Source organism: Phyllobates terribilis, unplaced genomic scaffold (genome assembly GCF_046119375.1).
Source record: "Phyllobates terribilis strain yellow unplaced genomic scaffold, ASM4611937v1 Scaffold_2__4_contigs__length_985480577, whole genome shotgun sequence".
In the NCBI taxonomy this organism is placed as follows: Eukaryota; Metazoa; Chordata; class Amphibia; order Anura; family Dendrobatidae; genus Phyllobates; species Phyllobates terribilis.
In genome coordinates, this window is record NW_027362762.1 from 229,290,079 (window position 1) to 229,362,167 (window position 72,089).

The window sequence follows — 72,089 nt, forward strand, 5'->3', positions numbered from 1 at the left end:
TTAGATGCAGATAAAAATTATTTTGAATTTGCAGCCTGATGGAGATCAGTATAGATGGACTAATAGAACAAGTCCCAAACACAGCTAGAAGCCCAAATATTTTTTCAGAGGTAGATGCAGAAGAAAATTATATTCAGTTTGCAACCTGATGGAGGTCAGTATAGATGGACTAATACAACAAGTCCCACACACAGCTAGAAGCGCAAATATTTTTTCAGAGGTAGATGCAGAAATTTAATTAGATTCAATTTGCAACCTGATGGAGGTCAGTATAGATGGACTAATAGAACAAGTCCCACACACTGCTAGACGGCCAAATATTTTTTCAGAGCTAGATGCAGATAAAAATTATTTTTAATTTGCCACCTGATGGAGGACAGTATAGATGGACTAATAGAACAAGTCCCACACACAACTAGAAGCCCAAATATTTTTTATGAGGTAGATGCAGAAAAAAATTATATTCAGTTTGCAACCTGATGGAGGTCAGTATAGATGGACTAATAGAACAAGTCCCACACACTGCTAGAAGGCCAGATTTTTTTTCAGAGCTAGATGCAGATAAAAATTATTTTTAATTTGCAACCTGATGGAGGTCAGTATAGATGGACTAATAGAACAAGTCCCACACACAGCTAGAATGCCAAATATTTTTTCAGAGCTAGATGCAGATAAAAATTATTTTGAATTTGCAGCCTGATGGAGGTCAGTATAGATGGACTAATAGAACAAGTCCCACACACAGCTAGAAGCCCAAATATTTTTTCAGAGGGAGATGCAGAAAATTTTTTTAATTCAGTTTGCAACCTGATGGAGGTCAGTATAGATGGACTAATATAACAAGTCCCACACACTGCTAGAAGGCCAAATATTTTTTCAGAGCTAGATGCAGATAAAAATTATTTTTAATTTGCAACCTGATGGAGGTCAGTATAGATGGACTAATAGAACAAGTCTCACACACTGCTAGAAGGCCAAATATTTTTTCAGAGCTAGATGCAGATAAAAATTATTTTGAATTTGCAACCTGATGGAGGTCAGTATAGATGGACTAATAGAACAAGTCCCACACACTGCTAGAAGGCCAAATATTTTTTCAGAGCTAGATGCAGAAAAATATTATATTCAGTTTGCAACCTGATGGAGGTCAGTATAGTTGGACTAATAGAACAAGTCCCACACACAGCTAGAAGCCCAAATATTTTTTCAGAGGTAGATGCAGAAAAAAATTATATTCAGTTTGCTACCTCTTGGAGGTCAGTATAGATGGACTAATAGAACAATTCCCACACACTGCTAGAAGGCCAAATATTTTTTCAGAGCTAGATGCAGATAAAAATTAATTTTAATTTGCAACCTGATGGAGGTCAGTATAGATGGACTAATAGAACAAGTCCCACACACAGCTAGAAGCCCAAATATTTTTTCAGAGATAGATGCAGAAAAAAATTATATTCAGTTTGCAACCTGATGGAGGTCAATATAGATGGACTAATAGAACAAGTCCCACACACTGCTAGAAGGCCAAATATTTTTTCAGAGCTAGATGCAGATAAAAATAATTTTTAATTTGCAACCTGATGGAGGTCAGTATAGATGGACTAATAGAACAAGACCCACACACTGCTAGAAGGCCAAATATTTTTTCAGAGCTAGATGCAGATAAAAAATATTTTTAATTTGCAACCTGATGGAGGTCAGTATAGATGGACTAATAGAACAAGTCCCACACACTGCTAGAAAGCCAAATATTTTTTCAGAGGTAGGTGCAGAAAAAAATTATATTCAGTTTGCAACCTGATGGAGGTCAGTATAGATGGACTAATAGAACAAGTCCCACACACAGCTAGAAGCCCAAATATTTTTTATGAGGTAGATGCAGAAAAAAATTATATTCAGTTTGCAACCTGATGGAGGTCAGTATAGATTGACTAATAGTACAAGTCCCACACACTGCTAGAAGGCCAAATATTTTTTCAGAGCTAGATGCAGATAAAAATTATATTTAATTTGCAACCTGATGGAGGTCAGTATAGATGGACTAATAGAACAAGTCCCACACACAGCTAGAAGGCCAAATATTTTTTCCGAGCTAGATGCAGATAAAAATTATTTTGAATTTCCAGCCTGTTGGAGGTCAGTTTAGATGGACTAATAGAACAAGTCCCACACACAGCTAGAAGCCCAAATATTTTTTCAGAGGTAGATGCAGAAAAAAATTATATTCAGTTTGCATACTGATGGAGGTCAGTATAGATGGACTAATATAACAAGTCCCACACACTGCTAGAAGGCGAAATATTTTTTCAGAGCTAGATGCAGATAAAAATTATTTTTAATTTGCAACCTGATGGAGGTCAGTATAGATGGACTAATAGAACAAGTCCCACACACAGCTAGAAGCCCAAATATTTTTTCAGAGGTAGATGCAGAAAAAAATTATATTCAGTTTGCAACCTGATGGAGGTCAGTATAGATGGACTAATAGAACAAGTCCAACACACTGCTAGAAGGCCAAATATTTTTTCAGAGCTAGATGCAGATAAAAATTATTTTGAATTTGCAACCTGATGGAGGTCAGTATAGATGGACTAATAGAACAAGTCCCACACACTGCTAGAAGGCCAAATATTTTTTCAGAGCTAGATGCAGATAAAAATTATTTTTAATTTGCAACCTGATGGAGGTCAGTATAGATGGACTAATAGAACAAGTCCCACACACTGCTAGAAGGCCAAATATTTTTTCAGAGCTAGATGCAGAAAAATATTATATTCAATTTGCAACGTGATGGAGGTCAGTATAGATGGACTAATAGAACAAGTCCTACACACAGCTAGAAGCCCAAATATTTTTTCAGAGGTAGATGCAGAAAAAAATTATATTCAGTTTGCAACCTGATGGAGGTCAGTATAGATGGACTAATATAACAAGTCCCACACACTGCTAGAAGGCCAAATATTTTTTCAGAGCTAGATGCAGATAAAAATTATTTTTAATTTGCAACCTGATGGAGGTCAGTATAGATGGACTAATAGAACAAGTCCCACACACAGTTAGAAGCCCAAATATTTTTTCTGAGGTAGATGCAGAAAAAAATTATATTCAGCTTGCAACCTGATGGAGGTCAGTATAGATGGACTAATAGAACAAGTCCCACACACTGCTAGAAGGCCAAATATTTTTTCAGAGGTAGATGCAGATAAAAATTATTTTTAATTTGCAACCGGATGGAGGTCAGTATAGATGGACTAATAGAACAAGACCCACACACTGCTAGAAGGCCAAATATTTTTTCAGAGCTAGATGCAGATAAAAATTATTTTTAATTTGCAACCTGATGGAGGTCAGTATAGATGGACTAATAGAACAAGTCCCACACACTGCTAGAAGGCCAAATATTTTTTCAGAGGTAGGTGCAGAAAAAAATTATATTCAGTTTGCAACCTGATGGAGGTCAGTATAGATGGACTAATAGAACAAGTCCCACACACAGCTAGAAGCCCAAATATTTTTTATGAGGTAGATGCAGAAAAAAATTATATTCAGTTTGCAACCTGATGGAGGTCAGTATAGATTGACTAATAGTACAAGTCCCACACACTGCTAGAAGGCCAAATATTTTTTCAGAGCTAGATGCAGATAAAAATTATATTTAATTTGCAACCTGATGGAGGTCAGTATAGATGGACTAATAGAACAAGTCCCACACACAACTAGAAGGCCAAATATTTTTTCAGAGCTAGATGCAGATAAAAATTATTTTGAATTTGCAGCCTGTTGGAGGTCAGTTTAGATGGACTAATAGAACAAGTCCCACACACAGCTAGAAGCCCAAATATTTTTTCAGAGGTAGATGCAGAAAAAAATTATATTCAGTTTGCATACTGATGGAGGTCAGTATAGATGGACTAATATAACAAGTCCCACACACTGCTAGAAGGCGAAATATTTTTTCAGAGCTAGATGCAGATAAAAATTATTTTTAATTTGCAACCTGATGGAGGTCAGTATAGATGGGCTAATAGAACAAGTCCCACACACAGCTAGAAGCCCAAATATTTTTTCAGAGGTAGATGCAGAAAAAAATTATATTCAGTTTGCAACCTGATGGAGGTCAGTATAGATGGACTAATAGAACAAGTCCAACACACTGCTAGAAGGCCAAATATTTTTTCAGAGCTAGATGCAGATAAAAATTATTTTGAATTTGCAACCTGATGGAGGTCAGTATAGATGGACTAATAGAACAAGTCCCACACACTGCTAGAAGGCCAAATATTTTTTCAGAGCTAGATGCAGATAAAAATTATTTTTAATTTTCAACCTGATGGAGGTCAGTATAGATGGACTAATAGAACAAGTCCCACACACTGCTAGAAGGCCAAATATTTTTTCAGAGCTAGATGCAGAAAAATATTATATTCAATTTGCAACGTGATGGAGGTCAGTATAGATGGACTAATAGAACAAGTCCTACACACAGCTAGAAGCCCAAATATTTTTTCAGAGGTAGATGCAGAAAAAAATTATATTCAGTTTGCAACCTGATGGAGGTCAGTATAGATGGACTAATATAACAAGTCCCACACACTGCTAGAAGGCCAAATATTTTTTCAGAGCTAGATGCAGATAAAAATTATTTTTAATTTGCAACCTGATGGAGGTCAGTATAGATGGACTAATAGAACAAGTCCCACACACAGTTAGAAGCCCAAATATTTTTTCTGAGGTAGATGCAGAAAAAAATTATATTCAGCTTGCAACCTGATGGAGGTCAGTATAGATGGACTAATAGAACAAGTCCCACACACTGCTAGAAGGCCAAATATTTTTTCAGAGGTAGATGCAGATAAAAATTATTTTTAATTTGCAACCTGATGGAGGTCAGTATAGATGGACTAATAGAACAAGTCCCACACACAGCTAGAAGGCTAAATATTTTTTCAGAACTAGATGCAGATAAAAATTATTTTGAATTTGCAGCCTGATGGAGGTCAGTATAGATGGACTAATAGAACAAGTCCCACACACAGCTAGAAGCCCAAATATTTTTTCAGAGGTAGATGCAGAAAAAAATTATATTCAGTTTGCAAACTGATGGAGGTCAGTATAGATGGACTAATATAAAAAGTCCCACACACTGCTAGAAGGCCAAATATTTTTTCAGAGCTAGATGCAGATATAAATTATTTTTAATTTGCAACTTGATGGAAGTCAGTATAGATGGACTAATATAACAAGTCCCACACACTGCTAGAAGGCCAAATATTTTTTCAGAGCTAGTTGCAGATAAAAATTATTTTTATATTGCAACCTGATGGAGGTCAGTATAGATGGACTAATAGAACAAGTCTCACACACTGCTAGAAGGCCAAATATTTTTTCAGAGGTAGATGCAGAAAAAATTTATATTCAGTTTGCAACCTGATGGAGGTCAGTATAGATGGACTAATATAAAAAGTCCCACACACTGCTAGAAGGCCAAATATTTTTTCAGAGCTAGATGCAGATATAAATTATTTTTAATTTGCAACTTGATGGAAGTCAGTATAGATGGACTAATAGAACAAGTCCCACACACTGCTAGAAGGCCAAATATTTTTTCAGAGCTAGATGCAGATAAAAATTATTTTGAATTTGCAACCTGATGGAGGTCAGTATAGATGGACTAATAGAACAAGTCTCACACACTGATAGAAGGCCAAATATTTTTTCAGAGCTAGATGCAGATAAAAATTATTTTTAATTTGCAACCTGATGGAGGTCAGTATAGATGGACTAATAGAACAAGTCCCACACACTGCTAGAAGGCCAAATATTTTTTCAGAGCTAGATGCAGAAAAATATTATATTCAATTTGCAACGTGAAGGAGGTCAGTATAGATGGACTAATAGAACAAGTCCTACACACAGCTAGAAGCCCAAATATTTTTTCAGAGGAAGATGCAGAAAAAAATTATATTCAGTTTGCAACCTGATGGAGGTCAGTATAGATGGACTAATATAACAAGTCCCACACACTGCTAGAAGGCCAAATATTTTTTCAGAGCTAGATTCAGATAAAAATTATTTTTAATTTGCAACCTGATGGAGGTCAGTATAGATGGACTAATAGAACAAGTCCCACACACAGCTAGAAGCCCAAATATTTTTTCTGAGGTAGATGCAGAAAAAAATTATATTCTGTTTGCAACCTGATGGAGGTCAGTATAGATGGACTAATAGAACAAGTCCCACACACTGCTAGAAGGCCAAATATTTTTTCAGAGCTAGTTGCAGATAAAAATTATTTTTATATTGCAACCTGATGGAGGTCAGTATAGATGGACTAATAGAACAACTCTCACACACTGCTAGAAGGCCAAATATTTTTTCAGAGCTAGATGCAGATAAAAATTATTTTGAATTTGCAACCTGATGGAGGTCAGTATAGATGGACTAATAGAACAAGTCCCACACACAGCTTGAAGCCCAAATATTTTTTCAGAGATAGATGCAGAAAAAAATTATATTCAGTTTGCAACCTGATGGAGGTCAGTATACATGGACTAATAGAACAAGCCCCACACACTGCTAGAAGGCCAAATATTTTTTCAGAGCTAGATGCAGATAAAAATTATTTTTCATTTGCAACCTGATGGAGGTCAGTATAGATGGACTAATAGAACAAGTCCCACACACTGCTAGAAGGCCAAATATTTTTTCAGAGCTAGATGCAGATAAAAATAATTTTTAATTTGCAACCTGATGGAAGTCAGTATAGATGGACTAATAGAACAAGACCCACACACAGCTAGAAGGCCAAATATTTTTTTAGAGCTAGATGCAGATAAAAATTATTTTTAATTTGCAACCTGATGGAGGTCAGTATAGATGGACTAATAGAACAAGTCCCACACACTGCTAGAAGGCCAAATATTTTTTCAGAACTAGATGCAGATAAAAATTATTTTTAGTTTGCAACCTGATCGAGGTCAGTATAGATGGACTAATAGAACAAGTCCCACACACAGCTAGAAGGCCAAATATTTTTTCAGAGCTAGATGCAGATAAAAATTATTTTGAATTTGCAGCCCGTTGGAGGTCAGTTTAGATGGACTAATAGAACAAGTCCCACACACAGCTAGAAGCCCAAATATTTTTTCAGAGGTAGATGCAGAAAAAAATTATATTCAGTTTGCATACTGATGGAGGTCAGTATAGATGGACTAATATAACAAGTCCCACACACTGCTAGAAGGCGAAATATTTTTTCAGAGCTAGATGCAGATAAAAATTATTTTTAATTTGCAACCTGATGGAGGTCAGTATAGATGGACTAATAGAACAAGTCCCACACACTGCTAGAAGGCCAAATATTTTTTCAGAGCTAGATGCAGAAAAATATTATATTCAATTTGCAACGTGATGGAGGTCAGTATAGATGGACTAATAGAACAAGTCCTACACACAGCTAGAAGCCCAAATATTTTTTCAGAGGTAGATGCAGAAAAAAATTATATTCAGTTTGCAACCTGATGGAGGTCAGTATAGATGGACTAATATAACAAGTCCCACACACTGCTAGAAGGCCAAATATTTTTTCAGAACTAGATGCAGATAAAAATTATTTTTAATTTGCAACCTGATGGAGGTCAGTATAGATGGACTAATAGAACAAGTCCCAAACACAGTTAGAAGCCCAAATATTTTTTCTGAGGTAGATGCAGAAAAAAATTATATTCAGCTTGCAACCTGATGGAGGTCAGTATAGATGGACTAATAGAACAAGTCCCACACACTGCTAGAAGGCCAAATATTTTTTCAGAGGTAGATGCAGATAAAAATTATTTTTAATTTGCAACCTGATGGAGGTCAGTATAGATGGACTAATAGAACAAGTCCCACACACAGCTAGAAGGCTAAATATTTTTTCAGAACTAGATGCAGATAAAAATTATTTTGAATTTGCAGCCTGATGGAGGTCAGTATAGATGGACTAATAGAACAAGTCCCACACACAGCTAGAAGCCCAAATATTTTTTCAGAGGTAGATGCAGAAAAAAATTATATTCAGTTTGCAAACTGATGGAGGTCAGTATAGATGGACTAATATAAAAAGTCCCACACACTGCTAGAAGGCCAAATATTTTTTCAGAGCTAGATGCAGATATAAATTATTTTTAATTTGCAACTTGATGGAAGTCAGTATAGATGGACTAATATAACAAGTCCCACACACTGCTAGAAGGCCAAATATTTTTTCAGAGCTAGTTGCAGATAAAAATTATTTTTATATTGCAACCTGATGGAGGTCAGTATAGATGGACTAATAGAACAAGTCTCACACACTGCTAGAAGGCCAAATATTTTTTCAGAGGTAGATGCAGAAAAAATTTATATTCAGTTTGCAACCTGATGGAGGTCAGTATAGATGGACTAATATAAAAAGTCCCACACACTGCTAGAAGGCCAAATATTTTCTCAGAACTAGATGCAGATATAAATTATTTTTAATTTGCAACTTGATGGAAGTCAGTATAGATGGACTAATAGAACAAGTCCCACACACTGCTAGAAGGCCAAATATTTTTTCAGAGCTAGATGCAGATAAAAATTATTTTGAATTTGCAACCTGATGGAGGTCAGTATAGATGGACTAATAGAACAAGTCTCACACACTGATAGAAGGCCAAATATTTTTTCAGAGCTAGATGCAGATAAAAATTATTTTTAATTTGCAACCTGATGGAGGTCAGTATAGATGGACTAATAGAACAAGTCCCACACACTGCTAGAAGGCCAAATATTTTTTCAGAGCTAGATGCAGAAAAATATTATATTCAATTTGCAACGTGAAGGAGGTCAGTATAGATGGACTAATAGAACAAGTCCTACACACAGCTAGAAGCCCAAATATTTTTTCAGAGGTAGATGCAGAAAAAAATTATATTCAGTTTGCAACCTGATGGAGGTCAGTATAGATGGACTAATATAACAAGTCCCACACACTGCTAGAAGGCCAAATATTTTTCCAGAGCTAGATTCAGATAAAAATTATTTTTAATTTGCAACCTGATGGAGGTCAGTATAGATGGACTAATAGAACAAGTCCCACACACAGCTAGAAGCCCAAATATTTTTTCTGAGGTAGATGCAGAAAAAAATTATATTCTGTTTGCAACCTGATGGAGGTCAGTATAGATGGACTAATAGAACAAGTCCCACACACTGCTAGAAGGCCAAATATTTTTTCAGAGCTAGTTGCAGATAAAAATTATTTTTATATTGCAACCTGATGGAGGTCAGTATAGATGGACTAATAGAACAACTCTCACACACTGCTAGAAGGCCAAATATTTTTTCAGAGCTAGATGCAGATAAAAATTATTTTGAATTTGCAACCTGATGGAGGTCAGTATAGATGGACTAATAGAACAAGTCCCACACACAGCTTGAAGCCCAAATATTTTTTCAGAGATAGATGCAGAAAAAAATTATATTCAGTTTGCAACCTGATGGAGGTCAGTATACATGGACTAATAGAACAAGCCCCACACACTGCTAGAAGGCCAAATATTTTTTCAGAGCTAGATGCAGATAAAAATTATTTTTCATTTGCAACCTGATGGAGGTCAGTATAGATGGACTAATAGAACAAGTCCCACACACTGCTAGAAGGCCAAATATTTTTTCAGAGCTAGATGCAGATAAAAATAATTTTTAATTTGCAACCTGATGGAAGTCAGTATAGATGGACTAATAGAACAAGACCCACACACAGCTAGAAGGCCAAATATTTTTTTAGAGCTAGATGCAGATAAAAATTATTTTTAATTTGCAACCTGATGGAGGTCAGTATAGATGGACTAATAGAACAAGTCCCACACACTGCTAGAAGGCCAAATATTTTTTCAGAGCTAGATGCAGATAAAAATTATTTTTAGTTTGCAACCTGATCGAGGTCAGTATAGATGGACTAATAGAACAAGTCCCACACACAGCTTGAAGCCCAAATATTTTTTCAGAGCTAGATGCAGATAAAAATTATTTTTAATTTGCAACCTGATGGAGGTCAGTATAGATGGACTAATAGAACAAGTCCCACACACTGCTAGAAGGCCAAATATTTTTTCAGAGGTAGGTGCAGAAAAAAATTATATTCAGTTTGCAACCTGATGGAGGACAGTATAGATGGACTAATAGAACAAGTCCCACACACTGCTAGAAGGCCAAATATTTTTTCAGAGCTAGATGCAGATAAAAATTATTTTTAATTTGCAACCTGGTGGAGGTCAGTATAGATAGACTAATAGAACAAGTCCCACACACTGCTAGAAGGCCAAATATTTTTTCTGAGCTAGATGCAGATAACAATTATTTTGAATTTGCAGCCTAATGGAGGTCAGTATAGATGGACTAATATAACAAGTCTCACACACTGCTAGAAGGCCAAATATTTTTTCAGAGCTAAATGCAGATAAAAATTATTTTTAATTTGCAACCTAATGGAGGTCAGTATAGATGGACGAATAGAACAAGTCTCACACACTGATAGAAGGCCAAATATTTTTTCAGAGCTAGATGCAGATAAAAATTATTTTTAATTTGCAACCTGATGGAGGTCAGTATAGATGGACTAATAGAACAAGTCCAACACACTGCTAGAAGGCCAAATATTTTTTCAGAGCTAGATGCAGAAAAATATTATATTCAATTTGCAACGTGATGGAGGTCAGTATAGGTGGACTAATAGAACAAGTCCTACACACAGCTAGAAGCCCAAATATTTTTTCAGAGGTAGATGCAGAAAAAAATTATATTCAGTTTGCAATCTGATGGAGGTCAGTATAGATGGGCTAATATAACAAGTCCCACACACTGCTAGAAGGCCAAATAATTTTTCAGAGCTAGATGCAGAAAAAAAATATTTTTAATTTGCAACCTGATGGAGGTCAGTATAGATGGACTAATAGAACAAGTCCCACACACAGCTTGAAGCCCAAATATTTTTTCTGAGGTAGATGCAGAAAAAAATTATATTCTGTTTGCAACCTGATGGAGGTCAGTATAGATGGACTAATAGAACAAGTCCCACACACTGCTAGAAGGCCAAATATTTTTTCAGAGCTAGATGCAGATAAAAATTATTTTTAATTTGCAACCTGATGGAGGTCAGTATAGATGGACTAATAGAACAAGTCCCACACACAGCTAGAAGGCTAAATATTTTTTCAGAACTAGATGCAGATAAAAATTATTTTGAATTTGCAGCCTGATGGAGGTCAGTATAGATGGACTAATAGAACAAGTCCCACACACTGCTAGAAGGCCAAATATTTTTTCAGAGGTAGATGCAGAAAAAAATTATATTCAGTTTGCAACCTGATGGAGGTCAGTATAGATGGACTAATAGAACAAGTCCCACACACTGCTAGAAGGCCAAATATTTTTTCAGAGCTAGATGCAGATAAAAATTATTTTTCATTTGCAACCTGATGGAGGTCAGTATAGATGGACTAATAGAACAAGACCCACACACTGCTAGAAGGCCAAATATTTTTTCAGAGCTAGATGCAGATAAAAATTATTTTTCATTTGCAACCTGATGGAGGTCAGTATAGATGGACTAATAGAACAAGTCCCACACACTGCTAGAAGGCCAAATATTTTTTCAGAGCTAGATGCAGATAAAAATTATTTTTAATTTGCAACCTGATAAAGGTCAGTATAGATGGACTAATAGAACAAGACCCACACACTGCTAGAAGGCCAAATATTTTTTCAGAGCTAGATGCAGGAAAAAATTATTTTAATTTGCAACCTGATGGAGGTCAGTATAGATGGACTAATAGAACAAGTCCCACACACTGCTAGAAAGCTAAATATTTTTTCAGAGGTAGGTGCAGAAAAAAATTATATTCAGTTTGCAACCTGATGGAGGACAGTATAGATGGACTAATAGAACAAGTCCCACACACTGCTAGAAGGCCAAATATTTTTTCAGAGCTAGATGCAGATAAAAATTATTTTCAATTTGCAACCTGATGGAGGTCAGTTTAGATGGACTAATAGAACAAGTCCAACACACTGCTAGAAAGCCAAATATTTTTTCAGAGCTAGATGCAGATAACAATTATTTTGAATTTGCAGCCTAATGGAGGTCAGTATAGATGGACTAATATAACAAGTCTCACACACTGCTAGAAGGCCAAATATTTTTTCAGAGCTAAAAGCAGATAAAAATTATTTTTAATTTGCAACCTGATGGAGGTCAGTATAGATGGACTAATAGAACAAGTCTCACACACTGATAGAAGGCCAAATATTTTTTCAGAGCTAGATGCAGATAAAAATTATTTTTAATTTGCAACCTGATGGAGGTCAGTATAGATGGACTAATAGAACAAGTCCAACACACTGCTAGAAGGCCAAATATTTTTTCAGAGCTAGATGCAGAAAAATATTATATTCAATTTGCAACGTCATGGAGGTCAGTATAGATGGACTAATAGAACAAGTCCTACACACAGCTAGAAGCCCAAATATTTTTTCAGAGGTAGATGCAGAAAAAAATTATATTCAGTTTGCAATCTGATGGAGGTCAGTATAGATGGACTAATAGAACAAGTCCCACACACAGCTAGAAGGCTAAATATTTTTTCAGAACTAGATGCAGATAAAAATTATTTTGAATTTGCAGCCTGATGGAGGTCAGTATAGATGGACTAATAGAACAAGTCCCACACACTGCTAGAAGGCCAAATATTTTTTCAGAGGTAGATGCAGAAAAAAATTATATTCAGTTTGCAACCTGAAGGAGGTCAGTATAGATGGACTAATAGAACAAGTCCCACACACTGCTAGAAGGCCAAATATTTTTTCAGAGCTAGTTGCAGATAAAAATTATTTTGAATTTGCAACCTGATGGAGGTCAGTATAGATGGACTAAGAGAACAAGTCCCACACACTGCTAGAAGGCCAAATATTTTTTCAGAGCTAGATGCAGAAAAATATTATATTCAATTTGCAACCTGATGGAGGTGAGTATAGATGGACTAATAGAACAAGTCCCACACACTGCTAGAAGGCCAAAAATTTTTTCAGAACTAGATGCAGATAAAAATTATTTTTAGTTTGCAACCTGATGGAGGTCAGTATAGATGGACTAATAGAACAAGTCCCACACAGAGCTTGAAGCCCAAATATTTTTTCAGAGATAGATGCAGAAAAAAATTATATTCAGTTTGCAACCTGATGGAGGTCAGTATAGATGGACTAATAGAACAAGCCCCACACACTGCTAGAAGGCCAAATATTTTTTCAGAGCTAGATGCAGATAAAAATTATTTTTCATTTGCAACCTGATGGAGGTCAGTATAGATGGACTAATAGAACAAGTCCCACACACTGCTAGAAGGCCAAATATTTTTTCAGAGCTAGATGCAGATAAAAATAATTTTTAATTTGCAACCTGATGGAGGTCAGTATAGATGGACTAATAGAACAAGACCCACACAGTGCTAGAAGGCCAAATATTTTTTCAGAGCTAGATGCAGAAAAAAATTATTTTTAATTTGCAACCTGATGGAGGTCAGTATAGATGGACTAATAGAACAAGTCCCACACACTGCTAGAAGGCCAAATATTTTTTCAGAGGTAGGTGCAGAAAAAAATTATATTCAGTTTGCAACCTGATGGAGGACAGTATAGATGGACTAATAGAACAAGTCCCACACACTGCTAGAAGGCCAAATATTTTTTCAGAGCTAGATGCAGATAAAAATTATTTTTAATTTGCAACCTGATGGAAGTCAGAATAGATAGACTAATAGAATAAGTCCCACACACAGCTAGAAGCCCAAATATTTTTTCAGAGATAGATGCAGAAAAAAATTATATTCAGTTTGCAACCTGATGGAGGTCAGTATAGATGGATTAATAGAACAAGTCCCACACACTGCTAGAAGGTCAAATATTTTTTCAGATCTAGATGCAGATAAAAATTATTTTTAATTTGCAACCTGATGGAGGTCAGTATAGATGGACTAATAGAACAAGTCCCACACACTGCTAGAAGGCCAAATATTTTTTCAGAGGTAGGTGCAGAAAAAAATTATATTCAGTTTGCAACCTGATGGAGGTCAGTATAGATGGACAAATAGAACAAGTCCCACACACTGCTAGAAGGCCAAATATTTTTCAGAGCTAGATGCAGTTAAAAATTATTTTGAATTTGCAGCCTGATGGAGGTCAGTATAGATGGACTAATAGAGCAAGTCCCACACACAGCTTGAAGCCCAAATATTTTTTCAGAGGTAGATGCAGAAAAAAATTATATACAGTTTGCAACCTGATGGAGGTCAGTATCGATGGACTAATATAACAAGTCCCACACACTGCTAGAAGGCCAAATATTTTTTCAGAGCTAGATGCAGATAAAAATTATTTTTAATTTGCAACCTGATGGAGGTCAGTATAGATGGACTAATAGAACAAGTCCCACACACTGCTAGAAGGCCAAATATTTTTTCAGAGCTAGATGCAGATAAAAATTATTTTGAATTTGCAACCTGATGGAGGTCAGTATAGATGGACTAATAGAACAAGTCCCACACACAGCTAGAAGCCCAAATATTTTTTCAGAGGTAGATGCAGAAAAAAATTATATTCAGTTTGCAACCTGATGGAGGTCAGTATAGATGGACTAATATAACAAGTCCCACACACTGCTAGAAGGCCAAATATTTTTTCAGAGCTAGATGCAGATAAAAATTATTTTTAATTTGCAACCTGATGGAGGTCAGTATAGATGGACTAATAGAACAAGTCCCACACACTGCTAGAAGGCCAAATATTTTTTCAGAGCTAGATGCAGATAACAATTATTTTGAATTTGCAGCCTGATGGAGGTCAGTATAGATGGACTAATATAACAAGTCTCACACACTGCTAGAAGGCCAAATATTTTTTCAGAGCTAGATGCAGATAAAAATTATTTTTAATTTGCAACCTGATGGAGGTCAGTATAGATGGACTAATAGAACAAGTCCCACACACTGCTAGAAGGCCAAATATTTTTTCAGAGCTAGATGCAGAAAAATATTGTATTCAATTTGCAACCTGATGGAGGTCAGTATAGATGGACTAATAGAACAAGTCCCACACACAGCTAGAAGCCCAAATATTTTTTCAGAGGTAGATGCAGAAAAAAATTATATTCAGTTTGCAACCTGATGGAGGTCAGTATAGATGGACTAATATAACAAGTCCCACACACTGCTAGAAGGCCAAATATTTTTTCAGAGCTAGATGCAGATAAAAATTATTATTAATTTGCAACCTGATGGAGGTCAGTATAGATGGACTAATAGAACAAGTCCCACACACTGCTAGAAGGCCAAATATTTTTTCAGAGCTAGATGCAGATAACAATTATTTTGAATTTGCAGCCTGATGGAGGTCAGTATAGATGGACTAATATAACAAGTCTCACACACTGCTAGAAGGCCAAATATTTTTTCAGAGCTAGATGCAGATAAAAATTATTTTTAATTTGCAACCTGATGGAGGTCAGTATAGATGGACTAATAGAACAAGTCTCACACACTGATAGAAGGCCAAATATTTTTTCAGAGCTAGATGCAGATTAAAATTATTTTTAATTTGCAACCTGATGGAGGTCAGTATAGATGGACTAATAGAACAAGTCCCACACACTGCTAGAAGGCCAAATATTTTTTCAGAGCTAGATGCAGAAAAATATTATATTTAATTTGCAACCTGATGGAGGTCAGTATAGATGGACTAATAGAACAAGTAATACACACAGCTAGAAGCCCAAATATTTTTTCAGAGGTAGATGCATAAAAAAATTATATTCAGTTTGCAACCTGATGGAGGTCAGTATAGATGGACTAATAGAACAAGTCCCACACACTGCTAGACGGCCAAATATTTTTTCAGAGCTAGATGCAGATAAAAATTATTTTTAATTTGCCACCTGATGGAGGTCAGTATAGATGGACTAATAGAACAAGTCCCACACACAGCTAGAAGCCCAAATATTTTTTCTGAGGTAGATGCAGAAAAAATTATATTCAGTTTGCAACCTGATGGAGGTCAGTATAAATGGAATAATAGAACAAGTCCCACACACTGCTAGAAGGCCAAATATTTTTTCAGAGCTAGATGCAGATAAAAATTATTTTTAATTTGCAAACTGATGGAGGTGAGTATAGATGGACTAATAGAACAAGACCCACACACAGCTAGAAGGCCAAATATTTTTTCAGAGCTAGATGCAGATAAAAATTATTTTGAATTTGCAGACTGATGGAGGTCTGTATAGATGGACTAATAGAACAAGTCCCACACACTGCTAGAAGGCCAAATATTTTTTCAGAGCTAGATGCAGATAAAAATTATTTTTAATTTGCAACCTGATGGAGGTCAGTATAGATGGACTAATAGAACAAGTCCCACACACTGCTAGAAGGCCAAATATTTTTTCAGAGCTAGATGCAGATAACAATTATTTTGAATTTGCAGCCTGATGGAGGTCAGTATAGATGGACTAATATAACAAGTCTCACACACTGCTAGAAGGCCAAATATTTTTTCAGAGCTAGATGCAGATAAAAATTATTTTTAATTTGCAACCTGATGGAGGTCAGTATAGATGGACTAATAGAACAAGTCCCACACACTGCTAGAAGGCCAAATATTTTTTCAGAGCTAGATGCAGAAAAATATTGTATTCAATTTGCAACCTGATGGAGGTCAGTATAGATGGACTAATAGAACAAGTCCCACACACAGCTAGAAGCCCAAATATTTTTTCAGAGGTAGATGCAGAAAAAAATTATATTCAGTTTGCAACCTGATGGAGGTCAGTATAGATGGACTAATATAACAAGTCCCACACACTGCTAGAAGGCCAAATATTTTTTCAGAGCTAGATGCAGATAAAAATTATTTTTAATTTGCAACCTGATAGAGGTCAGTATAGATGGACTAATAGAACAAGTCCCACACACTGCTAGAAGGCCAAATATTTTTTCAGAGCTAGATGCAGATAAAAATTATTTTTAATTTGCAACCTGATGGAGGTCAGTATAGATGGACTAATAGAACAAGTCTCACACACTGATAGAAGGCCAAATATTTTTTCAGAGCTAGATGCAGATTAAAATTATTTTTAATTTGCAACCTGATGGAGGTCAGTATAGATGGACTAATAGAACAAGTCCCACACACTGCTAGAAGGCCAAATATTTTTTCAGAGCTAGATGCAGAAAAATATTATATTTAATTTGCAACCTGATGGAGGTCAGTATAGATGGACTAATAGAACAAGTAATACACACAGCTAGAAGCCCAAATATTTTTTCAGAGGTAGATGCATAAAAAAATTATATTCAGTTTGCAACCTGATGGAGGTCAGTATAGATGGACTAATAGAACAAGTCCCACACACTGCTAGACGGCCAAATATTTTTTCAGAGCTAGATGCAGATAAAAATTATTTTTAATTTGCCACCTGATGGAGGTCAGTATAGATGGACTAATAGAACAAGTCCCACACACAGCTAGAAGCCCAAATATTTTTTCTGAGGTAGATGCAGAAAAAATTATATTCAGTTTGCAACCTGATGGAGGTCAGTATAAATGGAATAATAGAACAAGTCCCACACACTGCTAGAAGGCCAAATATTTTTTCAGAGCTAGATGCAGATAAAAATTATTTTTAATTTGCAAACTGATGGAGGTGAGTATAGATGGACTAATAGAACAAGACCCACACACAGCTAGAAGGCCAAATATTTTTTCAGAGCTAGATGCAGATAAAAATTATTTTGAATTTGCAGACTGATGGAGGTCTGTATAGATGGACTAATAGAACAAGTCCCACACACTGCTAGAAGGCCAAATATTTTTTCAGAGCTAGATGCAGATAAAAATTATTTTTAATTTGCAACCTGATGGAGGTCAGTATAGATGGACTAATAGAACAAGTCCCACACACTGCTAGAAGGCCAAATATTTTTTCAGAGCTAGATGCAGATAACAATTATTTTGAATTTGCAGCCTGATGGAGGTCAGTATAGATGGACTAATATAACAAGTCTCACACACTGCTAGAAGGCCAAATATTTTTTCAGAGCTAGATGCAGATAAAAATTATTTTTAATTTGCAACCTGATGGAGGTCAGTATAGATGGACTAATAGAACAAGTCCCACACACTGCTAGAAGGCCAAATATTTTTTCAGAGCTAGATGCAGAAAAATATTGTATTCAATTTGCAACCTGATGGAGGTCAGTATAGATGGACTAATAGAACAAGTCCCACACACAGCTAGAAGCCCAAATATTTTTTCAGAGGTAGATGCAGAAAAAAATTATATTCAGTTTGCAACCTGATGGAGGTCAGTATAGATGGACTAATATAACAAGTCCCACACACTGCTAGAAGGCCAAATATTTTTTCAGAGCTAGATGCAGATAAAAATTATTTTTAATTTGCAACCTGATAGAGGTCAGTATAGATGGACTAATAGAACAAGTCCCACACACTGCTAGAAGGCCAAATATTTTTTCAGAGCTAGATGCAGATAACAATTATTTTGAATTTGCAGCCTGATGGAGGTCAGTATAGATGGACTAATATAACAAGTCTCACACACTGCTAGAAGGCCAAATATTTTTTCAGAGCTAGATGCAGATAAAAATTATTTTTAATTTGCAACCTGATGGAGGTCAGTATAGATGGACTAATAGAACAAGTCTCACACACTGATAGAAGGCCAAATATTTTTTCAGAGCTAGATGCAGATTAAAATTATTTTTAATTTGCAACCTGATGGAGGTCAGTATAGATGGACTAATAGAACAAGTCCCACACACTGCTAGAAGGCCAAATATTTTTTCAGAGCTAGATGCAGAAAAATATTATATTTAATTTGCAACCTGATGGAGGTCAGTATAGATGGACTAATAGAACAAGTAATACACACAGCTAGAAGCCCAAATATTTTTTCAGAGGTAGATGCATAAAAAAATTATATTCAGTTTGCAACCTGATGGAGGTCAGTATAGATGGACTAATAGAACAAGTCCCACACACTGCTAGACGGCCAAATATTTTTTCAGAGCTAGATGCAGATAAAAATTATTTTTAATTTGCCACCTGATGGAGGTCAGTATAGATGGACTAATAGAACAAGTCCCACACACAGCTAGAAGCCCAAATATTTTTTCTGAGGTAGATGCAGAAAAAATTATATTCAGTTTGCAACCTGATGGAGGTCAGTATAAATGGAATAATAGAACAAGTCCCACACACTGCTAGAAGGCCAAATATTTTTTCAGAGCTAGATGCAGATAAAAATTATTTTTAATTTGCAACCTGATGGAGGTGAGTATAGATGGACTAATAGAACAAGACCCACACACAGCTAGAAGGCCAAATATTTTTTCAGAGCTAGATGCAGATAAAAATTATTTTGAATTTGCAGACTGATGGAGGTCTGTATAGATGGACTAATAGAACAAGTCCCACACACTGCTAGAAGGCCAAATATTTTTTCAGAGCTAGATGCAGATAAAAATTATTTTTAATTTGCAACCTGATGGAGGTCAGTATAGATGGACTAATAGAACAAGTCTCACACACTGCTAGAAGGCCAAATATTTTTTCAGAGCTAGATGCAGATAAAAATTATTTTGAATTTGCAATCTGATGGAGGTCAGTATAGATGGACTAATAGAACAAGTCCCACACACTGCTAGAAGGGAAAATATTTTTTCAGAGCTAGATGCAGAAAAATATTATATTCAATTTGCAACCTGATGGAGATCAGTATAGATGGACTAATAGAACAAGTCCTACACATAGCTAGAAGCCCAAATATTTTTTCAGAGCTAGATGCAGAAAAATATTATATTCAATTTGCAACCTGATGGAGGTGAGTATAGATGGACTAATAGAACAAGTCCCACACACTGCTAGAAGGCCAAATATTTTTTCAGAACTAGATGCAGATAAAAATTATTTTTAGTTTGCAACCTGATGGAGGTCAGTATAGATGGACTAATAGAACAAGTCCCACACACAGCTTGAAGCCCAAATATTTTTTCAGAGATAGATGCAGAAAAAAATTATATTCAGTTTGCAACCTGATGGAGGTCAGTATAGATGGACTAATAGAACAAGCCCCACACACTGCTACAAGGCCAAATATTTTTTCAGAGCTAGATGCAGATAAAAATTATTTTTCATTTGCAACCTGATGGAGGTCAGTATAGATTGACTAATAGAACAAGTCCCACACACTGCTAGAAGGCCAAATATTTTTTCAGAGCTAGATGCAGATAAAAATTATTTTTAATTTGCAACCTGATAAAGGTCAGTATAGATGGACTAATAGAACAAGACCCACACACTGCTAGAAGGCCAAATATTTTTTCAGAGCTAGATGCAGGAAAAAATTATTTTAATTTGCAACCTGATGGAGGTCAGTATAGATGGACTAATAGAACAAGTCCCACACACTGCTAGAAGGCCAAATATTTTTTCAGAGGTAGGTGCAGAAAAAAATTATATTCAGTTTGCAACCTGATGGAGGACAGTATAGATGGACTAATAGAACAAGTCCCACACACTGCTAGAAGGCCAAATATTTTTTCAGAGCTAGATGCAGATAAAAATTATTTTCAATTTGCATCCTGATGGAGGTCAGTATAGATGGACTAATAGAACAAGTCCAACACACTGCTAGAAAGCCAAATATTTTTTCAGAGCTAGATGCAGATAACAATTATTTTGAATTTGCAGCCTAATGGAGGTCAGTATAGATGGACTAATATAACAAGTCTCACACACTGCTAGAAGGCCAAATATTTTTTCAGAGCTAAAAGCAGATAAAAATTATTTTTAATTTGCAACCTGATGGAGGTCAGTATAGATGGACTAATAGAACAAGTCTCACACACTGATAGAAGGCCAAATATTTTTTCAGAGCCAGATGCAGATAAAAATTATTTTTAATTTGCAACCTGATGGAGGTCAGTATAGATGGACTAATAGAACAAGTCCAACACACTGCTAGAAGGCCAAATATTTTTTCAGAGCTAGATGCAGAAAAAAATTATATTCAGTTTGCAACCTGATGGAGGTCAGTATAGATGGACAAATAGAACAAGTCCCACACACTGCTAGAAGGCCAAATATTTTTCAGAGCTAGATGCAGTTAAAAATTATTTTGAATTTGCAGCCTGATGGAGGTCAGTATAGATGGACTAATAGAGCAAGTCCCACACACAGCTTGAAGCCCAAATATTTTTTCAGAGGTAGATGCAGAAAAAAATTATATACAGTTTGCAACCTGATGGAGGTCAGTATCGATGGACTAATATAACAAGTCCCACACACTGCTAGAAGGCCAAATATTTTTTCAGAGCTAGATGCAGATAAAAATTATTTTTAATTTGCAACCTGATGGAGGTCAGTATAGATGGACTAATAGAACAAGTCCCACACACTGCTAGAAGGCCAAATATTTTTTCAGAGCTAGATGCAGATAAAAATTATTTTGAATTTGCAACCTGATGGAGGTCAGTATAGATGGACTAATAGAACAAGTCCCACACACAGCTAGAAGCCCAAATATTTTTTCAGAGGTAGATGCAGAAAAAAATTATATTCAGTTTGCAACCTGATGGAGGTCAGTATAGATGGACTAATATAACAAGTCCCACACACTGCTAGAAGGCCAAATATTTTTTCAGAGCTAGATGCAGATAAAAATTATTTTTAATTTGCAACCTGATGGAGGTCAGTATAGATGGACTAATAGAACAAGTCCCACACACTGCTAGAAGGCCAAATATTTTTTCAGAGCTAGATGCAGATAACAATTATTTTGAATTTGCAGCCTGATGGAGGTCAGTATAGATGGACTAATATAACAAGTCTCACACACTGCTAGAAGGCCAAATATTTTTTCAGAGCTAGATGCAGATAAAAATTATTTTTAATTTGCAACCTGATGGAGGTCAGTATAGATGGACTAATAGAACAAGTCCCACACACTGCTAGAAGGCCAAATATTTTTTCAGAGCTAGATGCAGATAAAAATTATTTTTAATTTGCAACCTGATGGAGGTCAGTATAGATGGACTAATAGAACAAGTCCCACACACTGCTAGAAGGCCAAATATTTTTTCAGAGCTAGATGCAGAAAAATATTGTATTCAATTTGCAACCTGATGGAGGTCAGTATAGATGGACTAATAGAACAAGTCCCACACACAGCTAGAAGCCCAAATATTTTTTCAGAGGTAGATGCAGAAAAAAATTATATTCAGTTTGCAACCTGATGGAGGTCAGTATAGATGGACTAATATAACAAGTCCCACACACTGCTAGAAGGCCAAATATTTTTTCAGAGCTAGATGCAGATAAAAATTATTTTTAATTTGCAACCTGATGGAGGTCAGTATAGATGGACTAATAGAACAAGTCCCACACACTGCTAGAAGGCCAAATATTTTTTCAGAGCTAGATGCAGATAACAATTATTTTGAATTTGCAGCCTGATGGAGGTCAGTATAGATGGACTAATATAACAAGTCTCACACACTGCTAGAAGGCCAAATATTTTTTCAGAGCTAGATGCAGATAAAAATTATTTTTAATTTGCAACCTGATGGAGGTCAGTATAGATGGACTAATAGAACAAGTCTCACACACTGATAGAAGGCCAAATATTTTTTCAGAGCTAGATGCAGATTAAAATTATTTTTAATTTGCAACCTGATGGAGGTCAGTATAGATGGACTAATAGAACAAGTCCCACACACTGCTAGAAGGCCAAATATTTTTTCAGAGCTAGATGCAGAAAAATATTATATTTAATTTGCAACCTGATGGAGGTCAGTATAGATGGACTAATAGAACAAGTAATACACACAGCTAGAAGCCCAAATATTTTTTCAGAGGTAGATGCATAAAAAAATTATATTCAGTTTGCAACCTGATGGAGGTCAGTATAGATGGACTAATAGAACAAGTCCCACACACTGCTAGACGGCCAAATATTTTTTCAGAGCTAGATGCAGATAAAAATTATTTTTAATTTGCCACCTGATGGAGGTCAGTATAGATGGACTAATAGAACAAGTCCCACACACAGCTAGAAGCCCAAATATTTTTTCTGAGGTAGATGCAGAAAAAATTATATTCAGTTTGCAACCTGATGGAGGTCAGTATAAATGGAATAATAGAACAAGTCCCACACACTGCTAGAAGGCCAAATATTTTTTCAGAGCTAGATGCAGATAAAAATTATTTTTAATTTGCAACCTGATGGAGGTGAGTATAGATGGACTAATAGAACAAGACCCACACACAGCTAGAAGGCCAAATATTTTTTCAGAGCTAGATGCAGATAAAAATTATTTTGAATTTGCAGACTGATGGAGGTCTGTATAGATGGACTAATAGAACAAGTCCCACACACTGCTAGAAGGCCAAATATTTTTTCAGAGCTAGATGCAGATAAAAATTATTTTTAATTTGCAACCTGATGGAGGTCAGTATAGATGGACTAATAGAACAAGTCCCACACACTGCTAGAAGGCCAAATATTTTTTCAGAGCTAGATGCAGATAACAATTATTTTGAATTTGCAGCCTGATGGAGGTCAGTATAGATGGACTAATATAACAAGTCTCACACACTGCTAGAAGGCCAAATATTTTTTCAGAGCTAGATGCAGATAAAAATTATTTTTAATTTGCAACCTGATGGAGGTCAGTATAGATGGACTAATAGAACAAGTCCCACACACTGCTAGAAGGCCAAATATTTTTTCAGAGCTAGATGCAGAAAAATATTGTATTCAATTTGCAACCTGATGGAGGTCAGTATAGATGGACTAATAGAACAAGTCCCACACACAGCTAGAAGCCCAAATATTTTTTCAGAGGTAGATGCAGAAAAAAATTATATTCAGTTTGCAACCTGATGGAGGTCAGTATAGATGGACTAATATAACAAGTCCCACACACTGCTAGAAGGCCAAATATTTTTTCAGAGCTAGATGCAGATAAAAATTATTTTTAATTTGCAACCTGATGGAGGTCAGTATAGATGGACTAATAGAACAAGTCCCACACACTGCTAGAAGGCCAAATATTTTTTCAGAGCTAGATGCAGATAACAATTATTTTGAATTTGCAGCCTGATGGAGGTCAGTATAGATGGACTAATATAACAAGTCTCACACACTGCTAGAAGGCCAAATATTTTTTCAGAGCTAGATGCAGATAAAAATTATTTTTAATTTGCAACCTGATGGAGGTCAGTATAGATGGACTAATAGAACAAGTCTCACACACTGATAGAAGGCCAAATATTTTTTCAGAGCTAGATGCAGATTAAAATTATTTTTAATTTGCAACCTGATGGAGGTCAGTATAGATGGACTAATAGAACAAGTCCCACACACTGCTAGAAGGCCAAATATTTTTTCAGAGCTAGATGCAGAAAAATATTATATTTAATTTGCAACCTGATGGAGGTCAGTATAGATGGACTAATAGAACGAGTAATACACACAGCTAGAAGCCCAAATATTTTTTCAGAGGTAGATGCATAAAAAAATTATATTCAGTTTGCAACCTGATGGAGGTCAGTATAGATGGACTAATAGAACAAGTCCCACACACTGCTAGACGGCCAAATATTTTTTCAGAGCTAGATGCAGATAAAAATTATTTTTAATTTGCCACCTGATGGAGGTCAGTATAGATGGACTAATAGAACAAGTCCCACACACAGCTAGAAGCCCAAATATTTTTTCTGAGGTAGATGCAGAAAAAATTATATTCAGTTTGCAACCTGATGGAGGTCAGTATAAATGGAATAATAGAACAAGTCCCACACACTGCTAGAAGGCCAAATATTTTTTCAGAGCTAGATGCAGATAAAAATTATTTTTAATTTGCAACCTGATGGAGGTGAGTATAGATGGACTAATAGAACAAGACCCACACACAGCTAGAAGGCCAAATATTTTTTCAGAGCTAGATGCAGATAAAAATTATTTTGAATTTGCAGACTGATGGAGGTCTGTATAGATGGACTAATAGAACAAGACCCACACACTGCTAGAAGGCCAAATATTTTTTCAGAGCTAGATGCAGATAAAAATTATTTTTAATTTGCAACCTGATGGAGGTCAGTATAGATGGACTAATAGAACAAGTCTCACACACTGCTAGAAGGCCAAATATTTTTTCAGAGCTAGATGCAGATAAAAATTATTTTGAATTTGCAATCTGATGGAGGTCAGTATAGATGGACTAATAGAACAAGTCCCACACACTGCTAGAAGGGAAAATATTTTTTCAGAGCTAGATGCAGAAAAATATTATATTCAATTTGCAACCTGATGGAGATCAGTATAGATGGACTAATAGAACAAGTCCTACACATAGCTAGAAGCCCAAATATTTTTTCAGAGCTAGATGCAGAAAAATATTATATTCAATTTGCAACCTGATGGAGGTGAGTATAGATGGACTAATAGAACAAGTCCCACACACTGCTAGAAGGCCAAATATTTTTTCAGAACTAGATGCAGATAAAAATTATTTTTAGTTTGCAACCTGATGGAGGTCAGTATAGATGGACTAATAGAACAAGTCCCACACACAGCTTGAAGCCCAAATATTTTTTCAGAGATAGATGCAGAAAAAAATTATATTCAGTTTGCAACCTGATGGAGGTCAGTATAGATGGACTAATAGAACAAGCCCCACACACTGCTACAAGGCCAAATATTTTTTCAGAGCTAGATGCAGATAAAAATTATTTTTCATTTGCAACCTGATGGAGGTCAGTATAGATGGACTAATAGAACAAGTCCCACACACTGCTAGAAGGCCAAATATTTTTTCAGAGCTAGATGCAGATAAAAATTATTTTTAATTTGCAACCTGATAAAGGTCAGTATAGATGGACTAATAGAACAAGACCCACACACTGCTAGAAGGCCAAATATTTTTTCAGAGCTAGATGCAGGAAAAAATTATTTTAATTTGCAACCTGATGGAGGTCAGTATAGATGGACTAATAGAACAAGTCCCACACACTGCTAGAAGGCCAAATATTTTTTCAGAGGTAGGTGCAGAAAAAAATTATATTCAGTTTGCAACCTGATGGAGGACAGTATAGATGGACTAATAGAACAAGTCCCACACACTGCTAGAAGGCCAAATATTTTTTCAGAGCTAGATGCAGATAAAAATTATTTTCAATTTGCAACCTGATGGAGGTCAGTATAGATGGACTAATAGAACAAGTCCAACACACTGCTAGAAAGCCAAATATTTTTTCAGAGCTAGATGCAGATAACAATTATTTTGAATTTGCAGCCTAATGGAGGTCAGTATAGATGGACTAATATAACAAGTCTCACACACTGCTAGAAGGCCAAATATTTTTTCAGAGCTAAAAGCAGATAAAAATTATTTTTAATTTGCAACCTGATGGAGGTCAGTATAGATGGACTAATAGAACAAGTCTCACACACTGATAGAAGGCCAAATATTTTTTCAGAGCCAGATGCAGATAAAAATTATTTTTAATTTGCAACCTGATGGAGGTCAGTATAGATGGACTAATAGAACAAGTCCAACACACTGCTAGAAGGCCAAATATTTTTTCAGAGCTAGATGCAGAAAAATATTATATTCAATTTGCAACGTCATGGAGGTCAGTATAGATGGACTAATAGAACAAGTCCTACACACAGATAGAAGCCCAAATATTTTTTCAGAGGTAGATGCAGAAAAAAATTATATTCAGTTTGCAATCTGATGGAGGTCAGTATAGATGGACTAATATAACAAGTCCCACACACTGCTAGAAGGCCAAATAATTTTTCAGAGCTAGATGCAGATAAAAATTATTTTTAATTTGCAACCTGATGGAGGTCAGTATAGATGGACTAATAGAACAAGTCCCACACACAGCTTGAAGCCCAAATATTTTTTCTGAGGTAGATGCAGAAAAAAATTATATTCTGTTTTGCCACCTGATGGAGGTCAGTATAGATGGACTAATAGAACAAGTCCCACACACAGCTAGAAGGCTAAATATTTTTTCAGAACTAGATGCAGATAAAAATTATTTTGAATTTGCAGCCTGATGGAGGTCAGTATAGATGGACTAATAGAACAAGTCCCACACACTGCTAGAAGGCCAAATATTTTTTCAGAGGTAGATGCAGAAAAAAATTATATTCAATTTGCAACCTGATGGAGGTGAGTATAGATGGACTAATAGAACAAGTCCCACACACTGCTAGAAGGCCAAAAAATTTTTCAGAACTAGTTGCAGATAAAAATTATTTTTATATTGCAACCTGATGGAGGTCAGTATAGATGGACTAATAGAACAAGTCTCACACACTGCTAGAAGGCCAAATATTTTTTCAGAGCTAGATGCAGATAAAAATTATTTTGAATTTGCAACCTGATGGAGGTCAGTATACATGGACTAATAGAACAAGTCCCACACACTGCTAGAAGGCCAAATATTTTTTCAGAGCTAGATGCAGAAAAATATTATATTCAATTTGCAACCTGATGGAGGTGAGTATAGATGGACTAATAGAACAAGTCCCACACACTGCTAGAAGGCCAAAAATTTTTTCAGAACTAGATGCAGATAAAAATTATTTTTAGTTTGCAACCTGATGGAGGTCAGTATAGATGGACTAATAGAACAAGTCCCACACAGAGCTTGAAGCCCAAATATTTTTTCAGAGATAGATGCAGAAAAAAATTATATTCAGTTTGCAACCTGATGGAGGTCAGTATAGATGGACTAATAGAACAAGCCCCACACACTGCTAGAAGGCCAAATATTTTTTCAGAGCTAGATGCAGATAAAAATTATTTTTAATTTGCAACCTGATGGAGGTCAGTATAGATGGACTAATAGAACAAGTCCCACACACTGCTAGAAGGCCAAATATTTTTTCAGAGCTAGATGCAGATAAAAATAATTTTTAATTTGCAACCTGATGGAGGTCAGTATAGATGGACTAATAGAACAAGACCCACACACTGCTAGAAGGCCAAATATTTTTTCAGAGCTAGATGCAGAAAAAAATTATTTTTAATTTGCAACCTGATGGAGGTCAGTATAGATGAACTAATAGAACAAGTCCCACACACTGCTAGAAGGCCAAATATTTTTTCAGAGGTAGGTGCAGAAAAAAATTATATTCAGTTTGCAACCTGATGGAGGACAGTATAGATGGACTAATAGAACAAGTCCCAAACACTGCTAGAAGGCCAAATATTTTTTCAGAGCTAGATGCAGATAAAAATTATTTTTAATTTGCAACCTGATGGAGGTCAGTATAGATAGACTAATAGAATAAGTCCCACACACAGCTAGAAGCCCAAATATTTTTTCAGAGATAGATGCAGAAAAAAATTATATTGAGTTTGCAACCTGATGGAGGTCAGTATAGATGGATTAATAGAACAAGTCCCACACACTGCTACAAGGTCAAATATTTTTTCAGATCTAGATGCAGATAAAAATTATTTTTAATTTGCAACCTGATGGAGGTCAGTATAGATGGACTAATAGAACAAGTCCCACACACTGCTAGAAGGCCAAATATTTTTTCAGAGGTAGGTGCAGAAAAAAATTATATTCAGTTTGCAACCTGATGGAGGTCAGTATAGATGGACAAATAGAACAAGTCCCACACACTGCTAGAAGGCCAAATATTTTTCAGAGCTAGATGCAGTTAAAAATTATTTTGAATTTGCAGCCTGATGGAGTTCAGTATAGATGGACTAATAGAGCAAGTCCCACACACAGCTTGAAGCCCAAATATTTTTTCAGAGGTAGATGCAGAAAAAAATTATATACAGTTTGCAACCTGATGGAGGTCAGTATAGATGGACTAATATAACAAGTCCCACACACTGCTAGAAGGCCAAATATTTTTTCAGAGCTAGATGCAGATAAAAATTATTTTTAATTTGCAACCTGATGGAGGTCAGTATAGATGGACTAATAGAACAAGTCCCACACACTGCTAGAAGGCCAAATATTTTTTCAGAGCTAGATGCAGATAAAAATTATTTTGAATTTGCAACCTGATGGAGGTCAGTATAGATGGACTAATAGAACAAGTCCCACACACAGCTAGAAGCCCAAATATTTTTTCAGAGGTAGATGCAGAAAAAAATTATATTCAGTTTGCAACCTGATGGAGGTCATTATAGATGGACTAATATAACAAGTCCCACACACTGCTAGAAGGCCAAATATTTTTTCAGAGCTAGATGCAGATAAAAATTATTTTTAATTTGCAACCTGATGGAGGTCAGTATAGATGGACTAATAGAACAAGTCCCACACACTGCTAGAAGGCCAAATATTTTTTCAGAGCTAGATGCAGATAACAATTATTTTGAATTTGCAGCCTGATGGAGGTCAGTATAGATGGACTAAAAGAACAAGTCCCACACACAGCTAGAAGCCCAAATATTTTTTCAGAGGTAGATGCAGAAAAAAATTATATTCAGTTTGCAACCTGATGGAGGTCAGTATAGAAGGACTAATATAACAAGTCCCACACACTGCTAGAAGGCCAAATATTTTTTCAGAGCTAGATGCAGATAACAATTATTTTGAATTTGCAGCCTGATGGAGGTCAGTATAGATGGTCTAATATAACAAGTCTCATACACTGCTAGAAGGCCAAATATTTTTTCAGAGCTAGATGCAGATAAAAATTATTTTTAATTTGCAACCTGATGGAGGTCAGTATAGATGGACTAATAGAACAAGTCTCACACACTGATAGATGGCCAAATATTTTTTCAGAGCTAGATGCAGATAAAAATTATTTTTAATTTGCAACCTGATGGAGGTCAGTATAGATGGACTAATAGAACAAGTCCCACACACTGCTAGAAGGCCAAATATTTTTTCAGACCTAGATGCAGAAATATTTTATTCAATTTGCAACCTGATGGAGGTCAGTATAGATGGACTAATAGAACAAGTACTACACACAGCTAGAAGCCCAAATATTTTTTCAGAGGTAGATGCATAAAAAAATTATATTCAGTTTGCAACCTGATGGAGGTCAGTATAGATGGAATAATAGAACAAGTCCCACACACTGCTAGACGGCCAAATATTTTTTCAGCGCTAGATGCAGATAAAAATTATTTTTAATTTGCCACCTGATGTAGGTCAGTATAGATGGACTAATAGAACAAGTCTCACACACTGCTAGAAGGCCAAATATTTTTTCAGAGCTAGATGCAGATAAAAATTATTTTGAATTTGCAATCTGATGGAGGTCAGTATAGATGGACTAATAGAACAAGTCCCACACACTGCTAGAAGGGAAAATATTTTTTCAGAGCTAGATGCAGAAAAATATTATAGTCAATTTGCAACCTGATGGAGGTCAGTAGAGATGGACTAATAGAACAAGTCCTACACACAGCTGGAAGCCCAAATATTTTTTCAGAGGAAGATGCATAAAAAAATTATATTCTGTTTGCAACCTGATGGAGGTCAGTATAGATGGACTAATAGAACAAGTCCCACACACTGCTAGACGGTCAAATATTTTTACAGAGCTAGATGCAGATAAAAATTATTTTTAATTTGCCACCTGATGTAGGTCAGTATAGATGGACTAATAGAACAAGTCCCACACACAGCTAGAAGCCCAAATATTTTTTCTGAGGTAGATGCATAAAAAAATTATATTCAGTTTGCAACCTGATGGAGGTCAGTATAGATGGACTAATAGAACAAGTCCCACACACTGCTAGAAGGCCAAATATTTTTTCAGAGCTAGATGCAGATAAAAAATATTTTTAATTTGCAAGCTGATGGAGGTCAGTATAGATGGACTAATAGTACAAGTCCCACACACAGCTAGAAGGCCAAATATTTTTTCAGAGCTAGATTCAGATAAAAATTATTTTGAATTTGCAGCCTGATGGAGGTCAGTATAGATGGACTAATAGAACAAGTCCCACACACAGCTAGAAGCCCAAATATTTTTTCAGAGCTAGATGCAGAAAAATATTATATTCAATTTGCAACCTGATGGAGGTCAGTAGAGATGGACTAATAGAACAAGTCCTACACACAGCTAGAAGCCCAAATATTTTTTCAGAGGAAGATGCATAAAAAAATTATATTCTGTTTGCAACCTGATGGAGGTCAGTATAGATGGACTAATAGAACAAGTCCCACACACTGCTAGACGGTCAAATATTTTTACAGAGCTAGATGCAGATAAAAATTATTTTTAATTTGCCACCTGATGTAGGTCAGTATAGATGGACTAATAGAACAAGTCCCACACACTGCTAGAAGGCCAAATATTTTTTCAGAGCTAGATGCAGATAAAAATTATTTTTAATTTGCAACCTGATGGAGGTCAGTATAGATGGACTAATAGAACAAGTCTCACACACTGCTAGAAGGCCAAATATTTTTTCAGAGCTAGATGCAGATAAAAATTATTTTGAATTTGCAACCTGATGGAGGTCAGTATAGATGGACTAATAGAACAAGTCCCACACACTGCTAGAAGGCCAAATATTTTTTCAGAGCTAGATGCAGATAAAAATTATTTTTAGTTTGCAACCTGATGGAGGTCAGTATAGATGGACTAATAGAACATGTCCCACACACAGCTTGAAGCCCAAATATTTTTTCAGAGATAGATGCAGAAAAAAATTATATTCAGTTTGCAACCTGATGGAGGTCAGTATAGATGGACTAATAGAACAAGTCCCACATACTGCTAGAAGGCCAAATATTTTTTCAGAGGTAGTTGCATAAAATTTTTTTATTCAGTTTGCAACCTGATGGAGGTCAGTATAGATGGACTAATAGAACAAGTCCCACACAGTGCTAGAAGGCCAAATATTTTTTCAGAGGTAGATGCAGAAAAAAATTATATTCAGTTTGCAACCTGATGGAGGTCAGTATAGATGGACTAATAGAACAAGTCCCACACACTGCTAGAAGGAAAAATATTTTTTCAGTGCTAGATGCAGATAAAAATTATTTTTAATTTGCAACCTGATGGAGGTCAGTATAGATGGACTAATAGAACAAGTCCCACACACAGCTAGAAGCCCAAATATTTTTTCAGAGGTAGTTGCAGAAAAAAATTATATTCAGTTTGCAACCTGAAGGAGGTCAGTATAGATGGACTAATAGAACAAGTTCCACACAGTGCTAGAAGGCCAAATATTTTTTCAGAACAAGATGCAGATAAAAATTATTTTTAATTTGCAACCTGATGGAGGTCAGTATAGATGGACTAATAGAACAAGTCCCACACACTGCTAGAAGGCCAAATATTTTTTCAGAGCTAGATGCAGATAAAAAATATTTTTAATTTGCAGACTGATGGAGGTCAGTATAGATGGACTAAAAGAACAAGTCCCAGACACAGCTAGAAGCCCAAATATTTTTTCAGAGGTAGATGCAGAAAAAAATTATATTCAGTTTGCAACCTGATGGAGGTCAGTATAGATGGACTAATATAACAAGTCCCACACACTGCTAGAAGGCCAAATATTTTTTCAGAGCTAGATGCAGATAAAAATTATTTTTAATTTGCAACCTGATGGAGGTCAGTATAGATGGACTAATAGAACAAGTCCCCCACACTGCTAGAAGGCTAAATATTTTTTCAGAGCTAGATGCAGATAAAAATTATTTTGAATATGCAGCCTAATGGAGGTCAGTAAAGATGGACTAATAGAACAAGTCCCACACACTGCTAGAAGGCCAAATATTTTTCAGAGCTAGATGCAGATAAAAATTATTTTTAGTTTGCAACCTGATGGAGGTCAGTATAGATGGACTAAAAGAACATGTCCCACACACAGCTTGAAGCCCAAATATTTTTTCAGAAATAGATGCAGAAAAAAATTATATTCAGTTTGCAACCTGATGGAGGTCAGTATAGATGGACTAATAGAACAAGCCCCACACACTGCTAGAAGGCCAAATATTTTTTCAGAGCTAGATGCAGATAAAAAATATTTTTCATTTGCAACCTGATGGAGGTCAGTATAGATGGACTAATAGAACAAGTCCCACACACTGCTAGAAGGCCAAATATTTTTTCAGAGCTAGATGCAGATAAAAATTATTTTTAATTTGCAACCTGATGGAGGTCAGTATAGATGGACTAATAGAACAAGTCCCACACAAAGCTAGAAGGCCAAATATTTTTTCAGAGGTAGGTGCAGAAAAAATTATATTCAGTTTGCAACCTGATGGAGGACAGTATAGATGGACTAATAGAACAAGTCCCACACAGTGCTAGAAGGCCAAATATTTTTTCAGAACAAGATGCAGATAAAAATTATTTTTAATTTGCAACCTGATGGAGGTCAGTATAGATGGACTAATAGAACAAGTCCCACACACAGCTAGAAGGCCAAATATTTTTTCAGAGGTAGGTGCAGAAAAAAATTATATTCAGTTTGCAACCTGATGGAGGTCAGTATAGATGGACTAATAGAACAAGTCCCACACACTGCTAGAAGGCCAAATATTTTTTCAGAACAAGATGCAGATAAAAATTATTTTTAATTTGCAACCTGATGGAGGTCAGTATAGATGGACTAATAGAACAAGTCCCACACACAGCTAGAAGGCCAAATATTTTTTCAGAGGTAGGTGCAGAAAAAAATTATATTCAGTTTGCAACCTGATGGAGGTCAGTATAGATGGACTAATAGAACAAGTCCCACACACTGCTAGAAGGCCAAATATTTTTTCAGAGCTAGATGCAGATAAAAATTATTTTTAATTTGCATCCTGATGGAGGTCAGTATAGATGGACTAATAGAACAAGTCCCACACACAGCTAGAAGCCCAAATATATTTTCAGAGGTAGTTGCAGAAAAAAAATATATTCAGTTTGCAACCTGAAGGAGGTCAGTATAGATGGACTAATAGAACAAGTCCCACACACTGCTAGAAGGCCAAATATTTTTTCAGAACAAGATGCAGATAAAAATTATTTTTAATTTGCAACCTGATGGAGGTCAGTATAGATGGACTAATAGAACAAGTCCCACACACTGCTAGAAGGCCAAATATTTTTTCAGAGCTAGATGCAGATAAAAATTATTTTTAATTTGCAACCTGATGGAGGTCAGTATAGATGGACTAATATAACAAGTCTCACACACTGCTAGAAGGCCAAATATTTTTTCAGAGCTAGATGCAGATAAAAATTATTTTTAATTTGCAACCTGATGGAGGTCAGTATAGATGGACTAATAGAACAAGTCTCACACACTGATAGAAGGCCAAATATTTTTTCAGAGCTAGATGCAGATTAAAATTATTTTTAATTTGCAACCTGATGGAGGTCAGTATAGATGGACTAATAGAACAAGTCCCACACACTGCTAGAAGGCCAAATATTTTTTCAGAGCTAGATGCAGAAAAATATTATATTTAATTTGCAACCTGATGGAGGTCAGTATAGATGGACTAATAGAACAAGTAATACACACAGCTAGAAGCCCAAATATTTTTTCAGAGGTAGATGCATAAAAAAATTATATTCAGTTTGCAACCTGATGGAGGTCAGTATAGATGGACTAATAGAACAAGTCCCACACACTGCTAGACGGCCAAATATTTTTTCAGAGCTAGATGCAGATAAAAATTATTTTTAATTTGCCACCTGATGGAGGTCAGTATAGATGGACTAATAGAACAAGTCCCACACACAGCTAGAAGCCCAAATATTTTTTCTGAGGTAGATGCAGAAAAAATTATATTCAGTTTGCAACCTGATGGAGGTCAGTATAAATGGAATAATAGAACAAGTCCCACACACTGCTAGAAGGCCAAATATTTTTTCAGAGCTAGATGCAGATAAAAATTATTTTTAATTTGCAACCTGATGGAGGTGAGTATAGATGGACTAATAGAACAAGTCCCACACACAGCTAGAAGGCCAAATATTTTTTCAGAGCTAGAAGCAGATAAAAATTATTTTGAATTTGCAGCCTGATGGAGGTCAGTATAGATGGACTAATAGAACAAGTCCCACACACTGCTAGAAGGCCAAATATTTTTTCAGAGCTAGATGCAGATAAAAATTATTTTTAATTTGCAACCTGATGGAGGTCAGTATAGATGGACTAATAGAACAAGTCTCACACACTGCTAGAAGGCCAAATATTTTTTCAGAGCTAGATGCAGATAAAAATTATTTTGAATTTGCAATCTGATGGAGGTCAGTATAGATGGACTAATAGAACAAGTCCCACACACTGCTAGAAGGGAAAATATTTTTTCAGAGCTAGATGCAGAAAAATATTATATTCAATTTGCAACCTGATGGAGATCAGTATAGATGGACTAATAGAACAAGTCCTACACACAGCTAGAAGCCCAAATATTTTTTCAGAGGTAGATGCATAAAAAAATTATATTCTGTTTGCAACCTGATGGAGGTCAGTATAGATGGACTAATAGAACAAGTCTCACACACTGCTAGAAGGCCAAATATTTTTTCAGAGCTAGATGTAGATAAAAATTATTTTGAATTTGCAACCTGATGGAGGTCAGTATAGATGGACTAATAGAACAAGTCCCACACACTGCTAGAAGGCCAAATATTTTTTCAGAGCTAGATGCAGAAAAATATTATATTCAATTTGCAACCTGATGGAGGTCAGTATAGATGGACTAATAGAACAAGTCCCACACACAGCTAGAAGCCCAAATATTTTTTCAGAGCTAGATGCAGATAAAAATTATTTTTAATTTGCAACCTGATGGAGGTCAGTATAGATGGACTAATAGAACAAGTCCCACACACAGCTAGAAGGCCAAATATTTTTTCAGAAGTAGGTGCAGAAAAAATTATATTCAGTTTGCAACCTGATGGAGGTCAGTATAGATGGACTAATAGAACAAGTCCCACACACTGCTAGAAGGCCAAATATTTTTTCAGAGCTAGATGCAGATAAAAATTATTTTGAATTTGCAGATTGATGGAGGTCAGTATAGATGGACTAAAAGAACAAGTCCCACACACAGCTAGAAGCCCAAATATTTTTTCAGAGGTAGATGCAGAAAAAAATTATATTCAGTTTGCAACCTGATGGAGGTCAGTATAGAAGGACTAATATAACAAGTCCCACACACTGCTAGAAGGCCAAATATTTTTTCAGAGCTAGATGCAGATAACAATTATTTTGAATTTGCAGCCTGATGGAGATCAGTATAGATGGTCTAATATAACAAGTCTCATACACTGCTAGAAGGCCAAATATATTTTCAGAGCTAGATGCAGATAAAAATTATTTTTAATTTGCAACCTGATGGAGGTCAGTATAGATGGACTAATAGAACAAGTCTCACACACTGATAGATGGCCAAATATTTTTTCAGAGCTAGATGCAGATAAAAATTATTTTTAATTTGCAACCTGATGGAGGTCAGTATAGATGGACTAATAGAACAAGTCCCACACACTGCTAGAAGGCCAAATATTTTTTCAGAGCTAGATGCAGAAATATTTTATTCAATTTGCAACCTGATGGAGGTCAGTATAGATGGACTAATAGAACAAGTACTACACACAGCTAGAAGCCCAAATATTTTTTCAGAGGTAGATGCATAAAAAAATTATATTCAGTTTGCAACCTGATGGAGGTCAGTATAGATGGAATAATAGAACAAGTCCCACACACTGCTAGACGGCCAAATATTTTTTCAGAGCTAGATGCAGATAAAAATTATTTTTAATTTGCCACCTGATGTAGGTCAGTATAGATGGACTAATAGAACAAGTCTCACACACTGCTAGAAGGCCAAATATTTTTTCAGAGCTAGATGCAGATAAAAATTATTTTGAATTTGCAATCTGATGGAGGTCAGTATAGATGGACTAATAGAACAAGTCCCACACACTGCTAGAAGGGAAAATATTTTTTCAGAGCTAGATGCAGAAAAATATTATATTCAATTTGCAACCTGATGGAGGTCAGTAGAGATGGACTAATAGAACAAGTCCTACACACAGCTAGAAGCCCAAATATTTTTTCAGAGGAAGATGCATAAAAAAATTATTTTCTGTTTGCAACCTGATGGAGGTCAGTATAGATGGACTAATAGAACAAGTCCCACACACTGCTAGACGGTCAAATATTTTTACAGAGCTAGATGCAGATAAAAATTATTTTTAATTTGCCACCTGATGTAGGTCAGTATAGATGGACTAATAGAACAAGTCCCACACACAGCTAGAAGCCCAAATATTTTTTCTGAGGTAGATGCATAAAAAAATTATATTCAGTTTGCAACCTGATGGAGGTCAGTATAGATGGACTAATAGAACAAGTCCCACACACTGCTAGAAGGCCAAATATTTTTTCAGAGCTAGATGCAGATAAAAAATATTTTTAATTTGCAACCTGATGGAGGTCAGTATAGATGGACTAATAGAACAAGTCCCACACACTGCTAGAAGGCCAAATATTTTTTCAGAGCTAGATGCAGATAAAAAATATTTTTAATTTGCAGACTGATGGAGGTCAGTATAGATGGACTAAAAGAACAAGTCCCAGACACAGCTAGAAGCCCAAATATTTTTTCAGAGGTAGATGCAGAAAAAAATTATATTCAGTTTGCAACCTGATGGAGGTCAGTATAGATGGACTAATATAACAAGTCCCACACACTGCTAGAAGGCCAAATATTTTTTCAGAGCTAGATGCAGATAAAAATTATTTTTAATTTGCAACCTGATGGAGGTCAGTATAGATGGACTAATAGAACAAGTCCCCCACACTGCTAGAAGGCTAAATATTTTTTCAGAGCTAGATGCAGATAAAAATTATTTTGAATATGCAGCCTAATGGAGGTCAGTATAGCTGGACTAATAGAACAAGTCCCACACACAGCTAGAAGCCCAAATATTTTTTCAGAGGTAGATGCAGAAAAAAATTATATTCAGTTTGCAACCTGATGGAGGTCAGTATAGATGGACTAAAAGAACAAGTTCCACACACTGCTAGAAGGCCAAATATTTTTTCAGAGCTAGATGCAGATAAAAATTATTTTTAATTTGCAACCTGATGGAGGTCAGTATAGATGGACTAATAGAACAAGTCTCACACACTGCTAGAAGGCCAAATATTTTTTCAGAGCTAGATGCAGATAAAAATTATTTTAAATTTGCAACCTGATGGAGGTCAGTATAGATGGACTAATAGAACAAGTCCTACACAGTGCTAGAAGGCCAAATATTTTTTCAGAGGTAGATGCAGAAAAAAATTATATTCAGTTTGCAACCTGATGGAGGTCAGTATAGATGGACTAATAGAACAAGTCCCACACACTGCTAGAAGGCCAAATATTTTTTCAGTGCTAGATGCAGATAAAAATTATTTTTAATTTGCAACCTGATGGAGGTCAGTATAGATGGACTAATAGAACAAGTCCCACACACAGCTAGAAGCCCAAATATTTTTTCAGAGGTAGTTGCAGAAAAAAATTATATTCAGTTTGCAACCTGATGGAGGTCAGTATAGATGGACTAATAGAACAAGTCCCACACAGTGCTAGAAGGCCAAATATTTTTTCAGAACAAGATGCAGATAAAAATTATTTTTAATTTGCAACCTGATGGAGGTCAGTATAGATGGACTAATAGAACAAGTCCCACACACTGCTAGAAGGCCAAATATTTTTTCAGAGCTAGATGCAGATAAAAAATATTTTTAATTTGCAGACTGATGGAGGTCAGTATAGATGGACTAAAAGAACAAGTCCCACACACAGCTAGAAGCCCAAATATTTTTTCAGAGGTAGATGCAGAAAAAAATTATATTCAGTTTGCAACCTGATGGAGGTCAGTATAGATGGACTAATATAACAAGTCCCACACACTGCTAGAAGGCCAAATATTTTTTCAGAGCTAGATGCAGATAAAAATTATTTTTAATTTGCAACCTGATGGAGGTCAGTATAGATGGACTAATAGAATAAGTCCCCCACACTGCTAGAAGGCCAAATATTTTTTCAGAGCTAGATGCAGATAAAAATTATTTTGAATTTGCAGCCTGATGGAGGTCAGTATAGATGGACTAATAGAACAAGTCCCACACACAGCTAGAAGCCCAAATATTTTTTCAGAGGTAGATGCAGAAAAAAATTATATTCAGTTTGCAACCTGATGGAGGTCAGTATAGATGGACTAAAAGAACAAGTTCCACACACTACTAGAAGGCCAAATATTTTTTCAGAGCTAGATGCAGATAAAAATTATTTTGAATTTGCAGCCTGATGGAGGTCAGTATAGATGGACTAATATAACAAATCCTAAACACTCTGCTAGAAGGCCAAATATTTTTTCAGAGCTAGATGCAGATAAAAATTATTTTTAGTTTGCAACCTGATGGAGGTCAGTATAGATGGACTAATAGAACATGTCCCACACACAGCTTGAAGCCCAAATATTTTTTCAGAAATAGATGCAGAAAAAAATTATATTCAGTTTGCAACCTGATGGAGGTCAGTATAGATGGACTAATAGAACAAGCCCCACACACTGCTAGAAGGCCAAATATTTTTTCAGAGGTAGGTGCAGAAAATTTTTTTATTCAGTTTGCAACCTGATGGAGGTCAGTATAGATGGACTAATAGAACAAGTCCCACACACTGCTAGAAGGCCAAATATTTTTTCAGAGATAGATGCAGATAAAAATTATTTTTAATTTGCAACCTGATGGAGGTCAGTATAGATGGACTAATAGAACAAGTCCCACACACAGCTAGAAGGCCAAATATTTTTTCAGAGGTAGGTGCAGAAAAAATTATATTCAGTTTGCAACCTGATGGAGGACAGTATAGATGGACTAATAGAACAAGTCCCACACAGTGCTAGAAGGCCAAATATTTTTTCAGAACAAGATGCAGATAAAAATTATTTTTAATTTGCAACCTGATGGAGGTCAGTATAGATGGACTAATAGAACAAGTCCCACACACAGCTAGAAGGCCAAATATTTTTTCAGAGGTAGGTGCAGAAAAAAATTATATTCAGTTTGCAACCTGATGGAGGTCAGTATAGATGGACTAATAGAACAAGTCCCACACACTGCTAGAAGGCCAAATATTTTTTCAGAGCCAGATGCAGATAAAAATTATTTTTAATTTGCAGACTGATGGAGGTCAGTATAGATGGACTAATAGAACAAGTCCCACACAGTGCTAGAAGGCCAAATATTTTTTCAGAGGTAGATGCAGAAAAAAATTATATTCAGTTTGCAACCTGATGGAGGTCAGTATAGATGGACTAATAGAACAAGTCCCACACACTGCTAGAAGGCCAAATATTTTTTCAGTGCTAGATGCAGATAAAAATTATTTTTAATTTGCAACCTGATGGAGGTCAGTATAGATGGACTAATAGAACAAGTCCCACACACAGCTAGAAGTCCAAATATTTTTTCAGAGGTAGTTGCAGAAAAAAATTATATTCAGTTTGCAACCTGATGGAGGTCAGTATAGATGGACTAATAGAACAAGTCCCACACAGTGCTAGAAGGACAAATATTTTTTCAGAACAAGATGCAGATAAAAATTATTTTTAATTTGCAACCTGATGGAGGTCAGTATAGATGGACTAATAGAACAAGTCCCACACACTGCTAGAAGGGCAAATATTTTTTCAGAGCTAGATGCAGATAAAAAATATTTTTAATTTGCAGACTGATGGAGGTCAGTATAGATGGACTAAAAGAACAAGTCCCACACACAGCTAAAAGCCCAAATATTTTTTCAGAGGTAGATGCAGAAAAAAATTATATTCAGTTTGCAACCTGATGGAGGTCAGTATAGATGGACTAAAATAACAAGTCCCACACACTGCTAGAAGGCCAAATATTTTTTCAGAGCTAGATGCAGATAAAAATTATTTTTAATTTGCAACCTGATGGAGGTCAGTATAGATGGACGAATAGAACAAGTCCCCAACACTGCTAGAAGGCTAAATATTTTTTCAGAGCTAGATGCAGATAAAAATTATTTTGAATATGCAGCCTAATGGAGGTCAGTATAGATGGACTAATATAACAAGTCCCACACACTGCTAGAAGGCCAAATATTTTTTCAGAGCTAGATGCAGATAAAAATTATTTTTAATTTGCAACGTGATGGAGGTCAGTATAGATGGACAAATAGAACAAGTCTCACACACTGATTGAAGGCCAAATATTTTTTCAGAGCTACATGCAGATAAAAATTATTTTGAATTTGCAACCTGATGGAGGTCAGTATAGATGGACTAATAGAACAAGTCCCACACACTGCTAGAAGCCCAAATATTTTTTCAGAGGTAGTTGCAGAAAAAAATTCTATTCAGTTTGCAACCTGATGGAGGTCAGTATAGATGGACTAATAGAACAAGTCCCACACACTGCTAGAAGGCCAAATATTTTTTCAGAGCTAGATGCAGATAAAAAATATTTTTAATTTGCAGACTGATGGAGGTCAGTATAGATGGACTAAAAGAACAAGTCCCACACACAGCTAGAAGCCCAAATATTTTTTCAGAGGTAGATGCAGAAAAAAATTATATTCAGTTTGCAACCTGATGGAGGTCAGTATAGATGGACTAATAGAACAAGTCCCACACACTGCTAGAAGGCCACATATTTTTTCAGAGCTAGATGCAGATAAAAACTATTTTGAATTTGTAACCTGATGGAGGTCAGTATAGGTGGACTAATAGAACAAGTCCCACACACAGCTAGAAGCCCAAATATTTTTTCAGAGGTAGATGCAGAAAAAAATTATATTCAGTTTGCAACCTGATGGAGGTCAGTATAGATGGACGAATATAACAAGTCCCACAAACTGCAAGAAGGCCAAATATTTTTTCAGAGCTACATGCAGAAAAAAAATATTTTTAATTTGCAACCTGATGGAGGTCAGTATAGATGGACTAATAGAACAAGTCCCACACACAGCTAGAAGCCAAAATATTTTTTCAGAGGTAGATGCAGAAAAAAATTATATTCAGTTTGCAACCTGATGGAGGTCAGTATAGATGGACTAATAGAACAAGTCCCACACACTACTAGGAGGCCAAATATTTTTTCAGAGCTAGATGCAGATAAAAATTATTTTTAATTTGCAACCTGTTGGAGGTCAGTATAGATGGACTAATAGAACAAGTCCCACACACTGCTGGAAGGCCAAATATTTTTTCAGAACTATATGCAGAAAAAAATTATATTCAATTTGCAACCTGATGGAGGTCAGTATAGATGGACTAATAGAACAAGTCCCACACACAGCTAGAAGCCCAAATATTTTTTCAGAGGTAGATGCAGAAAAAAATTATATTCAGTTTGCAACCTGATGGAGGTCAGTATAGATGGCTAATAGAACAAGTACCACACACTGCTAGAAGGCCAAATATTTTTTCAGAGCTAGATGCAGAAAAATATTATATTCAGTTTGCAACCTGATGGAGGTCAGTATAGATGGACTAATAGAATAAGTCCCACACACAGCTAGAAGCAAAATATTTTTTCAGAGCTAGATGCAGAAAAATATTATATTCAATTTGCAACATGATGGAGGTCAGTATAGATGGACTAATAGAACAAGTCCCACACACAGCTAGAAGCCCAAATATTTTTTCAACGGTAGATACAGAAAAAAATTATTTTCAGTTTGCAACCTGATGGAGGTCAGTATAGATGGACTAATAGAACAAGCCCCACACACTGCTAGAAGGCCAAATATTTTTTCAGAGCTAGATGCAGATAAAAATTATTTTTAATTTGCAACCTGATGGAGGTCAGTATAGATGGACTAATAGAACAAGTCCCAGAAACAGCTAGAAGCCCAAATATTTTTTCAGAGTTAGATGCAGAAAAAAATTATATTCAGTTTGCAACCTGATGGAGGTCAGTATAGATGGACTAATAGAACAAGTCCCACACACTGCTAGAAGGCCAAATATTTTTTCAGAGCTAGATGCAGATAAAAATTATTTTTAATTTGCAACCTGATGGAGGTCAGTATAGATGGACTAATAGAACAAGTCTCACACACAGCTAGAAGCCCAAATATTTTTTCAGTGGTAGATACAGAAAAAAAAATATATTCAGTTTGCAACCTGATGGAGGTCAGTATAGATGGACTAATAGAACAAGCCCCACACACTGCTAGAAGGCCAAATATTTTTTCAGAGCTAGATACAGATACAAATTATTTTTAATTTGTAACCTGATGGAGGTCAGTATAGATGGACTAATAGAACAAGTCCCACACACTGCTAAAAGGCCAAATATTTTTTCAGAGCTAGATGCAGAAAAATATTATATTCAATTTGCAACCTGATGGAGGTCAGTATAGATGGACTAATAGAACAAGTCCCACACACAGCTAGAAGCCAAAATATTTTTTTCAGAGCTAGATGCAGAAAAAAATTATATTCAGTTTGCAACCTGATGGAGGTCAGTATAGATGGACTAATAGAACAAGTCCCACACACTGCTAGAAGGCCAAATATTTTTTCAAAGCTATATGCAGATAAAAATTATTTTTAATTTGCCACCTGATGGAGGTCAGTATAGATGGACTAATAGAACAAGTCCCACGCACAGCTAGAACCCCAAATATTTTTTCTGAGATAGATGCAGAAAAAAGTTATATTCAGTTTGTAACCTGATGGAGGTCAGTATAGATGGACTAATTGAACAAGTCCCACACACTGCTAGAAGGCCAAATATTTTTTCAGAGCAAGATGCAGATAAAAAATATTTTGAATTTGCAGCCTGATGGAGGTCAGTATAGATGGACTAATAGAACAAGTCCAACACACAGCTAGAAGCCCAAATATTTTTTCAGAGGTAGATGCAGAAAAAAATTATATTCAGTTTGCAACATGATGGAGGTCAGTATAGATGGACTAATATAACAAGTCCCACACACTGCTAGAAGGCCAAATATTTTTTCAGAGCTAGATTCAGATAAAAATTATTTTTAATTTGCAACCTGATGGAGGTCAGTTTAGATGGACTAATAGAACAAGTCTCACACACTGCTAGAGGGCCAAATATTTTTTCAGAGCTAGATGCAGATAAAAATTATTTTTAATTTGCAACCTGATGGAGGTCAGTATAGATGGACTAATAGAACAAGTCCCACACACTGCTAGAAGGCCAAATATTTTTTCAGAGCTAGATGCAGAAAAATATTATACTCAATTTGCAACCTGATGGAGGTCAGTATAGATGGACTTATAGAACAAGTCCCACACATAGCTTGAAGCCCAAATATTTTTTCAGAGGTAGATGCAGAAAAAAATTATATTCAGTTTGCAACCTGATGGAGGTCAGTATAGATGGACTAATAGAACAAGTCCCACACACTGCTAGAAGGCCAAATATTTTTTCAAAGCTAGATGCAGATAAAAATTATTTTTAATTTGCCACCTGATGGAGGTCAGTATAGATGGACTAATAGAACATGTACAACACACAGCTAGAAGCCCAAATAGTTTTTCAGAGGTAGATGCAGAAAAAAATTGTATTCAGTTTGCAACCTGATGGAGGTCAGTATAGATGGACTAATAGAACAAGTCCCACACACTTCTGGAAGGCCAAATATTTTTTCAGAGCTAGATGCAGATAAAACTTATTTTGAATTTGCAACCTGATGGAGGTCAGTAGTGATGGACTAATAGACCAAGTCCCACACACAGCTAGAAGGCCAAATATTTTTTCAGAGGTAGTTGCAGAAAAAAATTCTATTCAGTTTGCAACCTGATGGAGGTCAGTATAGATGGACTAATAGAACAAGTCCCACACACTGCTAGAAGGCCAAATATTTTTTCAGAGCTAGATGCAGGTAAAAAATATTTTTAATTTGCAACCTGATTTAGGTCAGTAGCGATGGACTAATAGAACAAGCCCCACACACTGCTAGAAGGCCAAATATTTTTTCAGAGCTAGATGCAGATAAAAATTATTTTTATTTTGCAACCTGATGGAGGTCAGTATAGATGGACTAATAGAACAAGTCTCACACACTGCTAGAAGGCCAAATATTTTTTCAGAGCTAGATGTAGATAAAAATTATTTTGAATTTGCAACCTAATGGAGGTCAGTATAGATGGACTAATAGAACAAGTCCCACACACAGCTAGAAGCCCAAATATTTTTTCAGAGGTAGATGCAGAAAAAAATTATATTCAGTTTGCAACCTGATGGAGGTCGGTATAGATGGAGTAAGAGAACAAGTCCCACACACTGCTAGAAGGCCAAATATTTTTTCAGAGCTAGATGCAGAAAAATATTATATTCAATTTGCAACCTGATGGAGGTCAGTATAGATGGACTAATAGAACAAGTCCCACACAAAGCTAGTAGCCCAAATATTTTTTCAGAGGTAGATGCAGAAAAAAATTATATTCAGTTTGCAACTTGATGGAGGACAGTATAGATGGACTAATAGAACAAGTCCCACACACTGCTAGAAGGCCAAATATTTTTTCAGAAGTATATGCAGATAAAAATTATTTTTAATTTGCAACCTGATGGAGGTCAGTATAGATGGACTAATAGAACAAGTCCCACTCACAGCTAGAAGCCCAAATATTTTTTCAGAGATAGATGTAGAAAAAAAATATATTCAGTTTGCAACCTGATGGAGGTCAGTATAGATGGACTAATAGAACAAGTCCCACACACTGCTAGAAGGCCAAATATTTTTTCAGAGTTAGATGCAGATAAAAATTATTTTTAATTTGCAACCTGATGGAGGTCAGTATAGATGGACTAATAGAACAAGTCCCACACACTGCTAGAAGGCCAAATATTTTTTCAGAGCTAGATGCAGATAAAAATTATTTTGAATTTGCAACCTGATGGAGTTCAGTATAGATGGACAAATAGAACAAGTCCCACACACAGCTAGAAGGCCAAATATTTTTTCAGAGGTAGGTGCAGAAAAAAATTATATTCAGTTTGCAACCTGATGGAGGTCAGTATAGATGGACTAATAGAACAAGTCCCACACACTGCTAGAAGGCCAAATATTTTTTCAGAGCTAGATGCAGATAAAAATTATTTTTAATTTGCAACCTGATGGAGGTCAGTATAGATGGACTAATAGAACAAGTCCCACACACTGCTAGAAGGCCAAATATTTTTTCAGAGCTAGATGCAGATAAAAATTATTTTGAATTTGCAACCTGATGGAGCTCAGTATAGATGGACTAATAGAACAAGTCCCATACACAGCTAGAAGGCCAAATATTTTTTCAGAGGTAGGTGCAGAAAAAAATTATATTCAGTTTGCAACCTGATGGAGTTCAGTATAGATGGACTAATAGAACAAGTCCCACACACTGCTAGAAGGCCAAATATTTTTTCAGAGCTAGATGCAGATAAAAATTATTTTTAATTTGCAACCTGATGGAGGTCAGTATAGATGGACTAATAGAACAAGTCCCACACACTGCTAGAAGGCCAAATATTTTTTCAGAGCTAGATGCAGATAAAAATTATTTTGAATTTGCAGCCTGATGGAGGTCAGTATAGATGGACTAATAGAACAAGTCCCACACACAGCTAGAAGCCCAAATATTATTTCAGAGGTAGATGCAGAAAAAAATTATATTCAGTTTGCAACCTGATGGAGGTCAGTATAGATGGACTAATAGAACAAGTCCCACACACTGCTAGAAGGCCAAATATTTTTTCAGAGCTTGATGCAGATAAAAATTATTTTTAATTTGCCACCTGATGGAGGTCAGTATAGATGGACTATTAGAACATGTCCCACACACAGCTAGAAGCCCAAATATTTTTTCAGAGGTAGATGCAGAAAAAATTAAATTCAGTTTGCAACCTGATGGAGTTCAGTATAGATGGACTAAAAGAACAAGTCCCACACACTGCTAGAAGGCCAAATATTTTTTCAGAGCTAGATGAAGATAAAAATTATTTTTAATTTGCAACCTGATGGAGGTCAGTATAGATGGACTAATAGAACAAGTCTCACACACTGCTAGAAGGCCAAATATTTTTTCAGAGCTAGATGTACATAAAAATTATTTTGAATTTGCAACCTGATGGAGGTCAGTATAGATGTACTAATAGAACAAGTCCCACACACTGCTAGAAGGCCAAATATTTTTTCAGAGCTAGATGCAGAAAAAAATTATATTCAGTTTGCAACCTGATGGAGGTCAGTATAGATGGACTAAGAGAACAAGTCCCACACAGTGCTAGAAGGCCAAATATTTTTTCAGAGCTAGATGCAGATAAAAATAATTTTTACTTTGCAACCTGATGGAGGTCAGAATAGATGGACTAATAGAACAAGTCCCACAAACAGCTACAAGCCCAAATATTTTTTCAGCGGTAGATGCACAAAGAAATTATATTCAGTTTGCAACCTGATGGAGGTCAGTATAGATGGACTAATAGAACAAGCCCCACACACTGCTAGAAGGCCAAATATTTTTTCAGAGCTTGATGCAGATAAAAATTATTTTTAATTTGCCACCTGATGGAGGTCAGTATAGATGGACTATTAGAACATGTCCCACACACAGCTAGAAGCCCAAATATTTTTTCAGAGGTAGATGCAGAAAAAATTATATTCAGTTTGCAACCTGATGGAGTTCAGTATAGATGGACTAAAAGAACAAGTCCCACACACTGCTAGAAGGCCAAATATTTTTTCAGAGCTAGATGAAGATAAAAATTATTTTTAATTTGCAACCTGATGGAGGTCAGTATAGATGGACTAATAGAACAAGTCTCACACACTGCTAGAAGGCCAAATATTTTTTCAGAGCTAGATGTACATAAAAATTATTTTGAATTTGCAACCTGATGGAGGTCAGTATAGATGTACTAATAGAACAAGTCCCACACACTGCTAGAAGGCCAAATATTTTTTCAGAGCTAGATGCAGAAAAAAATTACATTCAGTTTGCAACCTGATGGAGGTCAGTATAGATGGACTAAGAGAACAAGTCCCACACAGTGCTAGAAGGCCAAATATTTTTTCAGAGCTAGATGCAGATAAAAATAATTTTTACTTTGCAACCTGATGGAGGTCAGAATAGATGGACTAATAGAACAAGTCCCACAAACAGCTACAAGCCCAAATATTTTTTCAGCGGTAGATGCACAAAGAAATTATATTCAGTTTGCAACCTGATGGAGGTCAGTATAGATGGACTAATGGAACAAGCCCCACACACTGCTAGAAGGCCAAATATTTTTTCAGAGCTAGATGCAGATAAAAATTATTTTTAATTTGCAACCTGATGGAGTTCAGTATAGATGGACTAACAGAACAAGTCCCACACACTGCTAGAAGGCCAAATATTTTTTCAGAGCTAGATGCAGATAAAAATTATTTTTAATTTGCAACCTGATGGAGGTCAGTATAGATGGACTAATAGAACAAGTCCCACACACTGCTAGAAGGCCAAGTATTTTTTCAGAGCTAGATGCAGAAAAATATTATATTCAATTTGCAACCTGATGGAGGTCAGTATAGATGGACTTATAGAACAAGTCCCACATATAGCTTGAAGCAAAAATATTTTTTCAGAGGTAGATGCAGAAAAAAAATATATTCAGTTTGCAACCTGATGGAGGTCAGTATAGATGGACTAATAGAACAAGTCCCACACACTGCTAGAAGGCCAGATATTTTTTCAAAGCTAGATGCAGATAAAAATTATTTTTAATTTGCCACCTGATGGAGGTCAGTATAGATGGACTAATAGAACAAGTCCCACGCACAGCTAGAACCCCAAATATTTTTTCTGAGATAGATGCAGAAAAAAGTTATATTCAGTTTGTAACCTGATGGAGGTCAGTATAGATGGACTAATTGAACAAGTCCCACACACTGCTAGAAGGCCAAATATTTTTTCAGAGCAAGATGCAGATAAAAAATATTTTGAATTTGCAGCCTGATGGAGGTCAGTATAGATGGACTAAAAGAACAAGTCCAACACACAGCTAGAAGCCCAAATATTTTTTCAGAGGTAGATGCAGAAAAAAATTATATTCAGTTTGCAACATGATGGAGGTCAGTATAGATGGACTAATATAACAAGTCCCACACACTGCTAGAAGGCCAAATATTTCTTCAGAGCTAGATTCAGATAAAAATTATTTTTAATTTGCAACCTGATGGAGGTCAGTTTAGATGGACTAATAGAACAAGTCTCACACACTGCTAGAGGGCCAAATATTTTTTCAGAGCTAGATGCAGATAAAAACTATTTTTAATTTGCAACCTGAAGGAGGTCAGTATAGATGGACTAATAGAGCAAGTCCCACACACTGCTAGAAGGCCAAATATTTTTTCAGAGCTAGATGCAGATAAAAAATATTTTGAATTTGCAATCTAATGGAGGACAGTATAGATTGACTAATAGAACAAGTCCCACACACAGCTAGAAGCCCAAATATTTTTTCAGAAGTAGATGCAGAAAAAAATTATATTCAGTTTGCAACCTGATGGAGGTCAGTATAGATGGACTAATAGAACAAGTCCCACACACAGCTAGAAGGCCAAATATTTTTTCAGAGCTAGATGCAGATAAAAATTATTTTTAATTTGCAACCTGATGGAGGTCAGTATAAATTGGACTAATAGAACATGTCCCACACACAGCTAGAAGCCCAAATATTTTTTCAGAGGTAGTTGCAGAAAAAAATTCTATTCAGTTTGCAACCTGATGGAGGTCATAATAGATGGACTAATAGAACAAGTCCCACACACTGCTAGAAGGACAAATATTTTTTCAGAGCTAGATGCAGGTAAAAAATATTTTTAATTTGCAACCTGATTTAGGTCAGTATAGATGGCCTAATAGAACAAGTCCCACACACTGCTAGAAGGTTAAATATTTTTTCAGAGCTAGATTCAGATAAAAATTATTTTTAATTTGCAACCTGATGGAGGTCAGTATAGATGGACTAATAGAACAAGTCTCACACACTGCTAGAAGGCCAAATATTTTTTCAGAGCTAGATGCAGATAAAAATTATTTTTAATTTGCAACCTGATGGAGGTCAGTATAGATGGACTAATAGAACAAGTCCCACATACAGCTAGAAGCCCAAATATTTTTTCAGAGATAAATGCAGAAAAAAATTATATTCAGTTTGCAACCTGATGGAGGTCAGTATAGATGGACTAATAGAACAAGTCCCACACACTGCTAGAAGGCCAAATATTTTTTCCGAGCTAGATGCAGAAAAAAATTATATTCAATTTGCAACCTGATGGAGGTCAGTATAGATGGACTAATAGAACAAGTCCCACACACAGCTAGAACCCCAAATATTTTTTCAGAGGTAGATGCAGAAAAAAATTATATTCAGTTTGCAACCTGATGGAGGTCAGTATAGATGGACTAATAGAACAAGGCCCACACACTGCTAGAAGGCCAAATATTTTTTCAGAGCTAGATGCAGACAAAAATTATTTTGAATTTGCAACCTGATGGAGGTCAGTATAGATGGACTAATAGAACAAGTCCCACACACAGGTAGAAGGCCAAATATTTTTTCAGAGGTAGGTGCAGAAAAAAATTATATTCAGTTTGCAACCTGATGGAGGTCAGTATAGATGGACTAATAGAACAAGTCCCACACACTGCTAGAAGGCCAAATATTTTTTCAGAGCTAGATGCAGGTAAAAATTATTTTTAATTTGCAACCTGATGGAGGTCAGTATAGATGGACTAATAGAACATGTCCCACACACAGCTAGAAGCCCAAATATTTTTTCAGAGGTAGATGCAGAAAAAAATTATATTCAGTTTGCAACCTGATGGAGGTCAGTATAGATGGACTAATAGAACAAGTCCCACACACTTCTGGAAGGCCAAATATTTTTTCAGAGCTAGATGCAGATAAAAATTATTTTGAATTTGCAACCTGATGGAGGTCAGTATAGATGGACTAATAGAACAAGTCCCACACACAGCTAGAAGGCCAAATTTTTTTTCAGAGGTAGTTTCAGAAAAAAAGTCTATTCAGTTTGCAACCTGATGAAGGTCAGTATAGATGGACTAATAGAACAAGTCCCACACACTGCTAGAAGGCCAAATATTTTTTCAGAGCTAGATGCAGATAAAAATTATTTTTAATTTGCAACCTGATGGAGGTCAGTATAGATGGACTAATAGAACAAGTCCCACACACTGCTAGAAGGCCAAATATTTTTTCAGAGCTAGATGCAGAAAAATATTATATTCAATTTGCAACCTGATGGAGGTCAGTATAGATGGACTAATAGAACAAGTCCCACACACAGCTAGAAGCCCAAATATTTTTTCAGAGGTAGATGCAGAAAAAAATTATATTCAGTTTGCAACCTGATGGAGGTCAGTATAGATGGACTAATAGAACAAGTCCCACACACTGCTAGAAGGCCAAATATTTTTTCAGAGCTAGATGCAGATAAAAATTATTTTAATTTGCAACCTGATGGAGGTCAGTATAGATGGACTAATAAAACAAGTCCCACACACTGCTAGAAGGCCAAATATTTTTTCATATCTAGATGCAGATAAAAATTATTTTGAATTTGTAACATGATGGAGGTCAGTATAGATGGACTAATAGAACAAGTCCAACACACAGCTAGAAGGCCACATATTTTTTCAGAGGTAGATGCAGAAAAAAATTATATTCAGTTTGCAACCTGATGGAGGTCAGTATAGATGGACTAATAGAACAAGTCCCACACACTGCTAGAAGGCCAAATATTTTTTCAGAGCTAGATGCAGATAAAAATTATTTTTAATTTGCAACCTGATGGAGGTCAGTATAGATGGACTAATAGAACAAGTCTCACACACTGCTAGAAGTCCAAATATTTTTTCAGAGCTAGATGCAGACAAAAATTATTTTGAATTTGCAACCTGATGGAGGTCAGTATAGATGGACTAATAGAACAAGTCCCACACACTGCTAGAAGGTCAAATATTTTTTCAGAGCTAGATGCAGAAAAATATTATATTTAATTTGCAACCTGATTGAGGTCAGTATAGATGGACTAATAGAACAAGTCCCACACACAGGTAGAAGGCCAAATATTTTTTCAGAGGTAGATGCCGAAAAAAATTATATTCAGTTTGCAACCTGATGGAGGTAAGTATACATGGACTAATAGAACAAGTCCCACACACAGCTAGAAGCCCAAATATTTTTTCAGAGCTAGATGCAGATAAAAATTATTTTTAATTTGCAACCTGATGGAGGTCAGTGTAGATGGACTAATAGAACAAGTCCCACACACTGCTAGAAGCCCAAATATTTTTTCAGAGGTAGATGCAGAAAAAAATTATATTCAGTTTGCAACCTGATGGAGGTCAGTATAGATGGACTAATAGAACAAGTCCCACACACGGCTAGAAGGCCAAATATTTTTTCAGAGCTAGATGCAGATAAAAATTATTTTTAATTTGCAACCTGATGGAGGTCAGTATAGATGGACTAATAGAACAAGTCTCACACACTGCAAGAAGGCCAAATATTTTTTCAGAGCTAGATGCAGATAAAAATTATTTTGAATTTGCAACCTGATGGAGGTCAGTATAGATGGACTAATAGAACAAGTCCCACACACTGCTAGAAGGCCAAATATTTTTTCAGAGCTAAATGCAGAAAAATATTTTATTCAATTTGCAACCTGATGGAGGTCAGTATAGATGGACTAATAGAACAAGTCCCAAACAATGCTAGAAGGCCAAATATTTTTTCAGAGCTAGATTCAGATAAAAATTATTTTTAATTTGCAACCTGATGGAGGTCAGTATAGATGGACTAATAGAACAAGTCTCACACACTGCTAGAAGGCCAAATATTTTTTCAGAGCTAGATGCAGATAAAAATTATTTTTAATTTGCAACCTGATGGAGGTCAGTATAGATGGACTAATAGAACAAGTCCCACATACAGCTAGAAGCCCAAATATTTTTTCAGAGATAAATGCAGAAAAAAATTATATTCAGTTTGCAACCTGATGGAGGTCAGTATAGATGGACTAATAGAACAAGTCCCACACACTGCTAGAAGGCCAAATATTTTTCCGAGCTAGATGCAGAAAAAAATTATATTCAATTTGCAACCTGATGGAGGTCAGTATAGATGGACTAATAGAACGAGTCCCACACACAGCTAGAACCCCAAATATTTTTTCAGAGGTAGATGCAGAAAAAAATTATATTCAGTTTGCAACCTGATGGAGGTCAGTATAGATGGACTAATAGAACAAGGCCCACACACTGCTAGAAGGCCAAATATTTTTTCAGAGCTAGATGCAGACAAAAATTATTTTGAATTTGCAACCTGATGGAGGTCAGTATAGATGGACTAATAGAACAAGTCCCACACACAGGTAGAAGGCCAAATATTTTTTCAGAGGTAGGTGCAGAAAAAAATTATATTCAGTTTGCAACCTGATGGAGGTCAGTATAGATGGACTAATAGAACATGTCCCACACACTGCTAGAAGGCCAAATATTTTTTCAGAGCTAGATGCAGATAAAAATTATTTTTAATTTGCAACCTGATGGAGGTCACTATAGATGGACTAATAGAACATGTCCCACACACAGCTAGAAGCCCAAATATTTTTTCAGAGGTAGATGCAGAAAAAAATTATATTCAGTTTGCAACCTGATGGAGGTCAGTATAGATGGACTAATAGAACAAGTCCCACACACTTCTGGAAGGCCAAATATTTTTTCAGAGCTAGATGCAGATAAAAATTATTTTGAATTTGCAACCTGATGGAGGTCAGTATAGATGGACTAATAGAACAAGTCCCACACACAGCTAGAAGGCCAAATATTTTTTCAGAGGTAGTTTCAGAAAAAAAGTCTATTCAGTTTGCAACCTGATGAAGGTCAGTATAGATGGACTAATAGAACAAGTCCCACACACTGCTAGAAGGCCAAATATTTTTTCAGAGCTAGATGCAGATAAAAATTATTTTTAATTTGCAACCTGATGGAGGTCAGTATAGGTGGACTAATAGAACAAGTCCCACACAGTGCTAGAAGGCCAAATATTTTTTCAGAGCTAGATGCAGAAAAATATTATATTCAATTTGCAACCTGATGGAGGTCAGTATAGATGGACTAATAGAACAAGTCCCACACACAGCTAGAAGCCCAAATATTTTTTCAGAGGTAGATGCAGAAAAAAATTATATTCAGTTTGCAACCTGATGGAGGTCAGTATAGATGGACTAATAGAACAAGTCCCACACAGTGCTAGAAGGCCAAATATTTTTTCAGAGCTAGATGCAGATAAAAATTATTTTTATTTTGCAACCTGATGGAGGTCAGTATAGATGGACTAATAGAACAAGTCCCACAAACAGCTAGAAGCCAAAATATTTTTTCAGAGGTAGATGCAGAAAAAAATTATATTCAGTTTGCAACCTGATGGAGGTCAGTATAGATGGACTAATAGAACAAGTCCCACACACTTCTGGAAGGCCAAATATTTTTTCAGAGCTAGATGCAGATAAAAATTATTTTGAATTTGCAACCTGATGGAGGTCAGTATAGATGGACTAATAGAACAAGTCCCACACACAGCTAGAAGGCCAAATATTTTTTCAGAGGTAGTTTCAGAAAAAAAGTCTATTCAGTTTGCAACCTGATGAAGGTCAGTATAGATGGACTAATAGAACAAGTCCCACACACTGCTAGAAGGCCAAATATTTTTTCAGAGCTAGATGCAGATAAAAATTATTTTTAATTTGCAACCTGATGGAGGTCAGTATAGGTGGACTAATAGAACAAGTCCCACACAGTGCTAGAAGGCCAAATATTTTTTCAGAGCTAGATGCAGAAAAATATTATATTCAATTTGCAACCTGATGGAGGTCAGTATAGATGGACTAATAGAACAAGTCCCACACACAGCTAGAAGCCCAAATATTTTTTCAGAGGTAGATGCAGAAAAAAATTATATTCAGTTTGCAACCTGATGGAGGTCAGTATAGATGGACTAATAGAACAAGTCCCACACAGTGCTAGAAGGCCAAATATTTTTTCAGAGCTAGATGCAGATAAAAATTATTTTTATTTTGCAACCTGATGGAGGTCAGTATAGATGGACTAATAGAACAAGTCCCACAAACAGCTAGAAGCCAAAATATTTTTTCAGAGGTAGATGCAGAAAAAAATTATATTCAGTTTGCAACCTGATGGAGGTCAGTATAGATGGACTAATAGAACAAGTCCCACACACTGCTAGAAGGCCAAATATTTTTTCAGAGCTAGATGCAGAAAAAAATTATTTTAATTTGCAACCTGATGGAGGTCAGTATAGATGGGCTAATAAAACAAGTCCCACACACTGCTAGAAGGCCAAATATTTTTTCATATCTAGATGCAGATAAAAATTATTTTGAATTTGTAACATGATGGAGGTCAGTATAGATGGACTAATAGAACAAGTCCCACACACAGCTAGAAGGCCACATATTTTTTCAGAGGTAGATGCAGAAAAAAATTATATTCAGTTTGCAACCTGATGGAGGTCAGTATAGATGGACTAATAGAACAAGTCCCACACACTGCTAGAAGGCCAAATATTTTTTCAGAGCTAGATGCAGATAAAAATTATTTTTAATTTGCAACCTGATGGAGGTCAGTATAGATGGACTAATAGAACAAGTCTCACACACTGCTAGAAGTCCAAATATTTTTTCAGAGCTAGATGCAGACAAAAATTATTTTGAATTTGCAACCTGATGGAGGTCAGTATAGATGGACTAATAGAACAAGTCCCACACACTGCTAGAAGGTCAAATATTTTTTCAGAGCTAGATGCAGAAAAATATTATATTTAATTTGCAACCTGATGGAGGTCAGTATAGATGGACTAATAGAACAAGTCCCACACACAGGTAGAAGCCCAAATATTTTTTCAGAGGTAGATGCCGAAAAAAATTATATTCAGTTTGCAACCTGATGGAGGTAAGTATACATGGACTAATAGAACAAGTCCCACACACAGCTAGAAGCCCAAATATTTTTTCAGAGCTAGATGCAGATAAAAATTATTTTTAATTTGCAACCTGATGGAGGTCAGTGTAGATGGACTAATAGAACAAGTCCCACACACAGCTAGAAGCCCAAATATTTTTTCAGAGGTAGATGCAGAAAAAAATTATATTCAGTTTGCAACCTGATGGAGGTCAGTATAGATGGACTAATAGAACAAGTCCCACACACGGTTAGAAGGCCAAATATTTTTTCAGAGCTAGATGCAGATAAAAATTATTTTTAATTTGCAACCTGATGGAGGTCAGTATAGATGGACTAATAGAACTAGTCTCACACACGGCAAGAAGGCCAAATATTTTTTCAGAGCTAGATGCAGATAAAAATTATTTTGAATTTGCAACCTGATGGAGGTCAGTATAGATGGACTAATAGAACAAGTCCCACACACTGCTAGAAGGCCAAATATTTTTTCAGAGCTAGATGCAGAAAAATATTTTATTCAATTTGCAACCTGATGGAGGTCAGTATAGATGGACTAATAGAACAAGTCCCACACACAGCTAGAAGCCCAAATATTTTTTCAGAGCTAGATGCAGATAAAAATTATTTTAATTTGCAACCTGATGGAGGTCAGTATAGATGGACTAATAAAACAAGTCCCACACACTGCTAGAAGGCCAAATATTTTTTCATATCTAGATGCAGATAAAAATTATTTTGAATTTGTAACATGATGGAGGTCAGTATAGATGGACTAATAGAACAAGTCCCACACACAGCTAGAAGGCCACATATTTTTTCAGAGGTAGATGCAGAAAAAAATTATATTCAGTTTGCAACCTGATGGAGGTCAGTATAGATGGACTAATAGAACAAGTCCCACACACTGCTAGAAGGCCAAATATTTTTTCAGAGCTAGATGCAGATAAAAATTATTTTTAATTTGCAACCTGATGGAGGTCAGTGTAGATGGACTAATAGAACAAGTCCCACACACTGCTAGAAGCCCAAATATTTTTTCAGAGGTAGATGCAGAGAAAAATTATATTCAGTTTGCAACCTGATGGAGGTCAGTATAGATGGACTAATAGAACAAGTCCCACACACGGCTAGAAGGCCAAATATTTTTTCAGAGCTAGATGCAGATAAAAATTATTTTTAATTTGCAACCTGATGGAGGTCAGTATAGATGGACTAATAGAACAAGTCTCACACACTGCAAGAAGGCCAAATATTTTTTCAGAGCTAGATGCAGATAAAAATTATTTTGAATTTGCAACCTGATGGAGGTCAGTATAGATGGACTAATAGAACAAGTCCCACACACTGCTAGAAGGCCAAATATTTTTTCAGAGCTAGATGCAGAAAAATATTTTATTCAATTTGCAACCTGATGGAGGTCAGTATAGATGGACTAATAGAACAAGTCCCACACACAGCTAGAAGCCCAAATATTTTTTCAGAGGTAGATGCCGAAAAAAATTATATTCAGTTTGCAACCTGATGGAGGTCAGTATAGATGGACTAATAGAACAAGTCCCACACACTGCTAGAAGGCCAAATATTTTTTCAGAGCTAGATGCAGATAAAAATAATTTTTAATTTGCAACCTGATGGAGGTCAGTATAGATGGACTAATAGAACAAGTCCCACACACTGCTAGAAGCGTAAATATTTTTTCAGAGGTAGATGCAGAAAAAAATTATATTCAGTGTGCAACCTGATGGAGGTCAGTATAGATGGACTAATAGAACAAGTCCCACACACTGCTAGAAGGTCAAATATTTTTTCAGAGCTAGATGCAGATAAAAATTATTTTGAATTTGCAACCTGATGGAGGTCAGTATAGATGGACTAATAGAACAAGTCCCACACACAGCTAGAAGCCCAATTATTTTTTCAGAGATAGATGCAGAAAAAAATTCTATTCAGTTTGCAACCTGATGGAGGTCAGTATAGATGGACTAATAGAACAAGTCCCACACACTGCTAGAAGGCCAAATATTTTTTTCAGAGCTAGATGCAGGTAAAAATTATATTTAATTTGCAACCTGATTTAGGTCAGTATAGATGGACTAATTGAACAAGTCCCACACACTGCTAGAAGGCCAAATATTTTTTCAGAGCTAGATGCAGATCAAAATTATTTTGAATTTGCAGCCTGATGGAGGTCAGTATAGATGGACTAATAGAACAAGTCCCACACACAGCTAGAAGGCCAAATATTTTTTCAGAGCTAGATGCAGAAAAATATTATATTCAATTTGCAACCTGATGGAGGTCATTATAGATGGACTAATAGAACTAGTCCCACACAGAGCTAGAAGCCCAAATATTTTTTCAGAGGTAGATGCCGAAAAAAATTATATTCAGTTTGCAACCTGATGGAGGTCAGTATAGATGGACTAATAGAACAAGTCCCACACACTGCTAGAAGGCCAAATATTTTTTCACAGCTAGATGCAGATAAAAATAATTTTTAATTTGCAAGCTGATGGAGGTCAGTATAGATGGACTAATAGAACAAGTCCCACACACTGCTAGAAGCCCAAATATTTTTTCAGAGGTAGATGCAGAAAAAAATTATATTCAGTTTGCAACCTGATGGAGGTCAGTATAGATGGACTAATAGAACAAGTCCCACACACTGCTAGAAGGCCAAATATTTTTTCAGAGCCATATGCAGATAAAAATAATTTTGAATTTGCAACCTGATGGAGGTCAGTATAGATGGACTAATAGAACAAGTCCCACACTCTGCTAGAAGCCCAAATATTTTTTCAGAGATAGATGCAGAAAAAAATTCTATTCAGTTTGCAACCTGATGGAGGTCAGTATAGATGGACTAATAGAACAAGTCCCACACACTGCTAGACGGCCAAATATTTTTTCAGAGCTAGATGCAGGTAAAATTATTTTTAATTTGCAACCTGATTTAGGTCAGTATAGATGGACTAATTGAACAAGTCCCACACACTGCTAGAAGGCCAAATATTTTTTCAGAGCTAGATGCAGATAAAGATTATTTTTAATTTGCAACCTGATGGAGGTCAGTATAGATGGACTAATAGAACAAGTCCCACACACTGCTAGAAGGCCAAATATTTTTTCAGAGCTAGATGCAGACAAAAAATAATTTTGAATTTGCAACCTGATGGAGTTCAGTATAGATGGACTAATAGAACAAGTCCCACACACTGCTAGAAGGACAAATATTTTTTCAGAGCTAGATGCAGAAAAAAATTATATTCAATTTGCAACCTGATGGAGGTCAGTATAGATTGACTAATAGAACAAGTCCCACACACAGCCAAAGGCCCAAATATTTTTTCGAGGTAGATGCAGAAAAAAATTATATTCAGTTTGCAACCTGATGGAGGTCAGTGTAGATGGACTAATAGAACAAGTCCCACACACAGCTAGAAGGCCAAATATTTTTTCAGAGCTAGATGCAGAAAAAAATTATATTCAATTTGCAACCCTATGGAGGTCAGTATAGATGGACTAATAGAATGATGCTCTGCCCAAACGGTTTTACTTCACTAGGTGCAGTAAAAAATTGGTATTCTATACACAGGTGGTGTAGGTTGCAACACAGATAGGCTACTCCACTGACTAACACACTCTGCAATCGGCCAAAAAGGATTAGCTTTGCTAGATTTAGCCAGATGCTGTGAAAAAAACTTGCACAGCACTGGCACAGACCTGCCTGGCAAAAACTGATAGGAACTGATGTAACTTAGTCCTGAAAAGGACTGCAATTACAATTAGTCTTTACTCCCACAACCTATCTATTTAAGAGCACAGACCTGCCTGATAAAAGTCGTAGGAAATGCTGTAACTTATTCCTTAAAAGGACTGCAATCACAACTATTCCCTACTCCCAAGCTATCTGTAGATTTGTGCGAAAATTGGCTTGAAATTAACAAGGTATAGCGCACACAGCAACAGCGGTGCCGTCTAACATGCAGCTGCAGCAGTGAGAAAATGGTGGCTACGGCGAAAATGGCTGGGTCTTATAGGGCAAGGACATGTGACATACACTGCCAATGACACATTCCCTTGTTTGTGTGAAAAAAAGCATTTCGCTCCGTGTGTGCGCTGCTGATAGTCTGACAGATTGCACCTCCCCACTGTAAATGCGGGAAAAAGAAAAAAAAAATGGAGATCTTCATTATTCCTGCAGAGATCCATCCCCTGCCCCTCCCCCCGCCCCGCTGTACACTCAATCTGCGTATTAACATTAATTTTCATCATTACTGAGAAAAAATTCCAGTTATGATTTTATTGCACGAACAGTTATCGAACATAACCTCGAACTGCCGAATTTTTTTCAAATCGTTTGTGTTCGCCGAACGGCTCGAACACCGCCCAAAACAGCTCGAATTTGAGATTGGTGAACAGTTCGAGTTGAACAACGCTCATCTCTAGTAATAAAAGAGACTACACATAATCAGGTGCAAAAAAAACCCATTTACTTAACATAAAACTAATAACTCTGAAATACAAACATTTCAAAACTCCCGCCAAATAGTCCCCAGTTCGACTCTGTCAAAAAACTCTACAAAGAAAATTTATGGAAACAAACTTAATTTTAAGGCACCTTAAGTCCTATTAAACACATATTCAATCAGAATTAGATCCTGAAGTTTCCCCAGAAAAATTACACTTGCAGAGCAAGGAGCAAGAATTACACATCATTTTTGCATGTGTCAGGCAGATTGCATTATGACATTTGTGACATTCATAATTAGAAAGCCTTCTGATTCCGCTTTCCGTGGTGCAGGTGGTGCATCTCCTTCTTTTGGGAGGTGGTGCAGGTGGTGAATTTTCACTATCATCTTCTGGGCGGAATCTTTTGAGCTGAACTTGAAGGCGAGAGGGGATACCGATTGTTTTCATACTTCTCCTACGTAGCTCTCCAAGCACTAGTTCATGGGCCAATTTTTTCAGATAGAATCATCTACGGAGTGGTTCAAGCTTGTTTTCAAGGTAAATGACTTGTGAATTTATACCACCCAAATTCAACATAGCAAAAAATATGAGCATTGGCCAGCGTTTGGTGTTTCTGCTGACGTTGAAAGTTGAGCACATCTGATCAGCTGTATCAACACCCCCTTTGGTTGCATTATAAAATGTAATTATCTCCGTTTTTTTTTGTGCCTCAGTTCCAGTATCTATGGCATCATCATCATGAAGTGTTGATAGAAGAAGTACAATTTTTTTTGCTTGTGGTACATAGGAAACCAAAACCTTTCCGTTATGGAATGCAAACATCCCTTTCACACTTACAAACTGTGTAGGCAATTCTTTTTTATTTTTTCTAACAGTTCCGACATATGAAAGCTTCTGCATTTTCAGATAATCAATCAGATCACAATTTGAAAACCAATTGTCAGCTGTTATATTGCGACCCGATCCAAATAAGGGCTCAGCCAGTCTTTTTACAACATCACTGGGTTTGTTGCTGACACAGTAAGGAACTTCTGGTTGTTTTCCTGCATAAACTTCCAGGTTGTAAGTGTAGGTCTTACTGGCATCAACAAGGGCATACATTTTTATTCCATATTTGTTAGGCTTTGATGGAATATATTGACGAAAGGCACATTTACCACGAAAACCAGGGAGCATTTCGTCAACAGTGAGATTCTCCCCAGGGTAATAGCTTTTTTTACGGTTTTCAACAAATTTTTGGAATATATCACGAATTGGAGCAAGTCGGTCATGTGTTTTACGTTCGGTTCGGGTAGTTCTGTCGTCAAACCGAAGGCAACGAATTAGAAGCTTGAATCTGTTTATGGACATAACAAGGCCAAATTTTTCAACTCCATCCCCATCTTTACTCCAAAGTTCCTCCAAACTTTGTCTATTTGCCCTATAAGCTCCTGCAAGGTATAATAATTCAAAAAAAGCACGCAGTTCTATTTCATCTGTGGCCTTGATGGTTCTGTTGCAGATGAACTTGTCCTTTATAATGTCTTTATATTGGTTGGTATATGTGACAATAGAGTCCAGAATGTCATCTGTGAAAAAACTATTCCAGCATTCAACTGCAGTTTTTGCATTACTTGCAGTTCCTATAACTGCTGGAAAGTGAGTAATAATGTTTTGAGGTTCCCTACGTTTTTTCTGGAGTGGCTTCTTGTTCCATTGTTTTTTTTTATCTTTTCCCATATAATAAGATTCTACATCTTCATCCTCATCACTGTCACCATCTTGCTCTGTTTCAGAATCCACTTCACATACTTCCACCTCATCATGAGAATCAATCTCACTTTCCTCTCCTAAATCCTCATTCAGTGTGGGGTCTGCATCATCTAACAGCATGCTTGTTACTTCCTCAACATCAAGGTTTTTTGATAAATTGTACATTTTCCACTCCATTTCAGCAGATAATCTGAAGCAAGAGAAGAAATATGTGTTAAGGAACTACTGTATATGCCTGAGCAGCACACTTTCTTTTTTAATCTGCCTTATTTCTATGAAATATCCTCACACTTTGTGCTATACATTCATAAAACAAGCTAAATAAACAATTGTGATGAATAAAAACATAAAATACCAACCTTATTGAGTGTGACGTGTTCACATACAATGAGCCTGAGAGATTAACGCAGTTATATTTGTCCTCCTGAAGCTCTGCAATCCAGCTGTGGTATGAGGTTTCACAGAGCTGCTAGAGACAGGAGACTACCTGGAGGGAGGGGATTTCCTCACAATCTGGTGAGGAAGGAGAAATGAAAGTAAAAGAGATGTGCCTGTCAGGCCTATTGTATGTGACGGAGGGTTAAATATTTATAAAAATATTAGAAATTTGACAAAAATGTAAAAAAAAATAGCAATTTCAAACTTTGAATGATTAACCCTTTAATCCAGGTAGTCATACCACACAAAAACATTAATAAATCATATTTCCCTCATGTCTACATCAGCAACATTTGTAAAATGTTGCTTTATTTTGTTAACATTTTAGGTTTAAAAATGTAGCAGTAATTTTTCATTTTTTCAAGGAAGTTTACAAGACTAATTTTTATAGGGATCTGTTCAGTTTTGAATTGTCTTTGGGGGACCTGTATATTGAAAACCACCCAAAAGTGACACCATTTTAAAAACCGCACCCCTCAGCGTATTCAAAATTGCTTTCAAGTAGTCAATTAACCCTTCAGATGCTTTTCAGGAATTAATGCAATGTGGCAGTAATGAAAAAGATTTTACCATCTGTGAGACAGTGAGGGGAATCATATGCGAAGGTTGTTATTAGTGATGAGCGAGCATGCTCACTACTGCACGGTACTCACCCGAGCATCTCAGTACTCGAGATGTTCAGAGCTCGCCGAGTACATGTGTGATGCTCGGGCGGGAACTTGGGTCTCCTTCCTGCATGTTTGGTGCTATTTAGAGCACCAATCAACATGCAGGGATTGCCTGCCACTCACTGTAATGCTGCTGCCATGTTGGTTGTGGCATTATAGCGATTGCCCAAATCGATGGGAACTGTGCTCACTGAAACATGAAAACCCGGCAATTCATCAGCGGCATACCTCGGTACCTGACAATTTAGAACAGAAATAATAGAGCATCACACATAGATAAGATAGATAGAAACATGTCAGTCACATATATAATAAGTACAGTGACAGTGTTGGTTACTGTACTTGTCATTTAGTGTTAAAATAAAGGATTTATTTAAAAAAAAATTTGCGCGGGGTTCCCCGTAATTTTAGTCTCTAGCGGAGGTTAAGCAGATGGCTAAGGCAGATGTTTGAAGCCTGGGAAGGGAGTAATACCCAGGGAGCTTCCCAGGCTACTAATATCAGCCCCCAGCTGAATACCTAGCCTTTACTAGCTATTAAAATGGGGGACCCCCCAAAAAATGATGTGGGGTCCCCTTATTTTAATAGCTAGCAAAGGCTAGGCAGACAGCATGGGGCTGATATTAAAAGCCCAGGAAGGGTGCCACGAATATTGGCCCCCTCTCAGGCTAGAAATACCAGCCCTCAGTCACCCCAGAAATGGTGCATCCATAGGATGTGCCAATTCTGGCACTTAGCCTTGCTCTTCCAACTGCCCTGTAGCTGTGGCAGTGGGGTAATAGGGCTGGGGTTGATGTCAGCTTATAATGCCAGCTGACATCAATCCCAGGTTAGTAATGGGGAGGCGTCTATAAGACGCCACCATTACTAATCCCATAATGAAAGTGAAAAAAACCACCAACACCCAGAATAAAATCTTTTATTTGAACTAAACACACAATACTTTAATATTCTAAATTCAACTCTACTTACCATATCGCCCATTGCAGCTGAATCCCATGTCTCCTGCAATAAAAGTAAAATAATTAACCAACCTCATCCTCACCTTTCTATGGTTCCCACGACGGCTTCAGCTCTGCTACATTGAGATGTCAGGCTGGATCGTAGCAGAACGCTGCCATCCAGCTTGCCATGCCGCCGAGACACTGAGAAGCCTTGCGCTCCTCAGTGTCTCGCTGTGACCGGCATCCAGATGAACTCGGCTCACCTCATGCACATCACTGACAGCGTGGGAGAATTCTCCTGCGCATGCGGTGCCGGCAAATAACGTCACCGAGGAAGCAGGAGAATTCTCCCACGCTGGGATAGCCGGCAGACTCTAAGGCCATTATATGGCCATGAACTGGCATGGCAAACATCAGTAACACACAATCAAGATCTCAGGCTGCTAATGGGGTTAAAGAGGGAGTCCCTGCAATTTTGATTCTGTAGTTATTAATGACAGCAGAATCTAAGGGGTTAAGCGGCCATGGTCGGTGCTAACACTGATCCTGGCTAATGGAGCAAGGTGTCAACTATAGTGTACAGCTGACAGCTACAGGATTGTCACCTGTCATGGGATGCTAGTTTCTTATATTGCAGGTCAGCAAAAAGATGTATTGAGGGTCACTAAGGGGCCTGCACGGCACGCAAGGTCTTCCTGCTCTTCCCAGCACATGTCCAGGCCCATTTTAAGTTTGCCAATGACCATCTGGATGATCTAGAGGAGGCATAGGAGAAGATCATGTAATGAGATGAGACAAAAATATAACTTTTTGATATCAACTCCACTTGCCATGTTTCGGGGAAGAAGGATGAGTACAACCCTTAGAACACTGTCCCAACCGTGAAGCATGGTGTGGTAAACATCATACTTTTAGGGTTCTTTTCTGCAAAGGAGAAAAGATGACTGCACCATATTGAAGGGAGGATGGATGGGGTCATGTATTGTGAGATTTTGGCCAACAACCTCTTTCCCTCAGTAAGAGCTTCATTTATTCTCTATGGGAGTGGCAGAAAATGCCAAGTTCTGCACTTGATTTTCTTTGGAATTTCCATACAGAAGAAATGCAGAGGTGTGTGCATGACTGTTGACCTCCACATTCAAAGAGTAAATTTCAGTTCCACAATTAATGTGGTTCCCAATCTGTAGATCTCAATTAATCAACAAATTATCACAGCGGATTCTTTTTGTGAGGCAAAACATTTAACTGCCTGTTTTTAAGCAATGTTTTACCTCAAAGAAAGAATTAGCTGTGATCCCATGCTGTCTTCTCTATATACTCTTTGTTCCTCCCCTGCCCAGGAGCTGTGGTATGATCAGACCACGTTCCTGCAAGGTTAGACACATCCATACACAGTACACAGCAGGGGCACATTTACAAAAATATCTCTGCACATGGACATTTTTTTAAACACATCCAATTGTGGAAATTATTATTATTCAAAGTTCTATTGATTAAAATGTTGATTAAAATTAACTTTGTTCACAGGAAAAGCCTTTTAAAATATTCTATGTTATTTTACATATGTATTCACGTGGCTGCATTCATTAACTGTAAGGTTATCATGAACATTACGAAATTTCATGTCTATTGAAAAAGTCTATTATTGCAACAGATACAAATAGGATAATTTTATAGATCACAACATTGCATTCACAATTCACTGTGTAAAACAATTTTAGGATAAAATGTTAATTGGCTGTAGATCACCAGAACTAATAATCCTAATAATCTCGCAATCCGTGTCAAGAGTCCTCATGTTTGTGAGTCCTAATACTAAAATTAAAAATGGCTAACATAGAACAACATTTCAAAAAACATCACAGAAAAAAAGATGCAGCCTTACTAACACCAGGTCACATCACCAATGCACCAGTAGGTTCAGTGGGTCCACATGATAAAGGCGGGGGCAGTAGAGGTGCAAAATACTGAGGCAAAAGCCACTCACTAACCTACCAATTCATGGAGAGGGTGGCTGTTTAGTATTAAACATGCACACAGATGGAGCTTGCATAGGACGCCAGTCACACAGATACGTGTGAAGCACAGTGTCTAGCTTTACAGCCTATTAATGTTTTTTGAAATGTTGTTCTATGTTAGCCATTATTAATTTTAGTGTAGGACTTGCAAATATGAAGACCCTTGACGCGGGTTGCGAGCTAACCTATTTTGGCCAAAATATCACCCAATACCTCATTTAATGTATTTATCGCATACATTTTTATTGCATTGTTTAAATTTTTATGCATGATACAGTTGGGCCCTTTAGTGTTGGTTGGGTGAATTGGGGCATCTGTTCTTGAGGAGTACACTCATACAGTGCTGGACAGCCCGCCTAATCTTAAAGTATGAGCATCATTAATAGGCTATAAAGCCTGACACTGTGCATCACACGTATCTGTGTCACTGGAATTCTACGCAAGCTCCATCTGTGCATGTTTACTACTACACAACCACCCCCTCCATGAATTGGAAGTTTAGTGAGTGGCTTTTGCATCATTATTTTACACCTGTGCTGCCCCCGCCTTTATCATGGGGACCTGCTGCATCCTCTTGGTGCATTGGTAATCTGACCTGGTGTTGGTAAGGCTGCATCTTTTTTTCTGTGATGTTTTTTTGAAATGACTTTCTATGATATCCTTTTTTTACTTTACTAGTAAAGTCAAATTCTAAACAAAAATACCACTACAACTAATTCTTTCGATTTCTATACAGTAGCTGAAAAGAATATTAAACAGAATTATAGATGAATTTTGAGTAAGTCTATCATAATGCACAAACACAGATAAACTTTCATCTGATACCAGTTACTCACATGCTTAATTATTTTTCACGTTCCCAGTGCCAAAAAACGTGTTTTTTGCAACTTTACTCCCTACTATTATAGCGTATAATATAATGAAATAAACCTTTGGTTATGTATGTTCTTGCATATGTGTATATTTTCATCAGTAAAGGCACTTAAGTCAAGCAATTTCCTATATCCTTTATTCTGTTGGATTCCTTCGCATTCTGTGCATTATTTATTTAGTCTGTTTAGTTTGCTTTACCGGCTATGGCAGTATTCACTGGGAGACCTATTGAACCGAGCCGTAATAGATGTAATACATCAATACATTTGAGCTGAACAGCTTTAATTAGGCCTTCCCAGTCATTTCATCAATTCATTTGAGTGCCGGTGGGATTTGGATAACCCTATGCCTCCTGTAGTGCATGAGAATTACAACATTTCAGTATCATTCTGCCATTCACTTTACAAGGTTAGGCAATTATCCTTATTGCATTGAAATACATTTTCAAAACTTAATACAAAAATTGTTTTAGGGTACTGTTTTGTTTGAGTTAACAAAATGTAACTCCTTTCACACAATTGGATTTGTAAATCATTGAGATTCCATCAAAAGATTATTAAATAAATTATCACATGTATCACATTATTACATTTTTTCTTATCTTTAATGCTGCTGAAGTAAATTTTTCACATTTAAGTAAAAGGCATACAAATTCTTTTATTTATACTTGGGTTTCATAAAACATTTAGAACATTGGTTTCAGGTTTATTTATTCGTAAAAGTAAAATATGGGTATTCATTTATTTTAACTATTAGATTTTGCATTTTTCGGAATTAAGAAGCATCTCAATGTTTGAATATCTAATCAAATCTACCTTCTTAATTATATATTTTTGTAGGTTAATTAAAAATTCAATTTTTTCAAAATCTACCATGAGCAAACTCCGGACCGGATTTAAAATGCAATAATAACGTTTTAAAAAGTCATACTATTTTTATCATCTGAAAAAGCATATTAAATCATGAAATGTTTAATGAAAAATTTAAAGTGACGTTCCTAGTTACCTATCTTAACACTAGAAATTATTAAAATAAAAAAGCTGTCATACCGTGCCAAACAACAAATCTTGTAGCTTACATGATGTTTTAATGACATGTCTGTCATGTCATTAGGCTATTTATTTTTTATTTATCGCCATCATATTCTACACAACATTAGACATGGTGAAGTAACAATCAAGTAAAATGTCACTATGAGCATACAATAAAATTGTGATGGGAAGACTGACATGTGGTGCTAATTTTTTACAATAGAGTTTTGTTTAAAACAAAAAACAAAAATAAAAATTTGTTCAAGACCTTCTTGTTTCTGGTGGTTCTCTTTATAAAAAGACCATTTAACTTAATCCCCAATAGCAACTTTTGAGGTGAGTTTAAAACTGAGTTTCTAATAATGTAATAAAGTGAAATGAAAATTTTAGTATTTTATGTGCCATGTGAATTCTCAAGTGAAATAATGCCAATGGGTGACAATCACAGACAACTACAAATATTTTTTTTAAATAATTTAAGTTTATTACCAATCATTGGCCTTTACAGATGACTATAACATGATTGCTGTTACTTGGAGACAGTTTTCAGCCCCTAGTGCCTTTTCCTTGCAATATATCTACATTTTTGTGTTATGCTTTCTATTCACAATTTGAGTTGATCGATATAACTACTGTTTCTGCTTTTTGTAATAAAACTAAAGCTAGTTTTGCATTGTTTAAGTAAGGCATCAATGTACATGTAGTTTCTACAGCTATTATCTACTTATAGATAGTCATTTCTTCTTTCAAGTGCTCATTGGTTAGTGCAAGCATTGCAGCATTGGAGTCCGGAGTTTAAATTGCACCAAGGACAATATCTGCAAGTAGTTTGTGTGTTCTCCTTGTGATTGCATAAGTTTCCTCCCACACTCCAAATACATATTGATAGCAAATTAAGATTGTCCCAATGTTTAGGTTAAGTGCCACGTAGCGTTTTTGTAGTGTTTTTGCGGCGTTTTTACGGCAGCGAAAATGCCGCGAAAACTCTTGTAAAACAGTCTGCCATGCAAAGCAATGTGAATTCGGATGTGCTGTGCACATGATGCGCTAATTTGTGCACTGAATTCGCATTGCATTGCAAAACGCAGCATGACCATTTCAACCGCGATTATGCTGCAAATTCGCTGCCATTGAGGAACATTGAAACGCAGCAAACCCGCAGGTATATGTGGATTTGCTGCCCAATGGCCGCGAATTTGCAGCGTAATCGCGGTGCGTGTGGTACCCGGGATGAAGAGGAGACTACAACTCCTCTTCATCTCGGCTACCACGCGGTGAAAAAAAGAAATAAAAAAGTTAAAAATAAACAAAACCTGTATATTCACCTCTCCGGTGGCCCTCGGTCTGCTCCCGGCCACGTCCTCTCTGCTTAGCGTCCCATGGTGTACTGTCAGGACCTACGGTGACGTCATTTACTCACCTGATGGTCACGCGACTGCTGACATCGGTCGCGTGATGCTACATTTAAAGCATCAGTTGTTCACACATTCTAAATCCATGCCAGTTGCATGGATTTATGTTGTGTGACCAACTTGTCAAGCACTTTTCCAAGTGATGCTCAAAATCGCTTGGAAAACTGCTTGAAAAAACGCATGCGAAAACGCATGTAAAACACTGAAAAAACGCTTCTCTCTGGCAGAAAAAACGCATGTAAATCTGCATGTGATTTTTTCTGCCAGAGAGAGGCAAAAACGCTCTGCGTCAAATCTGCTATGTGGGCACATAGCCTTAGAATAATGTCATTGTCTGTAAAGAGCTGTGCAAATTAATGGCTCTATAATAAGCAAGTAAAATAAATAAATAAAATGAATTCTGCAATCAAGTAAAAGTTGAAAGTAAAAGTCTTCAAATACTAATGCAAATGAAAAAGTAAAACTCAGCAAAAAAATGCTGACTAGAGTTATTCTAAAACTATTATTTTCATGTTTGTTTGTTTTTTGCTGTTTTATATCACTGTTATAATGAAAAAATGTTAAAGGCTGATCAGTCATTGAAGATTATGTCAGCTAGAGAGTGTGCTCACATATCATCAGGTGTAGCCCCCCTGTCTTCCCCATCATGACTTGCAGATATCACATCACATGGTGTAGCATAGTCAATCAGAAGGTACTATAAGAGACATTATAAATAATGTGCTCAGGAAAAGCAGTGGTTATTCTTGAATTTTACAGCCTGGGGATAACACAATAGAGTGCACAGTTCATCATTACAGATAGAAATAGGAAGGCCTAAATCAAAGTGTGGTGTACTACTGCAGTGCTGAATAACATTGAAACTAGAAGTGGTAGACTCTGTCTTGAATAATAATATTGTTCAGTTGTTCAGTTGTTAGGGATGTGCTGGACCAGCAGAGTTTTTGTGACTGAATTAATTGATCCAGTATATACTGCAGTACAGCACCTTATTAGTAGAGATGAGTGAGCACTAAAATGCTCAGATGCTCATCACTCAGACCGAGCAATTCCTAATGCTCGGGTGCTCGTTTCAAGTAGCAAGTATAATAAGAGTCAATGGGAAATCCGAGCATTTTTCCAGCAGACCATACAAGGAGGTCTGGGGCAGAGAAAATGTTCAAATGGATGGGAAAAGTGCTGAATGGAAGGAGAACAACATAGGGAAGAACCCTGAAAGCATCTCTGACTCCTATATCGCTGGTGAGAACAATGGGGTCACACTTTTACTCCACTTTAAGAACAGACAATAAAACATTTAAAATCTTTGAGAAAATGTATTTTACAGGCAACAAAATGTTAAGAAACATTTTTTCTGTATAATCACTTGTATATAAGGCAAAATGTAAAAAGGATTAAAAAAAAAAATTATTACGTTAAGTAAGTAAAAATTGAATTTTTTAGCAAAATATATGAAATTTCAGTGTAATTTATGAAGGAAGCAAGAACTGCCAAAAATTATGGACTCAGAACGACTCGGATACACCCAGTATTAGACATAAAGGAGGGCCTCATACACATTCTGTTCAAATTTTCATGTAGTGGTACTCCTAGACTCATGAAGGCTATGCTCTAAGTGCAAATTCTGCCAAAAATTAAAAGCAGGTTATTCCACACACCCTTGATGGCACCAACTGTAGTGCCTCATTCAAATATTGTGAACAAAGTATAGTTGTGGTACTTCTACACTCATAAAGGCTTTACACAAGTACAAAGCCAGGAATTTTTTTTAAGTAGGATCATCCATATACTCTAATTGTCAGCAACTGCCGGGTCTCATTCAAATATAACATTAAAAACACTTTATGTGCTACTGTGGTGCCCCTGTGGGTTCAGTCGCCACACAGGTACTGCATCTCACCCAGAGGTGTGGTATCTCACTCTCAGGTAAGGATGGAGTACTGCCCGGGACCCAAACACCTGCACCCAACAATACACTACTCCGGACCAGCAGGAGGGGCAAGATGCATTACTGCACTGCTGAGCCCGGTCCCTGGCTGGAGTGGGGGGAACCAAGAGAGGGGGAACCATGTAGTGGGTGTGGGTGGAGGAAGAAGATCAGGGGAGCACTTGAGAAGGAGGATATAAAAAGAGAAGCCATCTTGTGAAGTGGGTTCGTTCGTTAGTTCAGTCAGTCAGAGGAGAAGGAGTGGGAGCAGGAGCTCTACAGGAGATCTGCTCAAGAGGAGGGCCTAGTGAGAGAGGCCCAGGACAGACTGAAGAGAGGAGAGGAGCAGGAAGGAAGGCTCCAGAACAGAAAGAATCCCTGGGGCACGGGCAGTGCGGATGCCACCCGTGCACCTG